This window comes from Miscanthus floridulus, chromosome 4, assembly GCF_019320115.1.
Source record: "Miscanthus floridulus cultivar M001 chromosome 4, ASM1932011v1, whole genome shotgun sequence".
NCBI lineage: Eukaryota > Viridiplantae > Streptophyta > Magnoliopsida > Poales > Poaceae > Miscanthus > Miscanthus floridulus.
In genome coordinates, this window is record NC_089583.1 from 89,310,234 (window position 1) to 89,382,322 (window position 72,089).

General features: G+C 42.8%; 1 protein-coding gene and 3 pseudogenes across 1 annotated transcript; 1 reads left to right on the forward strand and 3 right to left on the reverse strand.

Moving 5' to 3' along the window:
* The first annotated feature begins 23,322 nt into the window (after window positions 1–23,322).
* On the forward strand, window positions 23,323–27,472 carry LOC136548780 (cinnamoyl-CoA reductase 1-like; annotated as a pseudogene).
* Window positions 27,473–29,411: 1,939 nt separating this feature from the next.
* LOC136552032 (cinnamoyl-CoA reductase 1-like) lies at window positions 29,412–31,291 on the reverse strand. The gene is made up of 6 exons (XM_066543580.1): window positions 31,103–31,291; window positions 30,857–31,026; window positions 30,549–30,737; window positions 30,274–30,436; window positions 29,962–30,151; window positions 29,412–29,869 (listed from the first exon to the last, which is right to left on the reverse strand). Exons 1-6 carry the CDS (start codon window positions 31,218–31,220, stop codon window positions 29,680–29,682), a joined length of 1,020 nt encoding a protein of 339 aa, XP_066399677.1. The 5' UTR covers window positions 31,221–31,291; the 3' UTR covers window positions 29,412–29,679.
* Window positions 31,292–41,289: 9,998 nt separating this feature from the next.
* LOC136548781 (protein PIN-LIKES 1-like) lies at window positions 41,290–44,575 on the reverse strand (annotated as a pseudogene).
* Window positions 44,576–44,737: 162 nt separating this feature from the next.
* Window positions 44,738–50,095, reverse strand: LOC136552033 (protein PIN-LIKES 3-like; annotated as a pseudogene).
* Between the last annotated feature and the right edge of the window lie 21,994 nt (window positions 50,096–72,089).

The following is a 72,089-nucleotide window of genomic DNA, read 5'->3' on the forward strand; positions in this document are numbered from 1 at the left end:
CTGTTCTTTGTCTCCTTTCTTTGTTTCGTGTTGTAAGACCCTATGTACTCTTTGGCTTTAATAAATTCTAGTAGAGGATAACCCCAAGGAAAAAATAAATTATGTAAATTTACACGAATAGGAACATCTTGCATTTAATTTGGTATACACAAACAATACCAGTAATAGACACCGGATCTTTATGTTTTCTAAAAAGTACCAAGCTCTGCTATATGAAAAATGCACATAGTAACTCACTACATTTGCATCTAAATACCCACTTCTATCATTATGGAAGATATTTTAAAATAAACCCTAAATTTGTATCTAAGTATACACCTATGCCACTATAAGATAAAGTAAAGTAAGCCCTAATTCTTTCTTTTGAATTACATACAATAACCCTTTAATTTTATCTAACTTGCCAACCCTCTGTCATTATAAAAAAAAAAGATATCCTACAACTCTATGTCTAAATACCAATATAAGTTATGACAAAAAATAACTCAATAACCACCAAGTACGCTATATATGTTTCTAAATGATGCACTTGTACCACCGTTAAATTAAACATAAACATAAATGCTATGTGCCACCACGAAGACTAAGTAACACATGCATATTACATACCTCAAAATGATGTCATAGAAAAGATGCAAGAAGATCCACATAGGTACAATACAAAGTATGACAATACACTCTTAGTATTACTAATTGGATGTTGTCAATGTAGCCTCCACACTGATCTTCACAGGACAAGTTACAAAAAAAAGAAATTCTAGAAATTATCTTAATAATTAGAAACATCTAGCCATTATTTCGATCAACTCTAATCATCATCACCAATAATAGACATTGGATCCATTTTTTTATAAACAAATACTTTACCACTACGAAAAACATAACTAACCCCCTAAATTTGCATCTAAACTACCAACCATTACCACCATTAAAGATAATTTAAAGTAATACCTAAATTTGCATTTTAAAGTACCCATCTATGTGGTTACGAAAGATAATATAAAGTTACCCCTCTAATTAGCATTTGAATTACTCACGTATTCCATTATATAATGTAAAATAAAATACTCCTTAAATCTACATCTAAATTACCAATATCTAATATGAAAGATTTAAATAACCGTAAGTAGTTTCTAAATTACCTAGTTCTACCATCATTAAATTCAAAGTAAGCATAAATGCTATGTCTTACTATGTATATCAAGTATACTTCCATTTATTTCCAATAAATATACATTTTATAGTTTATTGACCGCAAGAAAGAATATTCCCTTCACAACCATATTACCAATGACAGTGACAATCCATTTTAAATTATATTAAGATTCTATGACAATATTTTTTAAGTTGTTACTTGAGATAAATTATGATATATCAATGTTAGTAGTTTAATTTAAACACTCTATTTTTGTATAAAACTATGCTACTAGAGTAATTCAACATCTTATCGAGGGTTGCGGTGTAGGATGAAAGGATTTTTTTGTGCCATGCAATAATTATGAGTGCATTAATCTTGGACTTAGAATCCAACTTTTACTAAAACATAAAAGAAATTTTTGAATAAAAAATATATAATAAGTACTAGGATAGGTAAAAAAATTGGAACAACTAGTAAGATCATAAGTTGAAGCCAAAATATAGATTCATGATGTCAAAAAAAGGATTGCAATAAGAGCTAATACAACTTAAGCTAAGATATCAACTAAATACATATTAAAAACTCACATAGAAGCAATGCAAGAATACAAACACACACAAAATAAATTGGTAATTTTATCACAAACAAACATAGATTAAAGTGTACTCCCTCCATACTAAAAAATGAAGTCGTTTTGGACAGCGACACGGTCTCCAAAGCATAACTTTGACTACTTATTTTTATAAAGATATTTATCAAAAAGTGATATATGTAAATTTCTGTGAAAATATTTTTCAAGACAAATCTATACATATGGTTTCCATATTTCCAAACTCAACAACTTAAAAGTTATTCATGATTTATATTCCCAATGTTTGACCTAAGCCTTGTCCAAAACGACTTCATTTTTTAGTATTGAGGGAGTATCTAAATGGGTATTGTGTTAGAAAATGAATAAAGAGGCAATAAAGATAACCAACCTTGATTAATTATTATCCATACGAAATTTATCCACGAAACCCTTAATATTTATGTGACCTAAAATTTTAGGCTATACTAATATACCGTGGCATGATTGTCTAGCTAAAGCCAGATTGGATTAGCGTTCTTGTATGTGACAGAAATGGAGTGTGGCCCTACCGTGACTTGTTTAGTTCCTGGATAAGTGGAAAGAATTGAGAAATTTGCTATAATGGGACTTCAAAGAAGTCGTTTCGCTAAAATAGGAATCCTAACGTTTGCTTCTTTAAAATGGGACTTCAAACATTTGTTTCTTGTTTTTCATGACATTTGATCATTTTAATCTCTTTTCTTATCTAAATACATGTATTTGTTCCCTAAAATGACTATTTTACCCTTGAGTCATTAAACACCGTGCGTGGCTTTGGTAGCTGCCGCTACTTGGCTGGCCTGGGCTAGCTGCCTTGTTGTCGTGCTGGCTGGCCCGTGCTGGCTGGCTTGCTGGCTGCCGTGCTGGCTGGCTTGCTGGTTGCCGTGGTGGCTGTCTGGCCGGCCGTGCTGGCCTAGGTCGCTGGCCGTGATCATGGCTGGCCGTGACCATGGCTGGTTTGCCGCCATGTACAGTTATATAACAGCATGAATTAACAAAGTGATTCATACACAATTACAAGCAATATATAATAACAAGAATTTAGTACAAACAAGTTCATCTCGTAAAACCATGTTTGTAGCATAAACAACATAAACATGTTCATCTCAGAAGACAATAATGTAGTTTCAAACGAGATCAAAGTCATATGAAATAAATCTTGAGTTTACATCTCATCACAACTAAATTAACTTATCATCCAATGTGTAGCTTTCTCTTTGGAGTCATCTTTTTTGGCGGCACCACGGTAGGCATCCTCACGGGGCTAGTGATGTTGTCAGTTTGTGAAGATGTGCCCTCTCCAATTAACATCGCAAGCTAATTGCTGCACAAAAATAAGATCAACAATTAGATGTATGGAAAAATAACTGTACAGTAAATGTGTTAATATTCCTTACCTTCTAGTGACCCTTCTTGGACTATCCCGTAGGATTTCTTCCCTAGTCGGCCTTCGTGGGGTGCTAGGTTTTGCGGGCCTTTCTTTTGTCACATTCTTCCTAGGTTGCCTACGCTTGCTACAAGTAATGAATTAAATTAGTATAGGCATGTTCATTTTTGTTTTTTGATAAAGAAAAAAACTTATTACCTCTTTTTTGCAGTCCCATTGTAAGGGCACTTGGCACTAGCTTGCCTGTGACCTTTTTCTCCGCATCTTTTGCAAGTCATAGGTCATCTGATCTACTTCTGTCCCTTTGCATTTGTTGGAACAGTATCGTTGTCACATCCCTTCTCACCTTCACCCTCATTGGTATATTTACCTTTCTTCCTGTGTCCACCTTCCTCCCATCCCTTAATTCTTAGTTTCCTCTGTCTTGCAACAGGTAATTTAGCCAGAGGTGCATCAACTAAGAATGGTAGGTCGACTTGTGGCCATTGTGTTTTATCTGTCATTGGCTCAATTTCTCTACCATAAGCAGCCCTGAATCTATTCACAGAGTAGTAGTCATGCACGAACTGTTCTATATTCACTCCCCTTTCGCGGGTTACATAGGCCAATACATGTTGACATGGCTTACCAGTGTGCTGCCATTCAAGACAAGTACATGTCCTCTGGCGTAACTTGACAATATGCCTCATAGAAACGGCGCCGCTATGGTCCCACACCTCTGCACTCTAGTTAGAACATGCCACAATTTTCAAGTGTCCCAAACCTCTAGTGTTTGCTCTTAGCTGAACCATAATAGCTGGGAGTATCATGCCTTCAGGTAGCCTGTATGCAATAATTCTTCTCTTGTTCCACAGTACCATGATCATTTCTCTGATCTTATCAGCAAGGTCAGCAATCGGTAAGTCCTTATGGTCTCTAATCCAGTTATTAAATGACTCATCTTTATCAACATCTTCCCCACGGTCATTATCATTGCCTTGTTCATCCATTCGACGATCAAATCCCTGTATAGGTATATTTGGTGTGCCCTCATCTGTCAAGCCTAAAATCTCACACATCTGACTCTCACTCATAAGTTGAATTCGACCTTCATCATCATGAGTCTCAACTATTTGTATGGTAGCCCAATCAACTCTTTCCATATTTTCCACATTATTTATTTGGGAACCGCATAATAGGGACATATTAGTGTAATAAAACAAGCACTAATTATATATTTAATATAAATGATGTGCACTAATTATTTATTTGGGAACTGCATAATAGCGACATAAAGTAGATAGGAAGAAGATAACTATAAATACTTCAGATCCAACAACAACTTTGATTTTACTTAATATAAATGACAAGCAAACATATTACAAGTACAAGTTACTTTTATGAGCTGTGCACCAACAAGCTCAAGCTAGCAGCTCTCAAGAAAAATTATGTATACACTACACTACGCTTGCATACACGACACCCTTCACACTATAGCCCTAAAATTGTGGCAAATTGATACCTAATGTCATATAAAAAAGTGATGGGTGAGTACTGTGGTTAACGCCCTAATAAATTCTCATGTATCCCAAATAAATAAGTTATCACTACCTTTCCACTTGAAGAACAGGAAGGTTGTACTCTATTGCCGGAAGAGGAGCAGCAGGCAGCAGTGCTCTTGCTAGGGCTACAGCATTGTTGGTGTTCTCCATGGCAAGCTGTGGAAGGCCATCAGCTGCTCCGGCCTGGGCAGCCAGGCCACCAGGAGCCGCGGCCAGGGCACCAGTAGCCGTGGCCAGACCACCATCAGCCGCGGCCAGGCCTCCAGCACCAACCTCGACGGGATGGCCTTCAGGCGCCGCGGCCAGCTCTCCTAGCGCCGCGAGATGGCCACCAGGAGCGGCGGCGAGGCCTCCGAGCGCCGCGGGATGGCAACCAGGAGCGACGTCGAGCCCTCCACGCGCCGCCGTGACCAGGGCACTAGGCGCAGCCTCGTCTAGGGCACCAGGCGTAGCTTCGTTGTCCATGGCCGACGGCCCTCCACGGACTCCGTCGGGCGGAGGCTCTCCATCCATGGAGAGGAGAAGGCGGCGTGGGGAGGGAAGGAGGGGCGGCGGCCGGCAGTTGTCTTTACCTATCTGCTTGAAAGAATTGCGATAAACGCTCAGATCAGATGAGCTCCACTACCTGCGTGGAAAGTACCCCGCTGATCTGGCTCGCCACGCCCTGCACGCCGCGCCAGAGCGAGTAGTTCAGGTAGTCGCTGCTGACGCTATGAGGGTATCCGTCGGGGAGCAGCAGCTGTATAGCAACATCGGTGCACCGCCGCCTCGTCCTCCAGCTTCGATCCGTCGTCCCCAGCGATGAGATAGGAGGTCCAGGCTGGGTCCGGCACGAGGCGAGTGCGCGTGCCGCCCCTCACCTCCCACACGCCCCCCGCGTCATCTCCGGAGTTGCCGAGGGCCTCAGCGGCGTCGGACTGGAGGAGCAGGAACAGGAGGAGGAACTCCGGGTGGAGGGCGAGCAGCGGGCGGCGGCGCGTCTCGTACGTGACGGAGAGGAAGACGTCGGTCTCGTTTGTTTCCGTACAGGTAGATGAATCGATAGATGAGATTAGACAAAAGGGTAATACGGTCATTAAAGAAAAATACACGTATTTAAGAACCCAAATATGATTAAAAGTATCAAAATGTCATGGACAACAAATTGTTAATGTTTGGAGTCCCATTTTAGAGAAGCAAATGTTAGGATTCCTATTTTAGCGAAGCCAGTTCTTTGGAGTCCCGTTATAGCAATTTTCTCGAAAGAATTGGGAAGAAAGGATTTTACTAAATTATTTCGTTGAATTTGTGGAGGTCGTCAGTTATGACAGCCTGAACCTGGACAGTGAGAAGCAGCTACTTCAGCTGAGCTCACAGCTCGGTCGCAAGTATTAATTGCACCAAGCCAAAAAGGAGAAAATTGATTGATACACGGCTTCGTTTAGTTCCTCCTGAAAGTTTACTTCTCGTGCCATCGAATATTTTGATACACGCATTGAGTATTAAATATAGATTAAAAAATAACTAATTATACAGTTTGCGACTAATTTGCGAGACGGATCTTTTAAGCCTAATTAGTCCATGATTTGACAATGTGATGCTACAGCAACACATGTGTTAATGACGAATTAATTAGGCTCAATAAATTCGTCTCTCGGACTATTGATAAATTCTGTAATTTATTTTTTTATTAATATCCGAACACTTTATGCGACACCCTACGGGACATCAGATATATTCCAAAACTTTGCGTCATGAATTTAAAGGCGAGAAAAGGGGTGAGAGAAAAGATAGAAATTATTGGCTGCATCTGTACGCTGTACTATACGTGTGACATCCGTCTCTGGAACCAGCAGGAATATATTGACCAGCTTTCTGGTGAAGTGAAAGGAGAATATACGCAACAGTTACTTACCTGTATCGCTGGCTGCTACGAGGTTTGGTTTCCCTCGTCCCTCGCACATAGCAAGATACTACTTGCCGCGTGTTTAGTTCCACCCTAAAATTTCAAAAAGTGCTACAGTATTCATCACATTGAACCTTACGATATGTGCATGGAGCATTAAATGTAGACGAAAAAAAATTAATTGCACAGTTTGGTTAGAAATTGTGAGACGAACGTTTTGAGCCTAATTAGTCCATAATTGAACACTATTTATCAAATAAAAACGAAAGTGCTACAGTCGCCTAAATTCCAACTTTGGGCCAACTAAATACGCACTTGATTTTTTTGACAAAATCTGATTCAACTTCTAATAAATTTAAAATACTTTAGTTTAAAAACATAAAATACAGGTAAGTATTTGTCTTTAAAATATTTTTCACAATTTATTAGGCTTTACAAATACATATTCTGATACATGTATTGGGACCATGCTCTGTCTAAAGCATCAAGTATCTTTGACAAAAATGAGCATCACCAATTTTATTATTTATATTTGGCATAAATCTTTTAGTACATGTGCAAAAATATCGGTTTGGTTTATAAAAAGCTTGCAACAATTGCATACTGTGATGATGTTTCAGTACACCTATATACTAGGGCAACGTATCAGGTGTAAATCAACCAACCTGTGTAAACTTAAAAACTACCAATTAGTACCACTAGATGCTGATCCAATGAATGATATTAGAGGTGGGATTTTTTTGCGCTTAAGCCCCCCACCCGCCGGCCTTTTTTTACGCTTAAGCCCTCTCACCCTATCCATTGGATCAACATCTAGTGGTCCTGATTGATAGTTTCCAAGTTTGCACAAATTGGTTGATTTGCACCTAATACGTTGCCATATACTAGTGCTTTCTTTGTGCTATATACAATAGCTGAATAATGACATAAGTGCACTGTTGCCGGCTTCCAATTTCCAGATGGCACGCCATCTTTCTTCCTCCTTTTCTATACTAGATAGCGTGCCCGTGCGTTACTACGGGACAACTAAATCTTTTGTACTAAAAACACACGGGTCGCACGATAAGATAATAATACTGTTAAATTAAATACCGATGTCAAAGTGACATTTAATTCAAAAAGCAAAGTTCATGAAATTAACACAGTCACGGAGAGCGCGACGTCGCAAGCTCACAAACTCTACTGTATAGACTTTTTCGTGATACGACTAAGATAATATTTTATATCGGCAAAAAGAATTCTATGATATCCATTTCTTTCATGCGCCAATAAATCCATGAATAAGTTTTGTTGCATCTCTATATAATCATGTACACACATGTTCGAGTATATATGCAAATGGGTTCGTGTCCGTGCGTTGCTACGGGACAACTAAACTTTTATACTAAAAATACACGGATCGCACGATAAGATAACAATACTATAAAAGTATATGACTGACGTTAAAGTGATATTTAATCCAAAAAACTAAGTTCGTGAAATTTACACAGTCACAGAGAGCGTGGCGTCGCAGGCTCACAAACTCTACTATGTAGATCTTTCCGTGATGCGGCTAAGATCATTTTTATACCGACAGAAAGAGATTTTCGATATCTATTTCTTTCGTGCGCAAACAAATCCACGAATAAGTTCCACCACATCTTCATATCATCCTGTACACGGCTCTGGCAAGTGAATTAGCCACAACTTATGTAATTAGTTTTATAATTAGCTCATGTTTAGTCCTCCTAATTGATATCTAAAAATTTAATGTGAGAGGGACTAAAGTTTAGTCCTGGGATCCAAACACCCCTGACTCTTGACTCCTACTGGCTGCTCACTTATACCACCATGCCTATGTGTTTGCACGTATATACTCTAATGCCATAACATCTAAGATGGTCTTTATTGTCCACCCTTTGAAAATATCATAACTTTAAGGTTGCCATTTGTGTATGCTGTAGGATTGGGATGCTTTGCACTGATCCATGAGGGTGTCCATGAGAGTCAAAATATTTTATGCCATTATGATGTCTAAGCTTACCAATCAGACAGAGACAAACTTGATTGTTAAAATATTTTCAACACTGCTTTCATATACTCCCTCTGTCCCCAAAATAGAATTTATTCTCGCTTTTCGAGAAGTTAACTTCTTTTTTAACTTCGACCAATTATATATAAAAGAACATTAATATTTATAATACATAATTAGTATCATTACATAGAACATTGAATATATTTTCATAATAAACTTATTTGAAGATATAAATGTTGCACGTATTTTTTACAAACCTAGTCAAAGTTAAGAAAGTTTGACCTGCACGTATCCCATAACGACTTATATTTTGAGGTAGAGGAAGTATATGCTAATGGGAGTAGTCAACTGGAAGTCATGATGAACACAACAATACTTTCATATTATATGCTAATGGGAGCACGAAGAAACGCAGGGGAATGGACCTATATACTAATGGTGGGAATATTCATTTAGAAAATTGCAGAAGACTCACCAGTCTCACCATGTATAACCTACACATCTTTTATTTGGCACCACTGATGTTCTCAAGGAGCAGCCACTTTTTAATTTCAGGTCTGCATGCTGGAAACACTAAAATTAAGGGCCAACCTCATTGAGTCGTCTTGCTTGATCTTTGCCATTTGTCTTGCTTGAGCTTTGTGAACAAATTATACCATTGGCAAAGACTAACACATAAAGAGGTAGAAGTTGCAAGAATAAAGCTAGGTGGCCTACTATGCACCCAGCCTCAATTTAATACCCTCCAAATTATGGACAATACCATATGAATTGTTGTAACCGACATGTTAACTCCATCATTTAGTACACCTAAGTATTGAACATGCACATGAATAGTTTTTTTTTATCATAGAATATATTTTTGTCCTATGAGACAACATAATTTTTTTTTCTAAGTGACAGCAGAGAGCCCCAAAATATTAGACATAAACTCTCATTTTACTATCTCTGCATCTGCTAAAAATTTAACTAAAGTTTAGTTAATCCATGGAATAATTTGGATTGTGCCTTTTGTACTGTCCCAACAATTCTTTTACCAAGCATATACAAAATCTAGTTAACAATATCTGATCCACAATCAAAATTCATTACCTTGGTATCCGAGGATCATAATACAGAAGGTTTGCCGAGTGCCTGAGATCTGACACTCGACAAACGCGCCGTGACCATTTCCACTCTATCACGTTACTTTTTCGCCGAGTGTCGGTTTCATCTCTCGGCAAAGTCTTTGCCGAGTGCCCGATAGAAAACACTCGGCAAAGAGCCATTTACCGGCACTGTAGATGTCGTGTGCTGTTTGTCGAGTGTTACACTCAACAAATCCTTTGCCGAGTGTTTTTTGGGCTTTGCCGAGTGCCCGTGGCACACGACAAAGCGACTGTTTCCGGTAGTGGTAGTGACCTGTAGAACAACTGGTAGCGTGGCACGTCGACGATAATTGTGCAGGAAAAGTAAATTTGGCATTCTACATGCTATTGAGACATATCTTTGGCTTAACTACAGTTGCTTCAACTTTCTCCCACACAAATTCTTCAACAAGTTAAGGTGCACCAGAAGCCACTGCATCATAATCTGAAAGGAGCTGCAACATTTACACACACAAAAAAACAATTATCCTATTGAAACTAATAAATTGCAAAATCTTGTGTTGAATTCTGTTGAATTACTCCATAAAAATCTCACACTGTGCTCTTGGATTGGTGCATATCAATAAAGATCTCTTCCCATGTTGCTTGGAAAGACAATCTACAGACTACACCAACAGACAAAAAATCCACAACTTAGAGATTCAGTTTTTTTTCTCAAACAAGCATATTTAGTCCAATCATCTATGGCTATTAGGACATGTGATGTTCCAAACTTTTCAACTACCACTACTGTTCCAGCTCCAGCCCTGCTTATTAGTTGTGAAAAGTTCTGAAGGTCTACCCTTTAGATAACTGCAAATATAATAGAAAATGCAGATTGCAACTGATATCTAGATGTGTCCACTCTTAGTGCCACAAATGTTGCTTAAGTTTCATCAACATGCTCTAATTTTCTTGTGTGAAGCTGACGATTCAGTTTTGCTATACTTCACTTTGCATAGCACTATGTTCCCTCCCTCCCTCTCTCTCTCGTGTTAGAAACTTAAATTGCAGTATGTGTAACTAAAGGTTTAGGTGCCTCTGCTGGATCAATTATTGTTGGTTGAAAGACTTTCATTGATGAGGCCTGATCAATTGTGTCTCAAGTATAAAGTTCAATGATTTCTTTTCTAAGAGGAAAAAGGATTGCACAGATCAAGTAGCAAAGGAAATCTGAATAATATATACCTCCAGGCAAGGAAAGGAATGTATAAGATGTAAGATTCTTTGAAGAACAATAGTATTTTAAAAATTCATATCGTGTTTTGAACATTTCTATCAGGCCAACAATCTCATCCTCGGATGAGTTTTCTTCGATGCAAATAAAAGACATGAATTAAAGTCTCTGATATAGCTTGGAAATAACTGTTGAATGTTTCCTGTACAGCTCTCTACCCTGCAAATAAAAGACAATATGCTTAAGCTAGCAGTCAGTAGATCTCAAGGGGGCACACTGGCTAAAGGATGCAGCTTTACGGCCATTACCTAGCCATGTACTTGTTGGTGAGAATTTATATAAATATAAAGAATGAAAAAGACGACAAGAAAGATTGGCATTAGGCCAACTCCTTTTGATTCTTTACAAACATATCTGAAAGTTAACATGTGGGCTGTGGGCATCAAATCAAAACAACAAAAAGAACATAGATTTGACCATAAGTAGTATTTGCCCTCCTTTTTTTAAAAAAAGAAAGGTACTGCAGAGTTACCGGATTGTCAATCTTATCAACACCATCATTTTTTGGCAATTGTAGAACTCAACCAAGACACCCATTGAAGTGCTACATCCCTAGCTCGCAACCCAATTAAGAGTAAGTTCTCGTAAGCCTAGCTCCCCAGCCATTATTAAACTGCATGAAGGGCTCCAAAATAAAGACCACTATTTGAAAAAAGAGTAAATGATAATCCCAATCAATTAATTGTCTTAACTTCATTTTCTTGGCAAAAAAAAGTTTATGTAATTCAATAATAGTAAAAAATAGTTGGCTGCCGGAGACCCTGCGCATGGACATCTTGACATACAGATTCTCTAGCCCATCCAGCTCACCCTAGCATCCGCGGGGAGCACCTGAGCTAGTGCCACCACTTATTCTGCAACCACCACCAGCTGTGGAGTCCTTGATTGACGAGTATCAATGCTGAACGAAAATGTATTGCACACTGTTTTAAGTATACAGACTCCTAATACTATTTATATTTAGATTCGAATTATGAATATATGATGACTGATGATAGTGAAAAACTAAATTTATTGCACAACTAAACTGAATTTGCTGAACTCTAACAAACAACCATTCGTTTGAGAATTCAAACAAAAGGGCAATGGCGGCTACACTTACGTCAAGCAAGTCGGCGTCGATCCTAAACTTCCACGATGATAGACCAATTCTGTCACCTGAGTTGTTGCCACTCAGGCCTTCTTGTCCAGCAGGATCGAACAAGAATACACCAGGAGCCATCTGCAGCAACGCACGGCTTAGTACAGTCCCTCGTAGCAGTGTATCGAGAAATAAATCAAATAATACACCAGAACCAGGATGCTTGCTGATGGATCTCGCTACCACGTGACTCACTCAACCTTGTTGCCACTGGATCCTATGGACCTCGCCCTGGTGGAGAGGGCATCACAGAGGAGGACGCACCGGAGGAGATCTTAATAGCAACAGTGAGGATAGGGAGAGGTAGGATGCAGTCATATGAGCAGGTTCCAATAGCACCTCGTTCACATAGGAACATGATTAAATAAGATTTGCATAATCTCAAATATGCAGCGATCATTTTATAGTAGTGTTTCTCATGGTTATCATGAAATCATTGGCTGAGTAAGGAAATTGAAGGAAAAAAGTTATTATCCAGAATAAGATGAAATCATAAACCGCACCTGATAAAGCAGTTGTAGTCGCCTTCTGTTAGCGCGGCATCGTCAAGGGCCTCTTCGTAGTCATTCGACGATGGTCGGCGTCGACGGCATGGCTGTTGGATGAGGATGGGGCGTTTCGGCGGCGTCTGAGGGCCGGATTGGCGTCATGGCATCCAGTCGACGAGTGCCTGGCGTGCGGCGGCGGTGGGGCGTTGTGGTGTCCAGCGTCTTCTGTGGGGTGGTGTGGATTCGTGAGAGCGCACCATGGGAAGGACAGGAGGGGCGCGTCGATGTTGGCCTAGCATTGATCGACGATCCGGTTTACGTGGAGATGAAAGATATCTGACCGAGCGAGAGAGGGGCACCGCATGATTGTTTCCTTCCATGCATGTGGCCTCAGGTGATTGATTTGTTTTCTTTAAAGCAGGTGAGGATCGTAGGGATGGCAGTTTCTTTTTCTATCGTGCGGGGTATCGCACGGCCGGAAGGGAGGAGCGACCCCAAAAAAAAGTTGCACCAAAAAATTGTCTTACTTTTATTATTTTTAGTTGTAGGAGATTCAAACCAAACAAACCGTCTATTTTCGTTTACCTTCATGTTCAGACTATCTACCTATTTGTACTAGTAGCTAGTGGGTACAATCTTATCCTTTAGGGAGAGAGAGAGAGAGAGAGAGAGAGAGAAAATCTTTGTCAAAAGTGAACCCTCGCAATTTCCATACCTCGAGCGGCGCATGCTTGTGACTAACACAGAGAGAGGCCTATTCGCTTGAATTTATCAGCCGGCTTATCAGCCAGAATCTATAGTATTTTTCTCTCATAATAAAATAGCTTTAGTCGGGTTATCAGCCGGCTTTAATACCAGCAGGGCCGTGCCTATGGGCCGCTGTGGGGGGTATGACCCCGGATACCCACGGCAGACCACATGGGCTACGCCCTTAGGGGCAGCCCAGCCCACAAGACGAAGCCTTGCGGGGCATGACTCTGCTCGGTGCCTCCCGCAAGACATCTAGAAGATATCCTGAAGATACTACAAGATCTGTTAGGATATGTATGATCCCAAGATTCTTGTAATTAGTTATTACTTTTCGGTTATCTCTCAGATCTAACCAACTTGTAACCCTGCTCCTCGGACTATATAAGGTAGGCAGGGACCCCCTCCAAACTCACGCAATATCATACGATAGCTAATACAAACCAACATACCACATTAGTAGGGTATTATGTCATACTGATGGCCTGAACCTGTCTAACTCGTGTGTCTCTGTTGCCTTCTTGTTCTTGATCTCATGCTCCCCTACCGATTAATCTACCTTCGTGGGATACCCCTCGGAAGACTGTCGACGATATTCTATCGACAGTTGGCGCGCCAGGTAGGGGGCTACGTGTTGTTTCCTTATCGAACAAGATGGCTTTTTTCGTAGGCTCTTCGTTCCTCCCGTAGCCCGGCCAGATCTTCACGGTTAGATCGATCTCGTGGATCGTCAACGCTGAGAGTTGGAAAGCTCCTCGAGCCAGTGCAGATCGATTCTACACCGATCACCCTCGCACCTGCTACTATAGATCCGATCTCAGAACCACCTCTGAGGTCACCTTCATCAACAACTCGCCGCCCGCTTCCTCGCTACTAGAGGAGGCAGATCAACAACGACGATATGATCGCATCAATCGATTAGGTTGGTCAGAAGCTCGCCGATTGTCTCTCCATCGCTGAATCAGCTCTAGACACTCTGGTCTAGCACTGACCATCCTCCGATATAGATCTACTGGAGGCTGCTCGGAAAACTCAAGGAGTTACGGCTCTGCCCTTCGGGCTTGCCAACGTCGCCGCCACCTTCCAAGATGCCCTAAGGGGCAAATTCATCAACCAGATTGGAGACGTCCATCCTCTCACCGACCAGATAATGCCATACACCGCCGACCAGACATTCTGTCTAAAGCTAAGTCACGCTTTAATAATCGCCATCATGTTTCTCCGACCTATTTTCTCCATGTTTGCTCTCCAAACAATTTTCCGAACCCCCGAACAGTCTTGTTGATGCTCGGACACCTCTAGAGATGGCCCTGTCTTTGGCTCCTCCCTACACGTGCATGGGCGTCTGCCCTCTATGTTATGGGTAGTCGGCAGTGGCTCCTTAGCGATGCTTATTCCTCCTACACGTGCACGGGCTCTGCGCTCCGTGTTATGGTTAACAGGCTAGCTAAGGCTAGAGACTCAGCTACACACTAACTGTTCGGACGATTTATATTAAATACATCTTCACACTAACTGATCGCTGAGCTACTTACGCTATTTCATCGCCATTGCTGATTTTTCTCTGGAGTTCATATATTTTTACATCATGTACTACCCGATCTACATATTTGTATTGCAGGATCATCGTCTAGGTGATCGGACCACCTGGTGCTCAGACTTCACCACTGATCAACTGGTCAGACCGCTTGGTTCATGGACTCCATCGTCGACCAGTTGATTGGACTATTCGTCGGTCACTTCTACTCAATGCTCACTTCGCCGTCGACTAGTTGACCAGACTGTTCGTCGCTCATGCTTCATCGCCAGCTACGCCGGTTACTCCTCGGTGCTTGGATTCTTCGTGCTCAAGGACTAAGTGGGCACACTTTACCACACGGATGTCACCAGCTACATCGGTGCTTGGACCTCACCAGCTTCATCGGGGACTTCTCGATGCTCGGACGCCACTAGTGGCGCCAGGGACTCCTTGGTGCTCGGACGTCACTAGCTGCGCCGAGGACTCCTTGGTGCTCAAACATCGCCGCCTATGCCGAAGACTCCTCGGTGCTCAGACATCGCCGCCTATGCTGAGGACTCCTCGATGCTCAAACATCGCCAGCTACGTCGGAGACTCCTCAGTGCTCGGACATCGCTAGCTACATCGGGGACTCCTCGGTGCTCGAACATCGCCAGCTGCGCCGATGACTCCTCGGTGCTCGGACATCGCTAGCTATGCTGGGGACTCCTCGGTGCTCGGACATCGCTAGCTATGCTGGGATCTCCTCGGTGCTCGGACATCGCCAGCTACGCCAGGGACTCCTCGGTGCTCGAACGTCGCCAGCTATGTTGGGGACTCCTCGGCGCTCAGACGTCGCTAGCTACGCCGAGGACTCCTCGGTGCTCGAACATCGCCAACTACGCTAGAGACTCCTCGGTGCTCGGATGTCGCCAGCTACGCCTAGGACTCCTTGGTGCTCGGACATCGCCAGCTACATCAGGGACTCCCTTAGTGGTCGGATCTTGCTATGTCTCATCGGTGTGCTATCAAGCTGCTCCATGCTGTTTGGATCAGGGTGCTGATCTTGGGCAACACGTCTAGGTCTTGATATGCGCATGTCAGACAACGTTAGTAAGCTTTCAGACTTCTTTTTCTTTGACCCTGCTACAAGATTCATTATTCATCTTCCAGCAGCCTTGGGGACTAAGTGGGCACACTTCACCTTGCGGTGAATGTGCGTTTTTCTCATCTCAAGGCTGGCTACCTGCTCGACTGGTCTTCTACTTTCTGACCCTAGCACCACGTGACTATGTCACCTACTGTCAAGCTCAGGGACTAGCTATGGGGCTATGGCCTCCGATATCCACAAGACAAGACATGGGCCACGCCATCCGAGGTGGCCCAGCCCAAAAGATCAAGGCGTGCACGGCGCTGCTCGACGTGCACCGCAAGATATTGTATAGTACCAAATATGATACTTTCCTTATAACCCTACCCCTCCAGACTATATAAGGAGATGTAGGGGTCCCCTAGCGGACAAGATACATACATCTGCAGTCACGCAATATCATACGATAGCTAATACAAACCAACAGACTACAGGAGTAGGGTATTACGTCATACTGACGGCCTAAACCTGTCTAACTCGTGTGTCTCTGTTGCCTTCTTGTTCTTGATCTCACGCTCCCCTGCCGATTAATCTATCTTCGTGGGATACACCTCGGAGGACTGCCGACGATATTCTATCGATAACCGCGTTGGGCCGAAATGAGTTTATCTTTTTTGTGGAGAATAGAAATAGCTTTTCAATTGTATTTTTGAGCTGATCTTTGGTAAATCATATTAAATCATATAGGTATCCAAAAATTATGAAACCAATTTTGTTAAGTTCCTAAAATTGTGCTCTATCTGTTGGTGTATTTAGTTCATATATATATATATATATTGATACCAGGAACTATTAAATTATTTGAGAGTGCTTAATATTATTAGGTTAAATATTGTAGGAATTTTTGTGGCAAAATGGTGATAGCTTTAGCTTTGAAAATTTTACAGTAGCTTCATGGCATTATTATGTGCTCAATGTAATTTTTGTAGCTTTAGAATAGACTTAACATAAGGGTGGTTCAATGCTCTTTGTTTTAAATATACATTAAATCATTAGTAGAAATAAAGATGTATCCTTCATTTGTAAAGCTAGGTGTTTGTTAGTGGAACCCAACACTTTACTTGATAAAGATGATAGTTAGCTTAGTATCTTAGTCATTAGAGCTAGCTTAGTAGTTTACCATGTGTATTCTTAATTTAGGAGCTGTTGTTGCTAAAATACTAAGTGTTGCATCATCATCGCATGCATGTAGAGAATGAGTTGGCAGAGATCATGACCATCGGAGACCACGAGTTCGAGGAGGTGATCGAGGAGTACGAGGAGGAGATCCTCATGTAGGAGGAGGTCCCGGAGCCGCCACTGACTGACTGTGCTGACACCGCGCCTGCCCAAAACAAGTCCCGGTGCATAACCCTTATTTTGAATGATCACTAGATATATATATATATATATATGTGATGTGTATTTACGTTATAGGATTTATATTGAAACTACATGCATAGATATACCTACCTAGGAGTCCTACTAGCATAGGTTGAGTAGCTGCTACGCTTAGACTATCGGTAGCGTGAGTAACCTGCTGTTTCTCACAATAGGTGATTATTATTATCACTCTCATAATAAAATGGTGAAAGGAAATGAAGACCAGGCAGGGATATGGTATGAGTATTGGTGGGTGTCAGAGGTTGTGTCCCGCGGACAATGGGGCATAGCTTGGTTATACTGTTTCCCTATCCGTGTCGGTTAAGGACCGGCCATTGCATTGGATTCTAGTCAGGTCACAGACTTATTATCCTGAGCACATACTTGTTTATGGAAGCAGGGAAGGCTCGTTGCTCTCTTGTCGTGGGTTCTGGCTCTTTCTGGACCGACTGATTGGAGGCAGGGATGGTGGAGGTCTAAGCACCACACTAAGTCCGGAACTTAGGAGTGGGGGCTTGGAGTCCAAGTTTGGACGGGGACCTGGGCCCCTTGACAGGAGAGTGGTGGGTTGGTCCTGCTTGTGCTTGGGGTACAAGCGGAGCATGTGTTTCGGGGTACCCAGCTGGGCTACATTGATTAGCGAATCGCCATGTAATACGGTATGACTTATCTACGATCTAGCACCGTAGTAAGAACTGGAAGATAAAAGCTGGTGAAATGGATCTGATTGCTCAACTCTTGCTTGAAAGTAGAACAAGTGCTTACATAGAATGGTTAGCTAATGATCTAATCATGACTGCTAATAAAACACATACATAAGGATTCACTACTAGTAATGCTTTTTCGCAAAAAGGAAACTCAGCAAACCATAAAGCCTATCATATCCTTTGGAGTCGGGAAATTATTCCAACTAGTCGGATAAGTCTTGCGAGTACATTGTGTACTCAGGGTTTATTTACCCCTGTTGTAGGTGTAGCTTGAGGAGTAGCTGTTGTGTGGAGGATTCTTCTGGTGGGCACAGACGGATCCTTGTATCTTATCGTTAGATGTTTATTGTAATTTCGCTGTTTAAATTCCACACTCTGAACTTGGTATTGTAATAATGTATTTCTAAGAACTCTTATTGTATAAAATGGACTAAGAATTATAAACTCGTTCTCATTATTGGATCCTAGAGAAAAAACATGGATTGTTCATGTTCTCCCTTAGGGTGTGCTCGACGGAACCGTCCGATATAGCTTGCTTTCGGGGTGCTTAGTGTCTGGTGGAAGACGAGCGCCTCCAAAGGTGTGTTATTTCAGACAGTTCTGCCATAGTTAGCCAAGCAAGTCTAGAGACTACTAGCTGATCCAGACTCTCTATGTGCTAGGATTCTATGAGCAAAGTATTATCCGGATGGTAACTTGTTAAAGGCTAAACCGAAGAGAGGAAGCTCATACACTTAGCAAAGTATTTTGGTGGGTTTGGAGTGTTTTAAAGGAGGGTACATTTGGAGAGTTGGAGATGGTTCCCAAATTAAAATCTGGGAAGATTGTTGGATCCCATCCCGTCCCAACCCGAAAATTTTGACCCCTAGAGGAAATAATCTGTAACTAATGCGGAGGAATTGATAAACCCTATCGACGGGAATTGGGCTGAACAAATGATCAGAGACTTGTTCTAGTCTGCATATCATCAACAATGAATGTACAAGTTTAGAGGAAACCTGATTCAGGAACAAGCCAGTGGAATAGGCGATGAGAAAGTATGGGAAAAACTATGGCAATTGCAAATCCCAAGCAAGATCAAAATTTTTGGCCGGAGAGTGTTGCATGGTGACTTACCGTGCAAGGGGATTCTTGCAAATAGACATATTGAAAACTCCAGTAGCTGTCCTGCATGCTGTAACACCCTCGGCGTTACATTGTACAGTTTTTGCTAAAACCATGTCATGAGCATCATGTTTATGTATTATTGCATGTGGTAAAATGAGAAATTAAATTTTATTGCACTAATTCTCAATTTGAGCTCTAATTTAGTCCTTGTCCAAATACTCTCCAGCACAGCTCACCTCACTATTATCATCCTGATCCAACTCCATCTCTCGCTATTTCATCTCCTTCTTGATCCTCGGAGCACGCCCTCAGCACACTCATAGAGCAAGCCCGCGTAGCACGCTTGCAATACCCTTCACTGGCAAGTTTCGCCATAGTGTCATTACTTCGCAGTGTCATGAATGGCGAGTTAGGCAGCAGCCTCTAGCGTATTGCACACGCTCTTCAGCAAACGAAGATGACCGACCGCAGCAGCTCATAGAAACTCATGTGTCATCCATTATTTCTTGACCCACACTAATGTACCCAAATAACATTCACTAGGATCCACCCGGTCATCACGTCCAACAAGCGTCGTGAAGTCCAAGTTGCCCTTCCAGCACGTCATCTCTCTCCACGTGAGAGCTCCATAGCCACAAAGTCAAATGACAAATTATTGTCATTCACTAATTATTAGCATACCACTTGGCAAGATTTATATCTCCATCAATCTCGCGACGCGCCACTATCCTCTCTCGTTGTTCTAATCACCCCTGCCCTTACTTCGCTTGCTAATCGCCTTGCAAAATTATCAGTGCACGTCGTGTTGCCGCTGCCATAGTGTGTCGCACACGCTACGCATTAATCTCAATCACAAGCTCTGCCCACTGCGCACGCCGCTTGCTCTTCTGGTTTGCCTTGTGTGATATGCACTACTCTACTACCCATAGTGCCAACTGGGATGCTAGTCAAAAAGTGCTTCCATTCAGTACCACTGACTTCACCATCTATCACGAGCAAGTACTTCTTGTTTTTCAATTTATTTTTGCAGCATCTCCTGCGCCATTTCTTTAGGGCAATTTTTGTCGTCTTATGTCAGTTGCTGAGTAATTTGTTGAAGGATGTTGGGAGCAGCGATCTACTGTAGCACGAAGTCAACACTGTCCACTCCGTCTTACACGGCTGCACTGTTCACCGCGGAAACTATTCACCATGGGGAAATACTGTTCATCGTGGGAAAATGTTCACCGTAGAAAACACTGTTCATCAGAGCAGCACATCGTGCACAAGCAGCACTTTGTTACCTTTAAGCAAGCTAATTAGCCACTAACCTTACGACGCGTCGCTGTCGCGCCTTCGCGTCTCCTGCCTTTAAAAGGATACACTGAGCCGCCGAGCCATTTTGCTCCGCTGCTCACTTGCTTCTCTCAAATCAAGTTTCTCTGTTCTTGCCCGTGAAAGCTGCATCTATCGATTTCTCCTGAGCTGCAATAATCGGCTGAGGTAGCTAGTCTGCAATTGATCTTCTCATTCTCTAATATTTCCTTGACCTGTGGTCTCCTCCCCCATATTTCCTTGACCTGCATGAATGAACCAGCACCCCACTGCCAAGCACGTTTAGCCCAAAGCACACTCCAGTCCTGATATGCTCGTTAAGTCCAAAGACCACTCAAAGTCCATCATTTGAATTAATTCACTCATGATCAAAGACCCACTCCAAGTCCATCATGTGAAATCCAATTCACGTGACCAGCTAGCCAAATGCCACTAATCATTTTCCTTAATCACCCTTTATGGGATTAATTAGTGGCCACCTGGCAAAATCAATATCTCTTTTATCCAAGCTCCGATTCCATTATTTCTTCTTCCTAAATTCATTTAAAGCAAGACCTATCCATCCTTATCATCTTCTTCTTTCCTAGAGCTCATTTGAATTTATTTATTTATTGTGAAATAAATTTTGTTAGATTCCTAAATTCCTGATCTATCTGTTGGTATATTTTTTCGTATGGTTCTGCGATGTTTTAGGGTTACTTATTAATTCTAGGTTGCTTATTATTATTATGGTTATTAAGAGAATGAATTTTTGTGATGCATTGGTAGAAGTGCTAGCCCTATAATTCTTTTACAATAGGTTCATTGTATTATCATGTGCTCACTGTAATTTTTGTGGCCTTAGAATAGGTTGATAAATATGGTAGCTAGTGCACCTTGTTTTATCATATATATAGTAAATTGATATTAACAATAATGATGCCTTTAGTTGCTAAGATAATACATGAAATGTTTCATACCTATTTAATGGGAATAATAGGTAACTTTGCGTATTAGTCATTAGAGTTAGCTTAGTAGCTTGGTAGATGTATTCTTATTTTAAGAGTTGTTGTTGCCGTATTACTAAGCGTTGCATCATCATTTCATGCATGTAGATAACGAGTTGGTAGAGTTTGTGACTACGGGCGAGCAGGAGTACGACGAAGTCGTCGAAGAGTACGAGGAGGAAATCCTCGTGTAGGAGGACGTCCCAGAGCCATCAGTTGCTGACTTTGCTGACACCACGCCTGCCCAAGGCAAACCCCGGTGCATAACCTTTACTTTGAATAATAACGGGATATATATCTATGATGTGCATTTATGTTACAGGCATTTTATGAAAACTACATGCATAAATATATCTACCCATGAGTCCAACTAGTATAGGTCGAGTAGCTACTATGCTCAGGATGTCGGTAGCGTGGGTAACCTGTCGTTACTCACAAATAGGTGATAATTATGATCACTCATGACAAAATGGTGGAAAGGAAAATGGTGACCGGGCAGGGATATGGTTGGGTTTTGGTGGGTGTAAAGGGTTGTGTCCTGCGGCCAATAGGGCATAGCTCGGCTACACTTTTTCCCTGTCTGTGTCGATTAAGGACCGGTCGTTGCATATGGCTCGAGGCAAGTCACAGATCTATTATCCTGATCACATACTTAGGTATGGGCGCAGAGAATGCTTGTTGCTCTCTTGTCGTGGATCTGGCTCTTTCTGGACCGACTGATTGGAGGCGGAGATGGTGGAGGTCATTGCACCGCACTGAGTCCAGGACTCAGGAGTGGGGGCTTGAAGTCCAAGTTTGGACGGGGACCTAGACACCTAGGACATGAGAGTGATGGGTTGGTCCTGCTTGTGCCTAGGGTATAAGCAGGACGCGTGTCTTCGGGGCACCCAGCTGGGCACATTGATTCGCGAATCGTCGGGAAATCGGTTTAGCACCGTAGTAAGAACTGAAAGTTAAAAGGAGAAGAAATGGAACTGATTGCTCAACCCTTGCTTGAAAGTAGAACATGTGCTTATATAGACTGGCTAGATGATAACTTAATTCGGCTGATAATAATAACATAAATAAGGACTCACTATTAGTATTGCTTTCTACTAAAATAAACCAGCAAACCATAAAGTTTCTCATATTCCTTGGAGTTGAGAAATTATTCCCACTAGTCGGATAAGTCTTGCGAGTATATTGTGTACTCAGGGTTTATTTACCCCAGTTGCAGTTGATGCATGAGAAGTACCTTTGTGTGGAGGATTCTTCTGGTGGGCTCAGACGGATCCTCGTTCTTATCGCTAGATGTTTATTTTAAATTTCGCTGTTTATCATTCCGCACTCTGATATTTGGTATTGTAATAATGTACTTTTAAAAAACTCTGATGTATGAAATGGACAAGTATTGTAACTCGTTCTTATTATTGGATCATTGAGAAAAATGTGGATCTTTCGGGTTCTCCCTTGGGGTGTGCCCGACGGATACCACCCGCTGTAGCTTGCTTTCGGAGTGCTTAGTGTCTGGTGGAAGACGAGCACCTCCGTAAGTGTGTTATTTCGGACGGTTCTGCAACACATGCCATGATGACTGTGAGGATATAAAACATCTCCTTTTTACTTGCTCCCATGCAAAGGAGATATGGCAGAGTCTTGGAGTATGGAGGAAATTAGAAAGAGTTCTAGAATCAGATAGATCGGGTTCAGTGCTTGTTGCTGATTTGATCAAGATTTCTTGGTCGCTTGAGAAGCTGAACTCTGTTGGTTTGGCAGAACTAATCCTAACGGGTGGCTATTACATTTGGTGGGAACGTCAAAAATTTGTTCACGGCGAACCGATCCAACGCCCGGTGCGATCAGCCCTCTCTATAGCTACTCTTGCCACTAATTATCAAAGAGCGATGAGAAAAACTATCAGGCAAAGAGAGGGATGGAAAAAACCTCCAACAGGGAAGTTATTAATAAATGTTGATGGTAGTTTCAGAGAACAATATGGGGATGGAGGAACAGGCGTCGTCATAAGGGATTGGGATGGCTCCTTCATTGCAGGCTCTTACACTTACAGGGAGCATGTGGTTGATGCCCCAATGGCGGAAGCAATGGCACTGAAAGAAGGACTGCTACTTGCTCAACACATCGGATGCAGCGGCTTCATCATTCATTCAGACGGCACGGAGGTTATGGACACTATGAAAAGTGGCATCTCATCTACACTGGGGGCGCCAATCTTTGATGAATGTTTCCAGCTATGGCAGAACTTTGAAGCAATATCTCTTGAGAAGTATGATCGAGAAGCAAATAAGGTGCCGCACGAGTTAGCGAAAGTAGCTTTATCAGCAAAAGAAATTTGTATTTGGGTCGATGAACCCCCTGATTTTATTTTTGAGAGTCTTGTAAACGATGTAATCCTATTTGACAATCAATAAAGTGCGCCATATGGCTTCTAAAAAATTGTTATGTGACGATTGGGTAGATCCATTCCTATTGATCTATTTTGGACTTTGAAACCAGTCCCTATGTCTCGTTGACCTTATTTTTATGGATCGAGTCAACTATCTGATGGGTTGACTCGACTTGTATTTGGCTTGAAAGTCAACATGCTCATGGATTCATTTATATGCATGTATAAGGTCTGCAAGTGACACATACTACACATGCATACCTTGGACTAGTTGTTTCTATATTAAGAATGATAGAAGTAAGTAACTTAGAAGCATTATATATCTTATAAGTATTTTGAATTTTGTTTATAATTACGTGTAGGTAATTCAGATTCAAGGTTACTTTAAGTTAATTATAATAAAAACGTATGTGGATGATTTAGATAAAAAAGGGGATTGCTTTATATTGTTCTTATAACTATAATGACATACATAGGCAATTTAGATAGGATTAGAGAGGTTACTTTAGATTATTTTACATAATGATGGCGGTTGGTAATTTGGTTGAAGGTTAGGGGTATTTTAAACTATATGTAATAATGGTATATATGGGTAAGTTTTTTAAAACACATACCTAGTGTGGCTATTATTGTCATCGATCGATGATTGGAATTTTGCCCATGAAACGGCTAAATATTTCTAATTTTTGTTGAGAATTTTCAAGATTTCTCTTGTTTTCCTATCACGTGTTGTAAGATTAACGTGTAGGCTTTTTTCGGGGCTGCAATTAGCAATAGTAAGAGTGTAAGACTGAGAGTAGTGTACAATCCAGATTTTATGTTTTCTCACAGCCATAGTTTCACTGACTTATTGATACCAAGATGCAATTTTTTATTTGAATTTTGTGTCGTTCTGAGCTGTTTATACATAGTAGATTTCTTATATATTTTTTTACCATAAACCATGCAGTCAGAAGTACTGGCTCCTGCTGTGAAGGTACCTTAAACATTCTTCAGGCTTGCTCGGCTAATAATGTTCAGAAGGTTATTGTGGTTTCGTCCACCGCCGCTGTTCATTTCAACCCAAATTGGCCTCAAGATAGACCCAAAGACGAGGAGTGCTGGTCGGACATAAACTTCTGCAAAAAGAATGAGGTTGGTGCTAGTGCCAGATGCAAGGAGGGGTTCATCTCCTTCCTCTGTCCTCCTCTCTTCTACTACTAATAATTAATTAATCTCTCTCTCTCCCCTGTCCTTCCTCTCCATTGTGTTCTAGAGTGTAGAGGGTGGGCTGGGCTTAGGTGGTGGGTTGGGAAGCTTGAGCCCATAATAATAATATAATCCCTCTGCTTTGTTCCAGCCCTATATAGAACTGCACGATTAGGAAGCTACTCAGGTAGAATGATGAATAAGCACAAACTATAATAGCTCCACCTCCACACGACTCACATAATGGGCAAAGTCAGGTATACTAGGTTTAGACGTTTATCCCTTTGGTACTCCCGTTTTGACCACAACTTGGGTCTTGAATAAGACGCACTGATATCTCTGTTGGATCGAGTCAAAGTTCTATGTTCTTCACGGTTACACTAAAGAAATTGTCCATCCACAGAGTGCATGTTGGCACAAGAATAACAAATTTATGTTTATCATTACATATTCTTATTGTTAATTATTGTTGCATAGGGTGGTTTTACTTAGGACTAACCTGGTTTTGCTGGCAAGACTGGTATATGGTTGCCAAGGTTATTGCTGAAAAGACAGCCCTGGAATATGCAGAGAAAAATGGACTAAATGTCGTTACAGTTTGCCCTACTATGGCTTTAGGACCGCTCCTACGGCCTATGGTCAATGTTAGCCATGAATTCCTCCTATACAATATTAAAGGTTGCATCATATTTGTTGTTATTTTCTGCTATTTCTTGTTGGTTATTAGGATTATCACATATATTAAATTTTCTTGTTATTTATTAGAAAAATTAGTTGCATTCAGCAACAACCAACTTTATTTGGCTGGAGTTTTTTTAGCTAGAATTACTGTATACTAGTTTAATAGACTGATGATAGTGTTAGTTTACTCACCTAAACTATCATTAAATGGAATACCGCATTACTAATCATTTTAGGTTATGGACCGAGTAGAGCCCTAGACACATCAATATTCTAGGGCAAAATATTTTATGCAAACCACCCCTTCGGTGCAATCGTGAAAGCCCCTTAAAGCATGCATGTACTTAGAAGTTTCCGATTTTTTTTTGAAATGTTGTACATCCATTGTGCATCTATAGATGTAAATTGTAGCAAAAGTACGTAAAGGTGCAAATTAAACTCAATCTACAAAAAAAAAATCATGCATACACAGTTGAAGAAGAAATTCCTGTGATTAGCCGGATAAAGAGTAAGAGTCCATACCCAACTAAGGCAGCGCAAGGTGGTTCATTGCGTCCTATTAAATGTAACACGTGATTCCTCTTGGGAAATAGAAGCTCTTAGGGTTTAGTTCTAGATGCATTGCTCTCACAATTGTAATAGAGTGGACCACAATACAAGCCATCATCCCTAGGCAGGCCCAAACTATATAAAAAATCATTGCATGCTCATCTGTCCTTTCGTATACAATAGTTCATAGTGAGATATTAAAATTTTCATAAAGTATTCATACTTAAACAATGAAAGGCTTATATTAATTTTATAGCTATCGATGTAACTTCTTATCTTAATTTTAAGTCATTGAGATGATAAAATAATCATCCTAAATTTTAGCCAGCAAGGGTCCAAAGGAAAAAAAAAAACTCCTATTTTAATCAATAATAAAGTATACGTGGATGGATTAACCAAATAAGGGAAAGATAGTGGGTTCGGATCTAAAAAATGTATACACATATATTTCACGTGGATAATGTGTGATTGGTAACTTGCTACGTGCAAAAAATTGGGGGTTGGCATCCGGATTTCATCTCTCATGGTTCCAGCTTTGAATCATGGCATAGCTAACTTTTTTTATGAGCGGAACATAGATAAAAAATCTGAAGCAGAAAAATAATAATTATCCCTATGTAGTAGCGTAATAACCCTAATGCTACTCAGATTCTGTTTTTTAATTGCTCTATGCACTGAGCTGCACTAGACTATATGCTTCATGCTCTTAAAAGTATGGAAAAAGTACAACACACCGAAATTTCATTAGCTTGGTTAAACGAGGTCCTACTGTGATGAAGAACATTCCCTGGCACATAGTTGATGTCCGTGATGTGGTTGATGCTTTGCTTCTGGTATACGAGAAAGAAAAATCAGCCAGGAGATACATCTGCGCGCCAAATTGCATCGGTGCAATAGATCTGGTGAACATGCTGAAAAAGGCTCATCCTAATTACAATTATGTAAACCGGTGAATCTCTTACCACACATCTATGGGTAGAATTTTAATGGATAGCTGTTATTTTACATGGTTTATATCTCTTTGCTGCAGCGGCAATGATTTGGTTCCTAACTCTATAGTTACGCCACTTATGTCGGTGAAACTGAAGAATTTGGGCTGGAAACCAAGCAAGACACTAGAGGAAACATTACTGGATAGTGTTGAAAGTTATGAGAAGATGGCGCTTCTACAAGATGTTGAGGGATGCCCTTGCCGTCTTCCTCACCTTTTTCATATGGCTATAGAAAAATGAAGGAAACTCTCCATTGCTTCTAGTGTTACCTAATTACACTTAGAACATTGTTGGATACGTGTTCTAATCACACACCAATAATGTTGGTGTTCAATGGAGAGTGGTTGATTTCAAATAAATGTGTGGTTTATGATGTACTCTATATGGAATAAAGTGCACCTTTCACTCAGTTTCGTATGGAAGTTCTCTTCCATCTTTTTCCTCAAAAGAGATGGCAGAAACATCACTCAGTTTATAATAGAATTAGCCTAGTCTTAAGGAAAAAATGAGCCAAAAAACTGAACATGTACATAATTTATCGGTGGGCCCAGGGACGAAGCCAAAAAAAAAGGAGGGGCTGAACAAAATAATAGAGACTTTTTTATCTTCTCTTAACCTTAGCCCCTCCTACCAAATACATATATGCATAGAATTTCAAGGGAGGGCTTATGGGGGCTCCACGTGCCCAGGATCGGGGGGGGGGGGGGGGGGGGGGGGGGGGGGCTAGAGCCCCCCCAGCCCCACCGCTGCCTCCGTCGCTGGGTGGGCCACCGAGAAACCTGCAATTAGAGGAGAACCACAACAAGTACGGTTCATTTGAAAGAAACTGTGACATCCTGACCAAATTTGAATTAGGCAACACATTGAAAGCCCTAGTTTGGTTTTGGTAATAGGGTGACAATTAGTGGACTAATGCTTTCAATAGAGATGATTGATCTAGGTCCACATGAAGGAGTTGAGCAAGGCTAGGAGATGGTGGAGATGATGATCATGACATGAAGCAAGTGCTCAACATTGGAAAAGAAGTGAAAATTGAGATGGAAACAAGCCTGAAGACAAATATATACGCAATAGGGGTTTTGTTTCGCCAGCCAAGGTGCACGGTCGAATTTAGGATAGATAGTCACACTATTAAGAGGAGATCTCTAAAGCAATTACGGTTATCTAGTGTCACTAGATTGAACTAACTTTGCATATGTATTAGACCTAGTGACGTGCTAAGGAAGCAAGTGAAAAGCTTTGGAAAACGTTTTTGAAGATGCTACTAACTCAAGTGCTAAATGTGTTGTAGTCCCTTGGGACTCAATTGGAGTCACTGCATTTGAAATTATGTTTGAGAGAGTGGTTGCTCTGGAGGGTTTTGAAGGCCACTGGATTTATCTAGTGCCAGTCCCTTGGGGGAACCGAAGCTTAGGCTCAGCACCCCAGCTCCCTAACTAATTGGCTTTGTTTACTGATTGGTGGGTCACTGAGTGTGTTGTGTAACATGTCTGTTAGCTTGTGAATGTGTAGGTGTTGGATGCACGTTGGTGGTTGACAAACAATGAAGAAGATCAAGAGAGTAGTTCATGTGTAATTGATTAAGAAGCGGTGAAGGACGGACGGGAAGGCTTGTACCAAATGACCAAAAGGCCGAGGAGGGACCATGGGCGGCTCACATTGGACACATAGAAGAGTAAGAGTACATGAGTGATGAAGACAATGTTGACCAGAGTCAAGATCAGGGATAGACCAAGTCAAGAGATGAGGTGTCGTGGGCACTTATTGAACCACTAGCCAAGCTCATGAAGGTTGGACACGCGTTGACATTGGTGAGTGACACCTAATGATGCGCCCTACCACAGACGTCTCTTGTAGCGTCGCCATGGCTGAATGCTACCTCCCCATGGATCTGAGTGCGCTCCTCCTGACATAGGGAGACAGAGAGGGAGAGCGAAGAGGTGACGACTGCTAGGGTTTTGGGCACCGCCACCAAAGCCACCTTGCGGTGGTGTGGGGTGGGGGCGAGGCTGTTGGAGCAGCTTAGGACCACATAACTTAATTCATACAGCCAATCCAACCAATGCAATCAGAGACACACAATAGCATCACCAAATTACGACGACAGAGTTAAAACCTAAGCTGGTACATGACTACAAGAGAAACAAAAACTTACAAAGAAATAGTTGTCCCAAGATCCAAAAGGTTTCCATGCTTTTCATAAGAAATAAGAAACAAAATTGGGACAAGAATCGGAACAACCTCATACATACTAAGGGTGTTTCATGCATTTTATGTGGAAATTGAACACGTATAAAGTCTGACAAGTTCGAATGAACTTCAATACACACATAGCAGCACCACCGAATACAACAGCATGCAATGAAGTTTATTTAAAAGCTGATGCTTGTCCACAATAAGATAAGCAAAAGCATAGGCAATAATCACAATCCATACTTTTGCCGAGGCTAAATTTTGTTGAAAATAGGAGGGAAACGACAGGGAGTCTCCCCAGCCACATCGTCAAGAAACCCAGCCCGCTGGCAGCACTCGACTGTGTCCAGGATCGTCTCCTCCAGCGGCAGGCAGCTCCACCCGATCTTCTTTAGCTTGTCAGAAGTCATCGGTGCTGGGTGATCTCTATCACATATGCCCTCCCTGCCAACCAATTGGACACCAGATTCAATGTTTAACAAAATGGAAGAGTAGCATTTTTTTCGTATTTTTTTAATAATAAGCGAGACTTTTACTTGGTAATGAAAGGGTACTCAGGGTACATGCTCTTCAGCAAGTCCAGCAGGTCGCGAGCACTGATAACATGAGGCGCGCAGATGTGCCTGCCGGCTGCTTCAGGCACCTCGTAGAGCAGCAGCAGCGCGTCGGCGAGGTCACGGACATCGACGATGTGCCAGAGCTTGTTCCTCACCAGGTCGGTTCCTCCTGCACCGCCGCTCAAAAGATTTATAATAAGGTGGTGCTCGTGTCAAATTCAAATCGACTGTGAGCTCTGAATGGATCTGGAGACAAATAGAAAGCGACGCCCTGGTGAGTGTCGTGTCAACCTTTGAGGAAGTAGATGAGGAACTGGATGCTTGAGTTAACCGTCGGCTGCAGCAGGGGGCCGAACACCAACCCTGGATTGATAGTCACCACGTCGAGCCCAGTTTGCCGCCCGTATGCGAGCGCCGCCTCTTCTGAGATGATCTTGGCGACCGGGTACCAGCTCTGGAGTACACATGGCAGAAAATCGACTAAGCAGATCTTGCAATTTGTCCAAATAAAAAAAACAGATCTTGGCTGTGCGTACTCTAATGCAGAAGTTAGCAGTACAGGTTACCTCAATGCTCCTGCAGAATTCTTTGTCTGACCAGCAGCTCTCATCTCGGATCTTACCTTCAGGCCAATCTTTCGGGCTGATCTCAACGGCAACTATGGATGACACAACCACCACTCGCCGGACATTCGCGGCAGAGGCAGCCTTGAGTACATTTGTTGTGCCAGTGACAGCAGGACCCAACATTTGTAGCTGCACGTTGTTTATGCACAGAATTTGTGAAGCCATTTTTTTAATCAGAAACGGTTAGATGCCTGTTTCTGAATTAAAAAAGGACATCTGATTTGAGGACAGTGGAAAACAGGACTTGCCTCTGGGTCAGTCAGGTTCTCTGTAGGCACTGGAGTGGCGACATGGAAAACTCCCTGGCACCCGACGACCGCAACTGCCATCGCGTCGTAGTCCAACAGATCAGCCTTGAAAATCCTGAGGTTTCCGGCAGCATTCTCGAGGCGCTTCAGATGGCTTGTCTTCTCGTCACCTGAAATGCTAGTCCTGAATGCAAGCGAAGGAAACCAATCCAACAGAAAGGAAGGGTATAACGCCAGATTGCGCACTGAGGTCGCGGACGGTGCCGTGCACGGTGTAGCCGCGGGAGAGCAGGAGCTTCACAAGCCACGAGGCGATGAACCCGCCGGCTCCGGTCACGCACACCGTTGCACCTCCTCCGGCCATGGCGTTGACGCCTCCTCCGAGTCACCGCCACTGCTAAGCTGCTCGTCGTATATCGATAGTAGTCAGTAGACGATAGCTAGCGCCAGAACCGAGTTCTGAGCAGATTCGTCCGGTTAGCTTGGTTTTTAAATCGTATTTTTTTATCACAACAAATTAACCAACAGTACTTTTAGTCATTGCTTATCAGCCAAACAAACAGGATAAATAGCTGAATAATGATATAAGTGCACTGTTGCTGGCTTCCAATTTCCTGATGGCACGCCATCTTTTTTCCTCCTTTTCTATATTCAAACCAAACAAACCGTCTATTTTCGTGTACCTTGACGTTCAGACTCTCTACCTATTTGTACTAGTAGCTAGTGGGTGCAAGCTTATCCTTTAGGGAGAGAGAGAGAAAGAAAGAAAGAAAGAAAGAAACGCCTTGTTTAGATCATCTTCAAATTTCAAGTTTTTTCATTTTCTCTTCATCACATCAATTTTTAGCCACTTGCATGGAGCATTAAATGTAGGTAAAAAAAATAACTAATTGCACAGTTTAGTTAGAAATCACGAGATGAATCTTTTGAGCTTAGTTGGTCCACGATTCGACAATATTTACTAAATAAGACGAAAGTGCTACTATTCATTGGATTGAAATTTTTTACAATCTAAACATGGCCAAAGTCTTTGTCAAAAGTGAACCCTCGCAATTTCCATACCTCGAGCGGCGCACGTGTGTGACTGACACAGAGAGAGGGGGAAATAAGAACGAAATGTAGCCACAATTTCCCAACGAAATATCTGCTCTAGATGATGATGGAATCTTTTGTGTTATTTTATTTTGACAGCCTATTTGAGACACGACAGTGTGAACTGATAATCAGCCTATTTGTTTGGATGTGGCTTGTCGTAAATGATAGTAAATTTTTAGCCGGAATAGTATTTTTCTCTCACACAAACTAGCCAGCAGTATTTCTTCACGAACCAGCAAAGATACGAACCAGTCAACTAAACGGCCTGAATGGCTGTGTGGCCTCTGTGACTCCCAACCCTCCACTGCGCAGAGCTGCTGCTGCTGCTGTTGCCTTGTGAGCCAATTATTGGTTGGAGAGATGGGAAAAGTACAAGCCCAAACGAACGGTTCTCATGTTTTTTAGCTGTTTTTTTTTGGTTCCCTCAGCGAGAGAAAACCGGAGTGTCTAGGGGGCATGCACATGAGAAATTAGGTACTGCAGCATTTCCTACAGTTAGGCAGAGGTCTTTGTTTGTTGGGAACTTATGCTTACTGAAATTGACAAAAACCAGTGCGCGCTTGGAAAGATATTGGCCCAGATAGGTTTGGAAACTGTGTTGAATTAAAGAACTGGCGCAGAATTTCTCTTTGTATTTAGCAGAATATTGGTGTAGTCTGTAGATGGAGCCAAGTGACTTGTCAATTTCAGAGAAATAAAAAAAATAAGGTACACGGAAATGTTTCCCTCGATCGATGTATATATAATAGTTGTATATAGAGAAAAAAAAATCCAACTTCCAACACATCACTCTTTAAGTAGTATATAGGGCTATGTGTGCCAAGTCAAAAGGGGGGAAAACGAGCGCATGATAACTGACTGAAAAAGAAAAGGGTAAGGCAGTGGAGGCAGCAGGGCTGGCCATGTGACCTCCTCTCCGCCTAAACAACGAAATTGCATTCTTCTCTCAGAATAGTTGGCTATGGTGGCTTTTGGGGCCTTGTATCTCAGCAGCCTATTCCCGCATAGTATAGCCATCAACTCCCTACAATTTGCATTCTTTTCTTTGAACACGCAAAAGCTCTACGCGCCTTTGTTTGCTTGCCTGCGGAGTATTTACCGTTCCCACTGCTCTGTAATTGCCGCGTTTTGTGCTTGTTGTAGTTTCCTTTTGGCAATAACAAACCTGAAGATCCAAGGCGGAGACGACGATGAATGCGGTGAAAGTGGTGGGGGCAGCCCGTGTGTGTTGCTCTTGTCCTCCCTCGGTCATGCTCATGCGCCACTCTTTGATTGCTTGCTCGCTTGTTGGTGTCGGAGGTTTGCAGCATGTTTGATTCGCCGGTTCATATCGTTGCTGGTTCACGAAGAAGTACTGCTGGCTGGTTTATGTGAGAGAAAAATACTATTTCAATTGAAAATTTACGATCGTTTACGACAAGCCACAGCCAAATGAACAGGCTGTTGGTTTGGAGAAAATAAAGATGGGTCCAGGGTCCGTCCGTTGTGCAGTCGCCAGCCAGGAGCCGCACGTTGATCTTTCCGTTCGCTTGATCGTAGCAGCCATGCTTATTAGTTATGATACAGTCTCTCACAATAAAACAGCATCAGCCGACTTATAAGCCACATAAATCATCAAGCGAACAGGTGTTCGTGATCGTGATCTGTGTTGCATCCGAGAAAAGTACAGGCCGGGGCATCGTTTGGCTGTTCAGCTGTGAGAAAAAAAAAAGGGGGTCGGGCGAGAGCTGAGCGGGCATACGGTTCCGTCGCCTGCAGAGTGCAGAGGGCACGACGTCCTGGCCGGCAGTATGCGCGGCCAGTGTCCGAGTCCGACTCGGGCCGGCTGTTTCTGTCCGTCCGGCCGTCCCGTACTCCCATGCAGGGGAAAGAGGAGGGTATTGGGCTGGGCCGCCATTCTCACGTAGAGGCAAACGCGAGGCACGGGCACAGAGCTCGACAGGCCCACAGGAACGCACGCATACTCCAGCGCTGTGCCCGAAGATGATGATTGCGGTGGGCAAATTTGGTTCGGCAAACAAGAAGCTAGCTGTTTGTTTTTCACCCACCAACCGGTACGAGACAGCGCAAGGATACGCTTTGGCGCCGGTTTTTTTTTTTCTGAGCTCACGGCGACGGCGTCCACAGGAAGGCGCGCGGCGGACCAGGGTCACGGCGACGGTCACGAGTGTACCTGTGTACGCCCAGACGAAGATCACAGAGCGTGTGCCTCGCCTCATCACCAATGTCAATGGCAGGCTGGACAGCGTACTGCAGTAGCAGGGTGAACTGGTACAGCCGTACAAGGATCAGGCTGTCCGAGGACCAAGGTGGGCTGCGCCCTTGACGAGCCCTAGGCAGCAGTATGTATCTGACGACAATGACGCCTGCGTATGTATCTGACGACAATGACGCCTGCTATATGTGTGCGCGCGCGCGCGCGCGTATGTGTGTGTGTCTATATATATATATATATATATATATATATATATATATATATATATATATATATATATATATATATATATATATATATATATATATATATAGGGAGAGGCTATTCAGCAGCCGGCTACAAAATAAGTTATTCTGTAGCCACCTCTATTTACCATAATTTTATATACTAATTTACCATAATGTCAATACATATTTACAATAGTTGGGTTACTATAACACATGGAAATATTTACCATAACGTTATAGTAAACCACTTAGTAAGGAGTTACTGTAAATCTCGTAAATTAACATAGTAATTATCGTAACTCAAAGTGGCTACAGAATAAGTTATTCTGCAGCCAGCTATAGGATAGTAGTTCTATATATATATATATATATATATATATATATATATATATATATATATATATATATATATATATATATATATATATATACACACACCTGAACACTTGTTCTTCTCCGGACTCCTAGGAAGAGCACGTTCGTTAGCGGTACTTTTAATTGAACGGACAATATTTTTTTCTCGTACCAACAAATTTCAGCGAAGCGAACACGGCCGTAGGCTGCAGTCGTCTCGTTCCATCTTTCATCTTGCAGGTCCCGTTCCATGATGGCCGGCTGCAGTCATCACTGTCACTTTCTGTGGGGGTATCGACAATACAACACTGCGCCTTGCACGTGGCTAGACTATTCAAAATTCCAACATCAATGTCACTTTCTGCGGAGGCATGACCCTCGGGATCCACAAGATAAGACATGGACCATACCATCAGAGGTGACTCAGCCCACAAGATCAAGGTGTGCACGGCGCTGTTCGACGTGCACCGCAAGATATTATATAGTACCAAGTATGATACTTTCCTTGTAACCATGTCCCTCCAGAGTATATAAAGAGAGGCAGGGGTCTCCTAGTGGACAGATCGATACATCTCAATGCAATACATTAGAACACAGGATGTAGGTATTACGTCATACCGACGGCCGAACTTGTCTAAATCTTGTGTTTTGGTGCTTGTATTACCATTTCGCTCCTGATATCACTCACCTCTACGACAAATCTACCATCGTGGGATACCACTCGGTGGACTGCCGAGTATCTTTTGTCGATAGTTGACGCGCTAGGTAGGGGTGTGCGCTTGATCCATGGCAAGCCAGATGGACCTCAAATCAACAGCGCGATCTCGTCATCAATCTCGTGGAGATCTATATCGGTCCACGACGACGATTCATCGCTGGCTACACCAGCCCCGCGACAGCAGATCCGATCTCGGAACCACCTCCGAGGTCGTCTTCACCAACAACTCATCGCCCGCTAGGTGCTCGCCGTCAACGCCGACCAGATAACGCCATACGCCGCCGACCAGACTTTCTGTCTAAAGCTAAGTCACGTTTTAATATTCTCCTAAATATTCTTCAATCTCCGTATATCGCTGTAATGTTTCTCTGAGCTGTTTTCTTCATATTTACTCTCCAAACGATTTTTCGAACCCCTGAACAATCATGTTGATGCTCGAACGCCTCCAGAGACGGCCCTGTCTCCGGCTCCTCCCTACACATGCACGAGCGTCTGCCCTCTGCGTTATGGGTGGTCGGCAGCGGCTCCTTAGCGACGCCTGTGCCTCCTACACGTGCACGGGATCCGCGCTCGACGTTATGGACTATGGGCTAACTAGAGCTGGAGACTCAGCTATACACTAACTGGCCGGACGGTTTATATTAAATATAAATACATCTTCGCTTCAACTAATCGCTGAGCTACATACACTGTTTTTTTCTCCAGAGTTCATATATTTTTACAGCATGTACTACCCGTTCTACATATTTGTATTGTAGAATCATCGTCCAGGTGATCGGACCACCTGGTGCTCGGACTTCTCCACCGATCAACTAGTAGGATCGCTTGGTTCATGGACTCCGTCGCCGACCAGTTGATCAGACTGTTCGCCGGTTGCTTCTACTCAATGCTCACTTCATCGCCGACTAGTTGACCAGACTGTTCGTCGCTCGTGCTTCATCGCCAGCTACGTCGGTTACTCCTCGGCACTCGAATTCTTCGTGCTCGAGGACTAAGTGGGCACACTTCACCGCACGGACGTCGCCAGCTACCCCGGGGACTCCTCGGTGCTCAGACATCGCCAGCGACGCCGAGGACTCTTCACACTTCGGTGCTCGGACATCGCCAGCGACGCCGGGGACTCTTCACACTTTAGTGCTCGGACATCGCCAGCGACGCCGGGGACTCCTCACACCTCGGTGCTCGGACATCGCCAGCGACGCCGGAGACTCCTCGCTCCTCGGTGCTCGGACATCGCCAGCGACGCTGGGGACTCCTTGCTCCTCGGTACTCGGACATCGCCAACAACGCCCGGGACTCCTCGCTCCTCGGTGCTCGGACACCGCCAGCGACGTCGAGGACTCCTCGCTCCACGGTGCTCGGACATCGCCAGCGACGCCGGGGACTCCTCGCTCTTCGGTGCTTGGACATCGCCAGCGATGCCGGGGACTTCCTCGCTCTTCGGTGCTTGGACATCGCCAGCGACGCCGGGGACTCCTCGCTCTTTTGTGCTTGGACATCGCCATCGACGCTGGGGACTCCTCGCTCTTCGGTGCTCGGACATCGCTAGCGACACCGGGGACTCCTCGGTGCTCCCTTGGTGGTCGGATCTTGCTACGTCTCATCGGTGTACTATTATTCTATCAAGATGCTCCATGTTGTTCGGATCAGGGTGCTGATCTTGGACAACATGTCTGGGGTCTTAATATGCGCATGTCGGATGACGTCGGCAAAGCTTTCAGATTTTTTTCTTTGACACTGCTACAAGATTCATTCTTCATCTTCCAGCAGGGTCGGGGACTAAGTGGGCACACTTCACCTTATGGTGAATATGCGCTTTTCTCATCTCGAGGCTATGCCCGGGGACTGACTGCCTGCTCGGCTGGTTTTCTACTTTCTGACTCTGGCACCACGTGACTACGTCACCTACTGTCAGGCTCAGGGACTAGCTGTGGGGATATGGCCTCTGGTATCCACAAGACAAGACATGGGCCGCACCATCAGAGGTGGCCCAACCCATGAGATCGAGGCGTGCACGACGTTGCTTGGCGTGCACCGCAAGATATTGTATAGTACCAAATATGATACTTTCCTTGTAACCCTGTCCCTCCAGAGTATATAAGGAGAGGCAGGGGTCCCCTAGTGGACAGATCGATACATCTTAATGCAATACATCAGAACACAGGATATAGGTATTACGTCATACTGACGGCCGAACCTGTCTAAATCTTGTGTCTTGGTGCTTGTATTACCATCTCGCTCCTGATCTCGCTCACCTCTACGACAAATCTATCATCGTGGGATACCTCTCGATGGACTGCCGAGCCTCTTTTGTCAACACTTTCTATTTTAGGAAAAAAGATAATTCCCGCTTTCTTTCATGGTGGCCTGGTGCTTCACCATGTAGTCCTCCGCTCCTTTTTTTACTGTGATGTCAGCATAATGCAAGGTAGAAAAAAGCAAAATATTTATTTTGAAATGCTATAACTTCTAAATGGTGTATCTATTTTTAATTTCATCTGCACCGTGTGTTCTACGCAACGAGATGAATAAAACTAGACCCCACTTATTTGTGTTTTGATTTTTTTTCCTAGTAGCAGTTTATGTGTATTAACTTACAACATATAGCTTACATGCCAAAATTTATGTACAAAAGTTATTAAACACAAATGAACGAATTAACTTATAACTTATGGCAGAACTGGGAAACACAAAAGTTATTAAAAGCAAATGAACGAATTAACTTATAACTTATACCAAAACTTAAAAACATAAAAGTTATAAAATACAACTTGTGTACATAAGTTATTTTATATAACTTATGTACATAAGTTATTCTATACAACTTGCCAACGCTGTAAAAAAGATATTAGAAAGAAAAAATATATAAAAGAAGGATAAAAAAATACAAACATGAAAACAATACTAAAAACACATAAAACAAAACACAAAAGAACGGATTAACTTATAACTTATATTAAAACTTGGAAACACAAAAGTTATGAAATACAACTTATGTATAAAAGTTATCAAACATAACTTGTGTACTTATGTTATTTTATACAACTTGTATACATAAATTATTTATAAAATTTGCCAACGCTGCTAAAAAATAAAATAAATAAATAAAATACTTGGGTTACAAGAAAAAAGGAAAAAAAAAAGAAACATCCGGCCGGTGTCTGCATGCCGTGGAACAAACCAGGGCCGCAGGCACGGAATGGCTCAACTCAAGTGGTAGAAGAAAAAAAGGAAGGGAAAATTAGTTTCATAGCATCGAAGGATCACGACATCTGAAAAATACCATCGAAAGACATCCGTCACGTAAAATACCACTAAAAGAGTAGACTGCCTACAAACAGCATTCTGTCACGGTTGCTGCTATCGCCGTGAATTCCCCCGTCACGCACCTTTCTTCCCCAATCCAGCGGTTCCTCCATCGTCCGTATGAGTTCTCCATCTAGCAGCTCCTCGCCTCCTCTGTCCCCGCGAGGCAACACCGCCGAGATGAAGGACCTCACGTATAAGCGAACAACCCCCGCACGCAAAGCCTTGCTGAACGTGCGCACCACCGGCTCCAAAGCTCCCGGTGAACCTCCTGGGAGATCACAGCACGCACCGATGCCGCAAGCCCGCAACCATCTTGAATCGAACCTTCCTCCCCTCCTCGCCACGCCGGACATCGGGCGGGACCCTACCACGGGCTACTCGGCGGCGTCGTGATTGACACTGCGTCCTGCTTACCGCCGCCGGCATCAGCTGTTCCTTTATGCTGCTTGCCGTGGACATGGCAAGGAACCTGGACTACGTCACCGCGGAACCTAGGAACGCTTCATCACCGCGAAGACCCCAGCCAGGCGATTTTCACTATTTTTCCATCCCGTACGAACACAGCTAAATAATCAACATGCAAGCGGCGGTGCTAGTGATGGTGGCTGCACTGGCATCCGTGATTTTCACTACCTTTTTTACTACTCTTCTGCAAGGATGTGTTTGCAGACCATGAGCGACCAATCGTTCAAGGTGCTTGTGTTCATGTCGGCATTTATCACTATACGCGGTTACTGACTACTATGGCACAGATGCTGCCATGCTAGTACGCGTACGGCGGCGGTGGAGGCGCATTCTACGGGCACGGTGGCAGTACTCCCTCTGATGCCTGGCACAGACATTGTTAGATACTCCTATGTGCTATATTTAGTCATCATGTCTTCTTTTGTGCATGCGCGCAGACACCTGCCTGTGGTGATCGCGCACAAGTAGGAAGTAGTGGTAGTTAGCTTCGCCATGAACCAAGATATGCTGACATGGCCGGGCGACGTCGTGCGTTCACGTCGTGCGCGCCATGAGCGGCATGATCCCTCTGTATTTCAATAAATAGACAATACATGCATCAGAAAACGCTGCGCCATTTTGTAGCACCACTCTTGCGTCCAAGTGTTCGCGTTGAGTTGTAGTTTCCACTCGCTCTCGTGCTCAAGCCCGCCGCCGGCGTTCTGCTAAGTTCGCCGCCGGCGCTTGCCATCTGCCACGGCTGACAAGTGGCATCAGAGCTAGGTGCGAGGAATCCCGACGTCGCCATGGTGTCTCCGACGAGACCTCGTGGCCGTTCACTGGCCGGCAAGAAAGATGACTCCAAGAAGACGGTCTGCCACGGCGGACGACGTGCAAATACTTGGCCACCACTTTCTCATTGGGCTCCGGGTCGCTGGAACCGTGGACCGTCTTCTTGGAGTCATCCTTCTTGCCGGCCAGTGAACGGCCACGAGGTCTCGTCGGAGACACCATGGCGACGGCGGGATTCCTCGCACCTAGCTCTGATGCCACTTGTCAGCCGTGGCAGACGGCAAGCGCCGACAGCGAACTTAGCAGAACGCCGGCGGCGGGCTTGAGCACGAGAGCGAGCGGAAATTGCAACTCAACGCGAACACTTGGACGCAAGAGTGGTGCTGCAAAACGGCGCAGCGTTTTCTAATGCATGTATTGTCTATTTATTGAAATACAGAGGGATCATGTCGCTCATGGCGCGCACGACGCGAACGCACGACGTCGCCCGGCCATGTTGGCATGTCTTGGTTCATGGCGAAGCTAACTACCACTACTTCCTACTCGTGCGCGATCACCACAGGCAGGTGTCTGCGCGCATGCACAAAAGAAGACATGCTGACTAAATATAGCACATATAACAATTCTCCTCCTACTCCTAGTGTGCCCGCTGTACATGATGAACACCAAGTTTGGAGCGCAGCTCACAGAATCGTTCGTCAGACATGTCCATATTCATGGTAGGCATCGCTGCAGCGGTTCATGGAAAATCCCAATGGCCGAGTGGCTGCGCGCTCCTAGCTAGGCGATGAGCTCCTAGGTCGTCTTCGTCCTCCTTGCCATCGTTGTGCCCGCTGCTGTCGTCTGCCTCTTCCCCGTTGACCTGGCACTGTTTCGCCGTGGCACTTCGATGGGCAGGTCCTAGGCCTCGATCACCCTGGTCGCGTCGGCGACGGAGCGCTCTCACGCGGCGTTGGGTATAGGCACGGCGCTCACCCTGTTGCCAGACCAAGGGGCACGGAGCTGCTATACCTCCTGCATGCGAACGGAGAAGCTGCTAGACTGAGAAAGAAGAGGGCTTGGATGGAGGGATTCTCGTCATTGGTGTCTACCGTGACGGAATGCTATTTAACGGTAACATTCCACTCTTTTAGTGGTATTTTACGTGACGGTCGTCTTTTTATGGTATTTTATGAATGCATTGATTTTTTAATGCTACGAAACCAATTATCCCAAAAAGGAAATAAAGAAGCGCACGCTGCTAAGTCCGGCCGATATGCACGCACGGTGTTGGCTCGTTTGTTCGCTGAGCAAGAAAGCGGCGAACGATGGTGATATTGTAATTGGGCCTTGCGCGTCCTGAGTCCTGACGCGAGCTCACGACAGGGTCCACATGAAGAAGGCGGACCAGATGGTGACGGCGACGGAGGCGAGCGCGTACACCCACACGAAGATCACCGAGCACTAGCTCTCCCCGACGCCAAACAGCTGCATTATAGTCCCTGGAAAAAATGCAGCACCCACTTCACTTGCTGCGACGACCTTTTTTCTCATCTCCAACACTCACAATAACTTCAAAAATAAACGTATTACCGATGTTCATTGCGGGTGGCACGGCGTACTGCAGATGGAGGATGAACTGGTACAAGGGGGGCTGGAAGAGGCCCAGCTGGACTGCTCCCTTCACCAGCGCCGTGCCGAGCAGCGGGAGCATAACGTATCTGACAGCTATGACACCGGCTATCACCGACGGTGGAACACTTGCACCACCTCGTAGTCCTGGTAAGAGTTTCACACATCATGCTTGTACTCATCAGATGATTTTTGTGTTTTTCTTCTTTGTCATAATATGACAGTTAAAGTCTTAATGATGACACAACATTATATGCATGCATGATACTGTTGTTTGTGATCAGAGCAAAGCAAAGTTACCATTCAGAAGGTTTGCTCCCATTATCAATGTGTTGGATGGAATTGCTCCTCCACTGTACAGGGCACAATCCATGAAAATGATTAGATATGCAGATTAACTAGAGGTAATTAAGGGGTAAGGCAACATCAAATGAACACAATGGGATTGACAAAAATGGATAGCAAATTAACTAATCAAGAGAACCGAGTATGTTCACAAAGTTCTATGAACACAACTGGATCGACAAAAAAGGACAACAAAATTAACTGATCAAGAGGACCAGGTATATTGACAAAGTTAGAAAGTGTAGAAACTATACCCTATCAATTCAGACGATTCCTGCAGGACACGAAGTGGAGCGCTATCGCCAATTATAGCATTTCTAATCAGAGGTGTTCCTCCAATTATGAAACCGACAATCTACAAAAGATCCATACATTGTATCATTATGTTCAAATCAGTAGAGACAAGCGATCAAACAAAATGGCCTTCTTTTGCGATTTTAAGGTTGCAGAGATATCTTGGGAATATAGTTGTGAATTTGTGATCGCAGCAATTACCATCGAGTTTCAGTTGAAAAATAAACATGATACTAAAATAGATTTAATAGCTCATCAAACCAGTGTACCACTGCAATGGTTGAAGGAGCAAAGAGCTTCTTCAAGTCAACTGCTTCAGAAATTGATGACAAAACCTTCCGTGCTCTCTCCAACACTGAATCCTACACAATTTTAAATCTTATATAGTACCGCAAGCAATCAAGCAAAAACTGTAGAACATATAGAGAAGCGCAACTTGTGGAAGAAAGATCTTTCAGCATTGACAAACCTTATTTTTAGCTGCACGTATGCTCGTCGATATCAAAGGGAGTGTACATTCATCGGTGCAGTCATTTGAGGTGGAGCAGTTCTCTCCTGCAATAGTTCCTGACACTTCCGTTTCATTTGTTTGAGCACTGTCATCTCCTTCCGTCATGTTTGATGTGACACGAACAATGTTATACACAATCGACCACAGGAAAACAGCACCGATCTGCAGCAAGCCACTCACATTATCGTTAGTGACCGAGTCTTGCAACTGATTACAAGCATAAGCAGGCTTACAAGAACTGGAAATTATGCTAAATACTCATGCAGCAATTGACTTACAGCCATTGAGAGTGAAGAATATGCCTAGTCCAATATCCTGACAAACATCAGGTGCTCCAAACAGGCTTGCTTTCTCTTTGCAAAGACCTGGAATGACTGATGAGAAAAATATTGCCCAAATTGCCTGCATTCGACCGGCAAGTTGACAGCATTTTTTGAAAAGATAAGAAAATGACAAAATATGAGTTGTACTAAATCCGACCTATTTCAGTGTTAATGACCAGTTGATTACTGTGTCTAATGACGAGGATTAAATATATTAATAACTCCATAACATTACATAGATAAGAGCATACAACATATTCAGAGGGAGAGCCTTAGAATTGCTGATCCGGTAATAAAATAGCTCGTTTTGGCTTCTAGATTCAAGTAACGAAGTTGGTCTTGACATGTACAAGATACTACTAATTGTCAAACTAAACTTGCATTAGCTTTGGCTATCAGGGTTTCCAGTAGTGGCTGGTCCCTACCGCACTGTATAAACTATAAAAATGGTGACTTTTGTAAGATAAAAAAAATATATTTTGTAAAACTAAACTTGCATCAGCTTTGGTTATCAGGATTTCCAGTAGTGGCTGGTCCCTGCCGCACTAAACTATAAAGGAGGTGACTTTTGTAAGATAACAAAAAATATTTTGGTTGCTGTTGCTTTTTATTTGGTTCTACTCCCTCCATCCGAAATTGTAAGATATTTTGACTTTTCTAAATACATTGTTAGACATAGTTTATATCTAAGTGTATAACAAAATCTATATATCTAGAAAAGCCAAAACGTCTTAAAAATTGGAATGAGTAGCTAGTGTTCAGAAGCTTGTATCTAACAGCAAAACATAAGTTTTTTGACAACGAAACCTGATTCTTCAGTTGTCCCTCTTCACTTGTATCTTGCTTCCTTGCTGGACTATTTACTAGTATCACTCTGACTATCTTCAAGCTGAATGCCTAAGTTTTTCAAAGATTGGGTAAATAAAGAATGTATATTTCCGAAGTAAGTTCTGCTCTGCATAGCCTATCTGAACTAGAGCCATTCCTTTCAATATGAACCAGAGCCATGGGAATAATTGCTCCTTCACAAAACACCAAAATCTAGAGCAAATAGACATGCATCTAGCCTATCTGAGATAGCAATAATAAGCATTTGAAGGTTCTGCGCTATGCTTATCTAAAAACTGAAGTTTAATCATTATTTACTGATAATTGCAAAAAAGGTGTATAAGTACACTTAGTTACCAGCAGAACAACAGCCCAAAATGAGGCCTCTTAGCTTCGCAGGTGCTCTTGTAACTTTTACCACAATCCATCCAAAGAATAAACCAAAGGTAAAAGCAAGAAGAATATTTACTGGCATAAACCACCTGAATATTTACTGGCATAGTTTGTGTGTTCTAACAACCCTAGTTTAATTTTTCCTCACCATCTCCGCCAGCAATACAAGCACGCCTGCCTCACGAGCGTTCGTGCCCCTTGCTTCCTCAGTTCGGTCTCTCTGCTATCTTTGTTTGTCCTCCTCGCAACCTCGCTCCCATCTCCGAGACTCCGACACTTATACCCGGGTGAAGAAGAAACGTCTCCGATTGCAAAGCTGCGACCCCAAGTGTCCTTGTTTATCGGGTATGCAGTACCCGTCGGGTATCTGTTACCCGACCGATGCCCGACGGGTACGGGGATAGGCAAGAATCTATACCCGAGACAGTTAACGGGGACAGAGACGAGATGAATTCTCCGTAGCGAGGAAGAGAATGTTCCGACGATACCCGACGGGTACATCCGGTTGCCATCCCATAATCACCGAGCACTCGCTCTCCCCGACGGCAAACAGCTGCATTATAGTCCCTGGAAAAAAGATACAGCACCCACTTCACTTGCTACGACCTTTTTTTTTTTTGCCCCATCTCGAGCAGACGAGCAGCGGGTGCATTATTATATTACCGATGTTCAATGCGGGTGGCACGGCGTACTGCAGATGGAGGATGAACTGGTACAGGGGGTCTGGCTGGATGAGGCCCAGCCGGACTGCTCCCTTCACCAGCGCCGTGCCGAGCAGCGGGAGCAGAATGTATCTGACAACTATGACACGTGCTCATCAGATTTGATATTATATTCTTCGATATATGTGTTTTGCTTTGTCGTAATACGACAGTTAAAGATAACACAACGTTATATGCATGATAATGTTGTTTGCGATGAGAGCATAATTACCGTTCAATAGGTTTGCTCCCATTATCAATGTAATGGATGGAATCGCTCCTCCACTGTACAGGGCATAACCCATGAAACTGATTAGATATGCAGACTAGGAACTACCTAGAGGTAAGGGGTAAGGCAACATCAAATGAACACAACAGGATTAAAAAAAAAGATGACAAAATTTAACTAATCAAGAGGACCAAGTATGTTCACAAAGTTAAGAAGTGTAGAACTATATATACCCTATCAGTTCAGACGATTCCTGCAGGACACGAAGTGGAGCGTTGTCGCCAATTATAGCATTTCTGATCAGAGGTGTTCCTCCAATTATGAAGCCAACAATCTACAAAAGGTCCATAGGGATTGCCTCATTATGTTGAAAGCGGGTAGAGACAAGCGATCAAACAAAGTGGCCTTCTTTTGCGATTTTAAGGTTGCAGAGATATCTTGCGGATATAGTGATCGCAGCAATTACCATTGGGTTTCAGTTAAAAAATAAACATGATATGATAATAAAATAGAGTTAATAGCTCATCAAACCAGTGTACCACTGCAATGGTTGAAGGAGCAAAGAGTTTCTTCAAGTCAATTGCTTCAGAAATTGATGATAAGAACTTTCGTGCTCTCTCCAACATTGGTTCCTACACGACTTTAAATCTTATAGTGCCCCAAGCAAGCAAAACTGTAGAACATATAGAGCAGTGTGACTAGTGGAAGAAAAATCTTTCAGCCTTGACAAACCTTATTTTTAGCTTGAACTATTCTCCTCGATAACAGAGGGAGTGTACATTCATTGGTGCAATCATTTGAGGTGGAGCAGTTCTCTTCTGCAATAGTTCCTGTAGCATTTCCTGAATTTAACACTTTCGTTTCATTTGTTTGAGCATTGTCATCTCCTTGCGTCACGTTTGATGTGACACGAACAATATTATACACAATAGACCATAGGAAAATAGCACCGATCTGTAGCAAGCCATTCACATGAGTGGCTGAGTCTTGCAACTGATTACAAGCATAAGCAGGCTTACAAAAATTGGAAATATTACTAAATACTCAAGCAACAATTGACTTACAGCCATTGAGAGTGAAGAATATGCTAGTCCAATATTCTGAAAAAAAACATCAGGTGCTCCAAATGGGCTTCCTTTCTCTTTGCAAAGAGCTGGAATGATAATGAGAAAAATATTGCCCAAATTGCCTGCATTCGACCAGCAAGTTGACAACAGTTTTTGAAAAGATAAGAAAGGGCAAAATATGGGCTGTAGACTAAGTTCATTTCTATGTCTAATCAGGGTCAATATTCAGAGAAAGAGCCTCAGAATTGCTGATCCGGAAATAAACTAGCTAGTTTTGGCTTCTAGATTCAAGTAACGAAGGTTATCTTGACATGTACAAGGTACTACTAATTGTGAAACTTGCTTGCATCAGCTTTGGCTATCAGGCTTTCCAGTAGTGGCTGGCCCCTGCCGCACTGTATAAAGTTTAAAGATGGTGACTTTTGTAAAATAACAATAAATATTTTGGTGATTGTTGCTTTTAATTTGGTTTTACTCCGTCCGTTCCAAATTGTAAGACATTTTGGCTTTCTAGCTGCGTTATTAGACAAAGTATATATCAAAGTGTATGTAGCAAAGTGTATGCATCTAGAAAAGCCAAAATATCCTACTGTTTACATCAAAATTTGGGAAGAAGAACGCGGGAACTCGAAGCTTCCAGGATTATGTCATCAAGGAATCGATTAGATGTGAATCGGTATCAGCTGATTTAGATGCGATGTCAGAATCGGCTATTTTATAGATGACGTCAGCAGACGGCGTCAATGGGCTATACTGAATGGCGCCAGGAAGATGTGTCGGACTCTATAAATAAGAAAAATTAGGATCAAATTATTATTAAGTTAGGAAGTTTTCTCTTATTCCAAGAATTGTAATAAGTCGTATTTGAGTTGCATTCATATTTAGGTTCCGGGTATAAATATTAGACCCTGGTTATTGTACAAGGGGACGAACACTCAATCAATACAATCTTTTAGTTTTTGCCATCGCATTAGGAGTAGGAGTACTATAGATCTCGGCGAGTTCTTCAGCAAACAGGGCTACATCGACTGATCGACCTCCAGCTTGCTTGTGAGTACCGTCACGACTTGTATTGTGCTTGTAAAGCTGTATCGGCTGATTGATCTTTTATGAACCATAATATAAGTTAGTTATCGATCTGTATCGTAGTTGGTAAGGCTACATCAGCTGATTGATCTCTTATGAATCATAATATAGATCAAAATTATCGATCTTATGTTAAATGACTTGTTGTTTAATACAGTATCACCGGTTATCGAATCTGCTAAGATTAGTAAGATTTTCCTCGTTGTTTTTGGTTGATTCACCGGTTATCGATCTTGTTATAATTAATATTTTATTAATTATAACAAATCACCTGATTGAGATATAGATAAATCGGCATCATATCATCTTAATTGGTCATCCTTTGATCTAGTCACGCTTTAAATCTTATAATTTATGGCTTAATTCCGCTAGATCGGCTGTTTTATCTCTATTCCAATCAAATATAGTATACATCCAAAGAAATGTTTCAATCTTGAATAAAGTCACTAGTTAATGAGATCTAATCTAATGACACTACCATAGCTGCATCGATCTGGTCGAACCTCACTGGTAAGACTTTAGATTAGAAATTATCGATTAGTGGTCTTGTTCATGATCAAGATATGTGCTCTGTTTATTTGCTATGACTGTATCGGCTATTTTAGCCGATTTGCCTATACTCTCACGCATATATCATGCTTTTATGAATCTATCAATATATAGATGGTTTTATAAATTCTTTGGCTTTAGTTTGTTATCATTATCATAGCTGCATCGATCCGATTGAACATCACTGTTGATGATAATAGATTAGATTCAAACTGTTTGTAGATTCATTTATATTAGACAGTCGATTTGTTCGTATGTTATACTCTTTTCATCAAACATATCGGCTCGACGCTTTATAACGATCATGTTCCATTTAGCTGATGATGCTTTCTTATATATCTTCTTTGCTGATTATCAATTCTCTAATTGATCAATGACATCAATCAACCATTTGGTCTTATATATTAAAATTTTAAAGAAAGATCTTCTGATTTTGTATTTTGGTGTATTGTACTTGTTTTTGTCTAGATTAATCAGTCATCATAAATCTACTATGATCCATGAGCAACGGTTATTTTGATTCATATCATTATCATTTAATATTAGCCGATAATCCTTAATTTAAAGATCTTTATTTCATGGATACGCCGGATATCGACTATTTAGTCGATAGCCTTATTGAATCGGCTATCTAGATGTACATTTGGAACCGTCTGGTGCAGTACCGACATGTTCCAACTTTAATTACTGATAAGATTTTTTTCTCCTTGTCAATTGCAGGTCAAATTGACTGGCACGTCGTTGGATTTTCAGAATCAGCTGGTTCTGTATTGAAACCAAGTAGATCTCTGGTCTCGTTCCACTCAGATCCTCTGGTTTACTGTGTATTGATCATATCCCACATTTTTATGTCAACACCTACTGTTTGGAATGGAGGGAGTACTTGCTGGTGTTCGGAAGCTTGTATCTACCAGCAAAACATAAGCTTTTTACAACGAAACTTGATTCTTCAGTTGTCCTTTTCACTCGTATCTTGATTCCTTACATGACTATTTACTAGGATCGTTCTAACTAGCTTTAAGTCGAATGTCTGTAAGATTTTCAAAGGAATAAAGTGGGTAAATAAAGAATGTATATTTACGAAGTTAAGTTCTACTCTGTACATCCAATTTGATCTAGAGCCATTCCCTTCAAATATGAACTAGAGCCATGGGAATAATTGCTCCTTCACAAAGCACCAAAATCTAGAGCAAATCGACACGCATATAGCCTACCTGAGATAGCAATAAGCATTTGAAGGTTCTGCACTATGTTTATCTAAAAATTGAAGTTTAATCATTAATTACTAATAATTGCAAAAAGGTGTATAAGTACACTTAGTTACCAGCAGAACAACAACCCAAAATGAGGCCTCTTAGCTTGGCAGGTGCTCTTGTAACTCTTACCACAATCCATCTAAAGAATAAACCAAAGGTAAAACCAAGAAGAACATTTACCGGCAAAAACCACCTGAATTAGGGAAAATAAGTAATCCTCTTATTTATTTCTCATTAACCATTATAATAATACACTAAAAGTATTTGGATGCGCTAGATAGTTAGGTTAGCATTTAGCGACTTAATTAATTGCCATCGTTGAATACTCACAGTTTAGCCAAGCTTTCCATGGTGATTGTTTTTGCCAAATAGATTGCAACAAGGGAGAGACTGAATACATAAAATACTATCTAAGGGCCTCTTTGGCACGGCTTATGTCGGCTTCGGCTTCATCTATTTTGCGTAAATCGAGGCACTGTAGCGTGAAGCCGTTTTGTAAGCCGGGGTTAAAATGAACTAGAAGTCGGAAAAAGCCAGTTTTTCTGGCTTCACCGGCTTTGGCTTCACCGGTGAAGCCGTTTTGGATGAGCCGTGCCAAAGAGGCCCTAAAGAGAAAAAAAGATATAGAAACTTTAGAAAAAAGCATGTTGTGGCCCGTGGCCAGTATTAATAAGATAAAATCATGACACAATATGTTAAAACTCTTTGTTTATATTAATTACTAATATTATTACTACTTTCGTGCAGTCTTTTACATTATTTAAATGTTTTTTTTTGCTTCTTTGCTTAGTATGCCAGCAAAATCGGTTGCTAAAAACGACCCAACACCGGCTACCAGAAGCATGTTAAAGACCGGAACACATGCCGTGACGAAGAGTTCTACGAGATCCATATTCCACTTTGAGGATTCAAATTATGCAATGCTTCTTATCCTGAAATGAATCATAAAATTTGTGTGAAGTACTACTTGATACAAGATTATAATAGGCAAAAGTACTAACCAACATAATCTTTAAGTTTGATGTGAGTATTTGGTTTAATTTACAACATTTTGAGTTTTGACGAACTTTTAACCATAGAAAGCTAAGACGGTCTGAGAGATGGTGCATTATCAACAAACAGACCGTATAAAAAAACGAACAAAACAATAATCCTATGTGGAAAGTTGCAAAAGTTCTAATACAAAATACAATAGACCCAAAAGTTTCCTTTATCCAAAAAAAAAACTCTCTCCACTCCCCTAAGTCACAAAATTCAAACTATCAGCTCCCCCACAATCAAGAAAAGAAAGAACACCGTTCACCAAAAAAAAAACAGAAAAGAAAAGAAAGAACACCAAAGCCTTTTAAACGTTGGAGCCATATTATAAGGGCCTATTTGATCCCTACGAATAATAAGATGGTTCGTATTGGACATAGACGCATGAGCATGAATTGAAATTTGGTATCACCAGAAAGATGATGACTTTAGAGTCTTTTTAGGTGTAGTAGATATAAGATATAATCTCCTACAACTAAAAAGAAAGAAAGTAAGACCATCGTTTCGTGCGACAATTGTCGCTCCGTCGGTCCGTCCCTTCCCCTTGCGATACTGCATCCAATCACGCACCCGGCGTCGATCCCTCTCCCCCGCGCCTCGCTTGACGATCCCGCCTGGCCGCCCCGACCAGATCGCCCGCCCGCACCACAATCAGGCCCTGTCTCCACTGGATCCCCGCCGCAGGAGCCTCGGTCGGGCCCCGACATCCTAGCCCCACTCTGCAGGAGCCGTGGGGATCGAAGCAGGGTACGAGCCGGTGCGAAAGGCGGGGCCGGTGACCATGACCGGCATGCTGCTCGTGCTCCATGAGACGGAGGTCGAGCGGGAGGGTGCGGATTAGGCTGCTACAACCCCTACGCCGTGCCCTCCACCGCCGCCCCGCCACCGGCGCCATGAACAACGCGGCGGCCCCTTCCTTCCACCGCAAGATTCACCAGGGCTCTTGCCTCTCGGGAGCGATGGCGACGCAGGTGACGCCAGGTAGGCCGAGTTCGTGCACGCGCTCAAGGCCGGCGGCGGCGCATCCGAGGCCGACGTGGATGCCACGATCGAGGCGCTCAAGGTCGAGGCCGGCGCCACCGCGCGCTGGCTGCAACAGGTGCTCGAGGCGGCGGGTGTGAAAGGTCCTAATGGCTAGAGGGGGTGAATAGCCTAATAAAATTTCTACAACAACACTTAACAAAATGGTTAGACAATTAAGAGGCGAAGCGAGTGCTGTGCTAGCCTACTCAAAATGCAAGCCACCTACCACAATTCTAGTTTAGATAGTGTCTATCCACACAATAGCAAAGACACTACCCTATGTTAGTGTGCTCTCAAAGACTAACTAAAGAGCTACACCAACTAAGCAAACAAGCTCTCACAACTAGTTACACTAAAGAGCTTGACAACTAGTTTGCGGTAATGTAAGGAGAGTGATCAAGAAGGTTATACCGTCGTGTAGAGGAAGGAGCCAATCAATCACAAGATAGAATTACAATGGAGACCAATCACCTCGGAATCAAAGGATGAACACAATGATTTTTTACCGAGGTTCACTTGCTTGCCGGCAAGCTACTCCTCGTTGTGGCGATTCACTCACTTGGAGGTTCACGCGCTAATTGGCATCACACGCCAAACCCTCAATAGGGTGCCGCACAACCAACACAAGATGAGGATCACACAAGCCACGAGCAATCCACTAGAGTACCTTTTGGTGCTCCGCCGAGGAAAGGTCAAGAACCCCTCACAATCACCACGATCGGAGCCCAGCGAAACACGAACACCAAGTACCTCTAGATGCAATCACTCAAACAATGCACTTGGATCACTCCCAATCTCACTATGATGATAAATCAATGATGGAGATGAGTGGGAGGGCTTTGGCTAAGCTCACAAGGTTGCTATGTCAATGCAAATGGCCAAGAGAGTGAGCTTGAGCCGGCCATGGGGCTTAAATAGAAGCCCCCATGAAATAAAGCCGTTGTACCCCTTTACTGGGCAAAACTCGGGACGACCGGACACTCCGGTCTGATCGACCGGACGCTGGACCTCAGCGTCCGGTCACGCGATACTCGCCACGTGTCCCCTCCTTCAAATGTTGTTCATCAGATTTCAACGGTCGTCAATTGACCGGACGTGTCAGTTAGAAAGTGACCGGACGCTAGACCTTAGCGTCCGGTCGTTTCCAGTAAGGTTCCAAACATGATTTTCCCGACCGGACGCGTCCGGTCATGCTTGACCGGACACAGCCAGCGTTCGGTCACACAACGTCTCCTCTATACGCCCTACATCAGCGTACATCAGCACTGACCGGACGCACCCTACCAGCGTCCGGTCGCTGGGCGACCCAGCATCCGGTCATGAGACCGAAACACATGTCCTCTACTGCCACTGACCGGATGCTCTGGTCCAACCGAGTCCAACGTCCAGTCACTCACAGTGACCTCTGTCTTTTCTGTCTAGGGCACCGGTGGCACCGTCGGACTGTCTGCACTCTACGGGCGGACACTCCGCCGGTGGAGTTTCTTACCCTTGCACCCAAACTTCACCACCCTTGATCAAATGTGCCAACAACCAAGTGTATCACCTTGTGCACATGTGTTAGCGTATTTTCACAAACATTTTCAAGGGTGTTAGCACTCCACTAGATCCTAAATGCATATGCAATGAGTTAGAGCATCTAGTAGCACTTTGATAACCGCATTCCGATACGAGTTTCACCCCTCTTAATAGTATGACTATCAAACCTAAATGTGATCACACTCTCTAAGTGTCTTAATCACTAAAATAAAATGGCTCCTACAATTTATACCTTTGCCTTGAGCCTTTTGTTTTTCTCTTTCTTCTTTCCAAGTCCAAGCACTTGATCATCACCATGGCATCATTGTCATCATGTCATGATCTTCATTTGCTTCACCACTTGGAGTGTGCTACCTATCTCATGATCACTTGATAAACTAGGTTAGCACTTAGGGTTTCATCAATTCACCAAAACCAAACTAGAGCTTTATGGGTGGCACGGCGAGGGAGGACCTACAGCAGGCCTTCTTCTTTTTCGGCAGCGGCTCCATCCGGTGGCTGGTCTTACCGGCGGTGCGTTGCCTCCACGTGTAGGGTCGAGATGGCGACTAGAGGGGGTGAATAGTCATTACTAAAACTTAATCACGTCGGCTAACCAAAACAAGTACAGAATTAAAACTATCGGTCTAGCCAAGACTACACCCCTCTATCTATGTTCCCTAGCACCTTGCAAAGATCCTAATTAAGCAATAAAGGTGCCAGGCTAGCTAGAGCTCACCTAATCAATTCTCGAAGCAAGGTCACACAAACCTATGCCACTAGTACTTTAACCAATAGGGAGCTCCTACACATGCTAGTAAGCAAAAGCACAAAGCCAACTAATCTCACTAGCAATGCTCAATAACAAGGCAACCAATGTCAAATTAGAGAGCGCAAATACTTAGCTACACAAATTAAGCAAAGTGACTAACAAGGTTACACAAACCAAATTAGTCATGCAAGGGAGCTACTTCTATGCTACACAAGCAAGAAGGTAACTAGTGAGCTATACAAGCAAACTAATTACAAGAGCAACTACACAAGCATAATGTATATGAAAGTAATTACAAGCTTGTGTAATGAGGATGCAAACCAACGGGAAGAATAAAGTTGACACAGTGATTTTTCTCCCGACGTTCACGTGCTTGCCAACATGCTAATCTCCGTTGTGTCGATCGCTCACTTGGTGGTTCGGCGGCTAATTGGCATCACCCGCCAAGCCTGCACGTCGGGCACTGCAAGAACCTACCCCAAAAATGAGGGTGGCTCAATGACACGCTTTCTAGAGTTGCTCTTCGTGGCTCCTGCGGGATGAGCACAATGCCCCTCACAAAGCTCTTCTCTGGAGCACCGCACAAACTTCTTGCGGGCTTCAACGGAGACCACCACCAAGCCGTCTAGGAGGTGGCAACCTCTAAGAGTAACAAGCACCACCGGCTTGCAACTCGATCACCTAGTGCCACTCGATGCAACCTCATGATACAATCACACTAGAATCTCTCTCACACACAATCGGATGATCACTATCAAGCATATATGAGATGGAGGGCTTCAAAGCACTCTCAAGCATGTACACAAAGTCCCCCAAGGTGCTCAACACAAACCATGGCTGAGACCACCTTATATTTATGGCTCCATGGGCTAAACTAGCCGTTACCCCTTCACTGGGCAAATTTCAGGACAATCAGACGCTCCGATCAGATCGATCGGACGCACCCTGCTAGCGTCCGGTCGCTCTACGCCATCCATGTGTCACTCTACGTTTAACCAGAGCCGCTCGATCTCAACGGTTAAGTTGTGACCGGACGCTGCACAGTGAATGACCGGACGCTGCTGCGCCTGAGTCCAGTTGTTTCCAGAGAGCTCCTCAAGCCTCTGTTTTGTGACCGGACGCGTCTGGTCCACCATGACCTATAGATCAGCGTCTGACCAGTTTTGTGTCCACGCGCCTAACTCCAGCGCCACCTACGTCACCATACGTTAGCACTGACCGAACACAGACCTTGAGCGTCCGGTCATGAGACCAAGACCGCGTGCTCACTGCTGCCACTGATCGGACACGCCGGTCCTATGGAGGCTAGCGTCCGATCAGTTCTGTGAAACCCTATCTTTTCTGTATAGGGCGTCGGTGGAGTTTCGAACCTTTGTCGCCTCTGTTCCCTCGCCGAGTTGATCCACATCAACTCCAACTTTATCTCCTTTATAAATGTGCCAACACCACCAAGTGTACACCACCATGTGTATGTGTGTTAGCATTTTCACAATTATTTTTTAAGGATTAGCCACTCAACTTGCCACGCCACTCGATCCTAGCCATGATGCAAAGTTAGATCACTCAAGTGGCACTAGATGACCGATATGCAAATAAGTTTACCCCTCTTGATAGTACGGTCATCTATCCTAAACCTAGTCATAAACTTCTCTACACACCTATGACCAGTGAAATGAAATGCCCTAGGTTATACCTTTGCCTTCTGCATTCCATTCCATCTTCTCCAATGTCGGTGCAACACATGCACCAACATGATAAAAAATGATATGATCCACTTCATATCATCACGTGATCATATTGGTTCATCAATCTTGACTTCACTTGCTTTTCACCGTTGCCTTTGCCCATCGATGCCAAGTCTTGCTTAAGCTTCACCGCCACGTAGTCCATCACTCCAAAGCCTCCGACTTGCCCTTCACGCTTGCAACCGGTCCACCAAGCCAAGTCTTGTCTTGATCTTCTCCACCTTGATCACATGACTTAATGTCATGTCTCATGTGCAATGAGCTCCTTCATCATCACATGTGTGAGCTTTGCAACATCTCCGCGTCATTTTCACCTTCATGGCATATGTTGCTCACACACATGTACCTATGGACTAATCACCTGTGTATCTCACATAAACACAATTTGTCCACCTAGGTTGTCACTCAATTACCAAAACCACACGAGGACCTTTCACCGTGGTAGCCCTTCACGGCGCGCCATCGGCCTAGGTCAGCGTAGCTCCAGCCCGGGCGGCTCTCGGCGCGGGTGGCCCACCGAGCGACAACCCCAGGACAAGGGAGCCAAGGTCGTCGTCCTAGGGGAGCGGCCCTTGGCACGACGATGGCATCGACCTAGGGCAGGCTTCACCCCCTTCATTAAATCTCCTTGTTATCGCAGCTGTAGCGATCGCCGAGGCCTCCTACCGAAGGTGCCCCCCTCTCCTAGGGAACTCAAGAAGATTCGTCAGAGGTGTTTGTGATTCTGTGATCTGATACTTTACAATTTGCTCTGTGTATTTCAGATGATGTTATTGTTTGATCATTGTATGTTCTGTAATGCCTAAACTTTGTACCATGCAGTCTGCTATCAGTCCTGATGGAACGGCCGCAAGACGGCGGCCTCAGTGGAGATGGCGGCGATCTGCGTAGCATCACTAAGCGGGTTCGTGCCCTACGGCCAGCACCAGCTGCATTCCTAGCTGCTACTCTTAAATTCCTGTTTGGTTTCTTAGTCCAATCCAAAAAAAGAAAGAAAGGAAAAAACTTGAAACTGATTCATGTCGTTGTCGTTGTTAGGTGAGGAGGATGAAGATCAGCGAGTGGATATGGAAGCTGCAGGAGCTCATGCCCAATAGTGAAATGTCACAAGATTTTTTCCCTTTCCACCCCTGATTGAACAGAACAGTGCAAGGTAGACAAACTGACGATCGGTTTTATTGATGATTGTAGCAAACCAACACTGCCGACATGCTGGATCTGGCCTTAGACTACATCAAGGATGTTCGGAAGCAGGTCAAGGTATATGCCCACATCCAAAAACTATTCTTTTTTACAGAGTGATTTGGGTTATTTTTCTCCTTCCTGAAGGAACTATAATTGCACATACATGGCTTAATTTTATATTGTAGAAATTGCTCCTAATTGCTAATGATATTGCTGGTTATAACACTGGGAGGCTCATCATGTCTTCAAAAGTTTTTGAATTTATCTTTAAGCCAAAACCGATAGGTCAGATTCTAAAACTCTTTTCCTGCTACTGTTATTCATAGTAGTACCATAAATATTCTGTGATGTTGCCAGTGGATATAGCTATGTTCTCGAAACTGTTGTTTGTCCTTTATTATACTCTTAACTTTTGATTTCACTCACCCACTATGAGCTAGCAGCTAGGTATTGATCTAGGATCAACCAATAGCTGACATAAACCTGAAACATGGTAGATGTTGAAGTATAAGAGAGAATGCATATGAATCTTGGCTTCTAACTTTTTATTTAGTGTGTGGTACAATATTTTAGGTGGGAGATATACCTTAGTGATTAATCGAGTGTAGGTTATTCTTCTAAACATCGACATTAGTTAGTAGCGCACTTCGTAGTTACTAATAGTTTTATACTTCAGTAGCTAAGCAAGCAGGTCAAACTACACTTGCTACTCTTCGTGTGTCGTCAACAGCTTGTGGTCTCCTGTCTAGATATGCTAATAAACACATATATATTTTTTTGTTTGTTTGCTGAAAGTTGAAGATCCACTTCAAAAAGGCACTGACTTCTATAATTAATGTTCCATCCTGGAGGAGGATACATAGTACCAGCTTATCGTTGTTGTCCGGTGTGTCTTATACATGTGGTCCGATGTCATGGTTAAAATTGTGTTTTTTTGAAACTGTTAAAATTGTTGTTGTTGGTACATTAGGTTGCACATATTGATCTTTTGCTATCTTATTTTGCAATGTACATGGACATTGTCTTCTGTACAAGCGGGTGGTGAGGGAATATGTAGTGCAAGTCATGAGAACTCATAAAAAATTGTATTTTGATTGCACAAAAAATATGAGATGTATCCATATCCCATAAGTGTCTTTTGTTTCAATAGTTGGGATTCCCTCAATTTTTTTTCAAAAAGTATGAGAATAAATACATTCATATTTGTCATTTTATATGATTTTTTATAAAACAAGATTGAATTATAACTTTTGCGACAAAAGTACATCTATGATTTGTGAACGTGCATCGCTTCAATTTTTTGAGCTACAGAAATATGTTTCCGATTGAATTTTAATGAAGTACTTCAAATTTAATAGAATTAACTTTGAACTTCATGACCCCGTAGTGTTAGCATGGGCAAATATACTAGCAACATACGAACCCATCTAATTACCTCATGAAATTTCGTATTGCACCCTTTGCATCGCATGGGCACTGCAACTGTACATGGCATTTATATATCATAATATCACAAACTTATATGTAGTTCCGGATAGTAAACTTAGAATTTTGCAGGGAACCTGAATCAGCATAGTTGTAGAACACTATAGGTTGCTGTTATATGCTTTCTGACAACTATTAACTGACATCATCAAGTTGTTTCACTATAGGATTCTGACTTAAAAAATAATCTAGCTCTCAATCCATATATAGTGTCATTGTACAGTCCATTGATCTGCGTTTCTAATAGTGCTCGATTACATCTCCCATTTGATTGAATATTGCCTGTCATGTGATAGAGGAATCATGGTAAAATAGGAAGTAGAAAATTATTGTGCTATCCATATACACATTACATCTTTGCATGCACCGGCATACATGGCAACGAGCCTCTCTCGGCTCCTCTGTGCCTTGCTCTAAGGAAAGAGAATTAACATAGAAAGAAAGAGAATTAAGACAAAAGGAAAGAGAGAGACTGCTATCAATCCTCTGCTATCAAACAGGTACACCTCAACACATACAAACTCAAAATAAATCCCCACAAGTCCATGCCAACCAAGACCCTAATGAGTTTTGGGCATTTGAGGCCATTAAAGACATGCCAATGAACCAGGAAGAGATGACTGAGTTACTGTGTGACTACGTCATGGCAATTCAGGGTGAAGTGACGTTGAAGTAAGCTACATGCTTATTTTAATTACTTTATTTACTAATAATAGTGTGCTATCTTATATGACGAAAACCATCATCTGTGTCTAATGCTTTGCAGGAAGCCTTGGGTTAAAGGTTTTCATCCCTCTATGATTTCCCTAAGTGTCAAGGACCTACAAGAGTTGTTAATGAACAATCGAGACATCTCTGAGAACTGTTTCAACTTAGGTGTTCGTTTTCAAGCAGCTCGAGAGTACAATACAATGAAAAAAATACAATAGTATTACGAAGCATCACATGGACCTAAGATTCTATGTAAGCACATTTTTAAAATTCTTATCGTGCTATATTATATTGTCTTATTTATTGTTCTCCTAATTGTATAAAGTAGGCTAAGTTATACTAATCCTGACTCTTGATATCCTTCTCTTCCAGAAAATGTGTGCTTTAACAAAAATACCAAAATACCATAAAAAATACACTAAGAAAGAAATGACTGCGAGGATTGGTGTATGTGAGGATATGGAATACAGCTTAGCACAATACAGATATGTAAGTCGCTTGCTCCTTGAAAGGATCAAGATGCCCAAGAGGGGGGGGGTGAATTGGGCTAATTACAAATTTCTTTGCAATAATCAAAACCTATGGTTAGCCCAATTAACCCCTTATGCCTAGAAAGTGTTTCTATTGATCTAACGCACAAAAGTTTAGCACCCTAAGTTTCATTCCTACTCTAGCATGGCAATTCTAGGAATGTAAATGACAAGTAATGAATTGCTCAAAGTAAATGCTTAAAGTAAAGAGAGGAGAAGAAACACAGCAATATTTTGCCGAGGTATCAGAGAGTCGCCAGTCCCCACTAGTCCATGTTGGAGCACCTGCGCAAGGGTGTAGCTCTCCCTTGATCCGCGCAAGGATCAAGTGCTCTCTACGGGTTGATTCTTTGACAATCCGTCATGGTGAATCACCCACAACCGCTCACAACTTGAGTTGGGTCACCCACAAGCTCCGTCGGATGATCACCAAACTCCCAATCACCACCAAGCCATCTAGGTGATGGCGATCATCAAGAGTAACAAACATAAACTCTCACTTGACCACGACAAGCCTACTGAGAAGGATGGATGCACACTTTGCTACTCTTGCTTCACTAATGAGGGCTCTCTTTGGGATTCTCAAATCTCAATCACCTCACTAGGATCTTGCTCTTTCTAGCACTCTCTAAGGTGTTTCTCAGCTATTGGAATGAGCAAAAGTACCTCCACACACGAGTGGAGGTTGTATTTATAACATGGGCTAAAAAACGAACCGCTATGTGCCTCTATGGGGTGACCGGATGCTCCGGTCAGTACACCCCGAACTCCAGTGGTTAAGTGTTGACCGAACGCTGGCCAACGTCCGGTTAGCACTGACCGGACGTGTCCGGTCACGTTTTCCCCTCACTGGAACCTTACTGATGTCGACCGAACGCTGGACCCCCAGCGTCCGGTTACTTGCTGAGCAGCGTCCGGTCAGTAGCCAGAACCTGATCAGCATCCGGTCAGCATTGACTAGATGCGTCCGATCAGGATTCTCTCTCTGGGACCTTACTGGAGTTGACCGGACGCTGGCCCTCAGCGTCCGGTCACTTCCAGACGCTTTCACCTTGGTCAAATGAACTAACCGAACCCTGAGCTAGCGTCCGGTCACACCGGATTCAGCGTCCGGTCAGTATTTGACCCTCCATTCACTTCCAACTCTCGATCATATGTGAATGAAGTTTGCTCCATTAGATCAAAGGGCTGTTAAGGAGCTACCTAGTGCTAGATTTAGTAAGTGTGCACCACACCTAACTCACTAGACTCACCTAGGTTAAGCTACCCGTTCATACCCCCTTAATAGTACGGCTAAAGGAAAAACAAAGTCCTAAACTACTCTCAGTGTTTCTCTAACTCCAATCGACACTTAGAACTAGTCCATCGTTAACCTTGTCGTCCATTCTTTGAAAACCGAAATGATTTCCATCGTAGGGGCATGACAACCATAATTACCTAATCGATCTCCATTACTGTGACCTAACTTAATTGCCTCTACAAAACACATGTTAGTCATAGTAATCATGTATTGTCATTAATCACCAAAACCCAACTAGGGGCCTAGATGCTTTCAATCTCCCCCTTTTTGGTGATTGATGACAATACTACCTCGAGTATGTGAAAGAGATGAGTTTTTTAACATGCTTGGTTCATATAAGTTTTTGGCAATAAGAACAAAAGTGTTAGGCAATCTTATATGACCCAAGCCAACATGATGTACTCAAAAGATATGAAATAGGCATGAGTACAAGTAATGAAGCTCATTTGCATCAGAGTAAAATGTGGAAGCAAAAGCAAATGAGCATAGCACAAGTGATATGACATATAAATAATTCAAAGTAGAGAGCACACATGTCATATATCACGATCACGTAGATATCACTATCACAAAAATATAGTTTAATGCATAAATGTAAACACACGACGAATGCAAAATAGTGTATCACACATAAAAACTCCAAATGTAAAAAGATAAGCTAATATAAAAACTAAGCCGCCCCTATATATGTCACTCCCCCTAAGGCTAACATACTCGAACCCTCTCCCCCTTTGGCGTCAAACACCAAAACCTAAGGGGCGATCGACGGGACTGCAGCGGACGAGCCAAGCGCTGAGGTACGAGGAACTAGCTAGAACTGGGCACAATCATCATTGGACCCTGAGCTCTGAATAGTCTAACTCTCTATAGCTGGTAGAGAAGCTGAAGCAATCTGGGTCGGATCAAGGACTAGAGCTGCTGTAGACTCTACAGGGATAACTGTAGCATCTGGCTCTGATGATGCCACTAAGGAAGGGAGCATCTCTATAGTCACTGTGATAGGTGCAACTATAGAAGGACCTAGAACATGCAGGTATGGTGGAGTAGGCTACCCTGTCAACTCACTAAAGGAAGCACCAAGGCTCCTGGACACTGTAGTCTCTAGCACTAGCAGCGAGGGCATCTCAGCTAGTGTGAAGCCCGTCTAAAGAGGTGTGAACTATGGGGCTATCACTAGCGAAGCAAAATAGTAGGACACCTGCTCTGTAGGTGAAGCAAACTATGCTGGTGGCTGTCCCTGACTCTAAAGCCCACTAGGCTGTAACACTAGAGTCATCGAAGTGATGGTAGGCTGACCAATCTAAGGCGAAGGCTGTGGCGGTAGGGCCCCAATTGCTATCACTACATGCTACATAAATCTAAGAAGCTGCTGCTGCATGAGGATCTACTACTAATGCATGGCCTGCTGCTACTATAGAGCCTACGTCTATTGCTAAATAGCTAGCTGCTGTCTCTGAAACTTGTCCTACCGAGTCTGGAATTGTGCAAAAGTGGCAGCGGTCTCCTAAGCCTGGCGTGCCTGATCCTGCCTCATCTGCTCAAGTATAGAAAGGAGAGCGGGGTCTGTCTGCGGTGCAGGTGGAGCTAAACTGGAGCTGCCAGCCTCATGATCATGTTGACATACATGCATAGAGGAATGTCTCGGTAGTCCTCGTCTGAGCTGTCACTAGGGTTGCTCTTGACTATCCCCTCATACTAAGCAAGCTCCTCCTCCTCAATAGCTACAATACCCCTGATAATGGCATCCTACTGGACTACAATCTTAGGAACATCTGGACGACGATGTGGCTGACTAGATGCCTATGGTGTACTATGGTGGATCATCTAAGTTAGGTTATATGTAGGGAACTCTATAGTAGCACCACTGTACTCAGCTAACATCTCAGGCGACCTCACTGTAACTGCCCTATGAATAAGAAATGTGATCCAATGGGCATATGGCAACTGTCGATGACCTCTGACCCCCTCAGCAATAGTATCCTCCATCTCTGAAAGAAGGAGATCCCAAATGTCAAATATGGTCTGCTGCATCAAGGAGTTGAGAAGCCATAGCTACAAGTGAGTCAAGCCCTCACGATAACCCATCCTCAGAATCAAGGTCCTCCTCATAATGGCATCCAGCACTCTAGCTGTAGGAGTGAGATCACTAGGAGTCTTGCTCAACCCCTCGCCAGAAGGCTCCTTGAAGTAGTGGCAAACCAAATCTATGGGAGGCACCATACCACCATGAGGGCATCTGGGATGCACTGTCTGTCCATAGCAAACATCATGTAACCTAATAGACTGCTCCTAAAGCCTGAGTATCTCCCTAACTCTAGTGCTCATCAGCCGGTAATCTCTGCCTCTAAATACAAAGTGAATGTATCTGTGTTGCGGGTCAATCCATAGTGTAGCATAAAACTAATAGACCCAAGATGGAACATATAATCCTGTCTGTCCAATCAAATCTGTCAGCCCTGGTAGATATGTAAGGTAGGGGCATATGTGCTCTCCAACTGCTGCAACTACAGACTTAATGTGGCACACCCTCTGAGGTCTGAATATAGCTCCACTGTTAAGATATGCATTATAGAAATCCTCTTAGAGTGGTGTGTAGAAGTCCTCTGATGCTCTGTCATCCCTCCTCAGTGGGAACCACTACTCAAACTTTACAAACCTAAGCTGCTGCACCTACTTGGCCGTGGCAGCCCTCAAGTCCAAGTGTGTCACAGGAGGCGGACCCTGTGGTCTGGGTGGTGGACGAGAACCCCTCCGCTATGTATCCGCCCTCGGCGTGACAGGAGCATGGGTATGACCAGAGCGTCGAAGCTATGGCTGAGTGCCTGCTCTATCTCCTCGGCCTACTATCCCTCCTGAGTCTGCTCTACTGATGGTGCCTACTGCTATGACTCCCCCTAAGGTTGATCCTCATTAATGGCAATACGCCATCCTCCAATCATGAGAGTCCTAGGTGGACCACCATGAAGGCGCTCAACCCACTCAAGTGTAGCCCTTGCTTCTGGTGAAAGCTGATCTATAATCCGAACTCCACTGCGAGCACCTCCTCTCTTAGCACGCTCTACGGCCTCTGCAACTGTGGTGGCTCTCTAAAAGGTCCTTGTTTGGTTTTGGTAATTGAGTGACAACTTAGGTGGACTAATTGTATTTATGTGAGATACACAGGTGATTAGTCCACAGGTACATGTGTGTGAGCAACATATGCCATGAAGGTGAAAATGGCTTGGAGATGTTGCAAAGCGCACACATGTGATGATGAAGGAGCTTATTGAACATGAGACATGACATTGAGTCATGCGATCAAGGTGGAGAAGATCAAGACAAGACTTGGCTTGATGGATTGGTTGCAAGCGTGAAGGGCAAGTCAAAGGCTTTGGAGTGATGGACCCCGTGGCGGTGAAGCTTGAGCAAGACTTGGTGCCAATGGACGATGGCAACGGTGAAGAGCAAGTAAAGTCAAGATCGATGAACCAATATGATCACGTGATGATATGAAGTGGATCATATCATTGTTGATCGTGTTGGTGCATATGTTGCATCAACGTTGAAGGAGATGGAATGGAAATGCGCAAGGCAAAGGTATAACCTAGGGCATTTCATTTCACCGGTCATAGGTGTGTAGAGAAGTTTATGACTGGGTTTAGGATAGACGGCCATACTATCAAGAGGAGCAAACTTGTTTGCATATCGGTCATCTAAGTGCTACTTGAGTGATCAAACTTTGCATCATCGCTAGGATCGAGTGGCGTGGCAAGTTGAGTGGCTAACAACCTTTGGGAAATGATTATGAAAATGCTAACACACATACACATGGCGGTGTACACTTGGTGGTGTTGGCACATTTACAAAGGTGATGAAGTTGGAGTTGATGTGGATCAACTTGGTGAAGAAACTCCACCAGCGGAGTGTCCGCCCGTAGAGTGCGGGTAGTCCAACGGTGCCATTGGTGCCCTACACAGAAAAGACAGGGTCTCACAGAGTGCACCAGATGCTGGTCACGTGGTGACCGAACGCTGAGGTCCTACGTTCGGTCAGTGGTGGCCGAGAGCATGCAGCGTCAGTCTTCGACCAGACACTGGCACTAGAAGTGACCAGACACTGGTAGGGTGTGTCAGGTCAGGCTAACGTACGATGACATAGAAGCTAGAGAGTGACTAGACGCTGGGCTACGTCCGATCACGTGCGATCGGACACGTCCAGTCATGTCTGGTACCTTACTAGAAACGACCGGACGCTAGGGTTGCTGCGTCTGGTCAGTTGAAGCTACTACGTCCAGTTAGGTCAAGTGACCATTGGTATCGGAACATGTGGCCATCTACGGGTGACCGGACGCTGAGGTCCCGCATCCGGTCAACACGACCAGAGCGTCCGGTCAGCCCAACTTTTGGCCAGTGAAGGGGTAACGGCTAGTTTAGCCCTTGGGGCTATAAATAGAAGTGGCCCTCGGCCATGGCTGGGGTGGAGCACCTAAGGGGACTTAGTGCCCATGCTTGTGAGTGCTTAGGAGCCCTCCATCACACATATACTTGATAGTGATCATTCGATTATGTGAGTGAGCGATTCTAGTGTGATTGCATCGAGTGGCACTAGGTGATCGAGTTGCAAGCCGGTGGTGCTTGTTACTCTTGGAGGTTGCCACCTCCTAGATGGCTTAGTGGTGGTCTCCGTCGAAGCCCGCAAGAAGCTTGTGCGGTGCTTCGGAGAAGTGCTTGTGAGGGGCATTGTGCTCACCCCGCGGGAGCCGCGAAGAGCAACTCTAGTAAAGCATGTCATTGAGCTACCCTCACTCAAGGGGTAGGTTCTTGCGGTGCCCGACATGCGGGCTTAGCGGGTGATGCTAATTAGCCACCGAACCACCAAGTGAGCAGTCGACACAATGGGGACTAGCGTATTGGCAAACACGTGAACCTCTAGAGAAAAATCATCGTGTCAACCTTGTTCTTCCCTTTGGTCTACATCCCCATTACACAAGCTTGCAATTACTTTTATACATATTAAGCTTGTGTAGTTGCTCTTATAATTAGATAGCTTGTGTAGCTTGCTAATTATCTTCTCGCTTGTGTAGCATAGAAGTAGCTCCCTTGCGTGGCTAATTTGGTTTTAGTAACCTTGTTAGTCACATTGCTTAGTTTGTGTAGCTAAGTATTTGTGCTCTCTAATTAGGCATTGGTTGCCTTGTTATTGAGCATTGCTAGTGAGCTTAGTTAGCTTTGTGCTTTTGCTTACTAGCATGTGTAGGAGCTCTCTTATTGCTTAAAGTACTAGTGGCATAGGTTTGTGTAACCTTGCTCTTAGAATTGTTTAGGAGAGCTCTAGCTAGCCCAGCACTTTAGTTGCATAATTAATATCTTTGCAAGGTGCTAGTGAAAATATATAGAGGGGTGTAGTCTAGGCTAGACCGATTGTTTTAATTCCGCATTTATATCGGTTAGCCAACACGATTAAGTTTTAGAAAAGACTATTCACCCCCCTCTAGTCCACCATCTCGACCTCTGAAGTGGTATTAGAGCCTGGTCTCTCATTTGTGGTCTTCACCGACCCGAGAGGATGGCATCTAATGGGCTAGATGTTTGTGAGAATCACATTTTTTATGGCACTAACTTTGCACTTTGGAAAAATCATATGCTTGATAATTTTCGTGCAAAGGGACCTAAATTTTGGTGGGTTGTCACTAGTGGTCTCACCCATGTCTTGGATCATAGAACTCTCACCAAAGCTCAAAGAGTCCTATATGAATTTGATGCACATGCTTGTTGTTTTCTATTGGATGCTTTAAATTTTGATTTGATAAAGCAAGTAAACTACAAGGGGACCGCTCGTGAGATATGAGAGTCCATCAAGGAAACCTTCGGTGATTCCTCCACATGGGATGATGGCAAATTCAAGAAGGAGGATGAACCTAAGAAGGAGGTGCATGGGTGTGTCGAGCATGATCACAATTTGGTGATTATGAAAGATTGCTCCACCTAATGGTCAAGTGATGATGATGATCGATTAACTACAAGTTCACTTGACAAAGTTAATGATGATGCCACAAATGTTGCAAGTGATGATGCTACCACAAGCCCATCCACTACACCACATTGTCTCATGTCACAAGGTGACACCAAGGTATCAAATAGTAATGTGGTTGATCATGTTGATTCATATGATGAGCTTGTTAGTAGACTTGCTAGCATGACCATGTCTTTAGAAAATGAGAAAGCTAAAACATTGAAATTAGAAAATGAAAACTCATTTCTAAAGAACTCTTGTGAAGAACATAAGAACTTACTTAATGCTTATAAATCTTCACTTGATGAGCTAAATGTGAATCATGAGACACTACTTGCATCTCATGATGATTTATTAGAAAAGCATGCCTCTCTCATTAAAGTGTTTACAAAGAAACTTAAAAATAATGAGAGCTCATCACATGGGTCAAATGATAAATCACAAATTGTTGCTAACCCTTGTGATGTAGGCAAGAAGCATGTATCCACCTCTTGTGTTGATTTATTAGATATGCCATGCTCTTCACATATAGATGCTTGTTCTACTTCTATGTCTTGTGAGACTAACATTTTGAAGGAGAACAATGAGCTCAAAAATGAAGTAAAGAAATTGAGCAACAAGTTAGAGAGGTGCTACAACTCTCAAGTCACCTTTGAGCATATGTTGAAGACTCAAAGAAACTATGGTGACAAGTGTGGCCTTGGCTTCAAGAAGAAGATGACAAAGGGCGAAATGAAGAGAGAAAGAAAGATGAAGAAGCTACAACAAAGAAAGCTCTCTCATACCTTGTGCTTCCGGTGTCATGAAGCGGGACACTTCGCAAATGGTTGCCCTAGCATCGAGAAGCTCAAGAAGCTAAAAGAAGAAGAGAGGCTTAAGCATGTCAAGTGCTTTAAGTGCCGCACTTGGGGTCATCTTACCTCGATGTGCCCAACCAAGCAATTGGTGAAGCAACAAGTGGAGCCTTAACCAAAGCCACAAGTTGAGCAAGAGAAGACACCCCAAGAGCAAATCAAGATCAACCATGAAGGTGGTGACTTGATGAAGAAGTGGAAGAAAACAAGAAGGGGTGGAAAGGCAAGGCATCCAATGCAAACTAAAGATGCCAAGATGACGAGCAAGAATGACGATGAGAAGAAAGATCATGCTCACATCAAGTGCTTCAAGTGTGGAAGTGTGGGACGCTTTGCCTCTAAGTGTCCTACCAAGCTTGAGAAGAAGGCTCAAGTAATCCATGAGAGGCAAGGCAATGAGAAGCACCATATGAGTAAAGAAGAGAAGGCTCAATCAAAGAGAAAGTGCTACTCATGCTGGGAAAGGGGACACATGGCACATTCATGTCCCCTATGTAATACTTCTAAGCCTATTTCAATTGATAATCATGATATGTTTAGAAAGGATGGTGATGGTACCTCTATGATTGCTATTGCAAAACATCCCGCTACTCATACTAAGGCATCGCTAAGTATGTTGCTCCTAACTTGAGAGGACCCAAACTTGTTTGGGTACCATCACAAAGTGGATGAACATGTGTAGGTACCATGGCATTGGAGGCTTGATTTAATTGTTTTCATATTGATCATCATATGTTGAATCAAGATATGAAGCCTAGTGCACATCCTAACCCAATGCCATGATAGTTGAATGAAGTCCAAGTGCTACAACACACAAGTGTAAAATTCAAGTTGTGGTGATTTATTGAATTATTTGATGGCTTGCAAATAATTGAATTGAAGCTTGCTAGTTGGATTATCATGAGCTAACTAAGGTATATCTCTTGTTGATCATTTCATTTGGGTGCATATAAGTTGATTGAATTGGATAAATATGCAAAGTTGCTTGCTATAAGATGTTTGAATGGATAAATGATTAGTAATCAAGTTTGGATTGATTTGTGTTGGATAAATTCATGAGATAACTTTTAGTAAGTGGTTTGAATTGATATATGTCTTATGGAAGTATTCAAACAAGTTAGTTTCAAGTTTGATTCATATGTGAAGAAGTATAGCTCAAGTGTTGAAATATGTCCTAAATTGCAAAATCTGAGCTAGCTGTGATCATAGCCATGTTTGAGTGATCAAATATTATTGGATTGGCTTGAAAATTGGTATACATACTCTAGACTTATGGTTTGAGATGCTGTAGAAATCTCATGAAAATTGGATAAGAAATGCTTTTGTTTTGGAGTGGTTTTTCTCAGCTATAGTGCAGCAGTTTTCAGCATATAGCAGTGGTGGAAGAATTAAAATTTAGCAGCAATATAGAAGTCAAGTGAAGCTCAAATTTTTACATCTGCTAGATAACTTAGTGAAGCTCATCTCCACCAAATTTTGTGGTATTTGGATTTGTACTTTGAGAGATATGCTTATTTCTTTGAAGAGTACAGAATCTGTCAGAAAAATGATAAGTATTGGATTGATCTAGAGTCACTTTGATTGAAAGGTCCTCAAGTTGGAAACATGTTTACAAGTGATTGAGGTACCTAAGTTTGGTTTTGAAATGATCTAGAAGCATGATAAGAAAAGAGTACAAGGTCATTTGATTGAGGAGTGTACTTTGCACACTTTTGGTACTCAAGATCAAGATCAAGATCAAACTCAAGTTGAAATTGAAGTTTAAGTTCTAGATATGATTGGAAATCATTTGGTAGAAAGAAAAGGACTTAAAGAAGGAATCAAGGTTACTCATCAAGTTAAGTCCATCACTTGGATCAATCAATCATGTTATTTCAAGTAAGTATCAAGAATGGTTCTTGGAGAGAGGTCACTTCTCCCTAGTGTAGGGGCCTGCCGCCTATGAGTAGGTAAACCAAGTGTGGTACTTGGAAGGCTAACATGGAAGTGGTGATTCAAGGAACATTTGAGATGCTTAGTTGAAGCAAATCAAAAGGATTGATCAAGAAAAGCAAGCAACACCCAAAAGAGAGCTAGTCATGGCATTTCAAGTAGTATTCTCACATTGATGCTCTCATGCAAGCAAAGATCAAAAGATGAAGCAAGTCAACCACAACAAGAAAGTGCACTTGATCATAAGTGGTATTCATGTCATATTGGTGAAGAATGAAATTCAAATCGGTATCTATTGGTCTTCACCAAGCTTATAATTGGACTTTACATTGCTATTGGAGTAATGAATTGGAATATATGTGACTATCCTCTACTCCAACATAGCAAAGGTATCATTGTAATATGCATGATCATTTCATCCCTTACTAGTATGCGGTTAGTGCATATAGTACATGCTTCATAGGATCCTGCATAACAAATGAAATGTTTCAATTCATAGCCTACCACTATTGCTTGAATGATTAATTGATCTAGTGGTTAGTATATGAATTTGTTCATGAGCTAGTGAACCCAAGTACTTGATTTAAATTTGATTGCTAAACAAGTAACAAGTACAACATTGGCAAGATAACCCTTACAAGAGGTGTGAAGGAGCTTGTCATTGGTTCAAACCGGACTTGAAAGCTTAAGCAAATCAATTTAGTTCAAGTCACATAAAAGGCTCATGATAATAATAAGAGTACAAGCATAAGACAACAATGCAAATGGATATCTAATTTGTATGTTTCAAGTGGTATCTAGACTTAAGTGTTTCATCTAGAATTCATAAGTGATGTCTAGATTAACTCACAATTAATATCCTATAAGTGGTACTCATAAAGATAACAAATGTTCAAGAAATGGTTTTATGGAAAAATCCAACAAGTGGTTCCATACTAGAAAATTATTTCAAATGGTATCACATCTACATATAGTGTCAATTATACAAGTGATATCTATCATGCAAAAGATGGTTCCACAAGTGATCCTCAATTTTAAATGATCATAAAATAAAGAATGCATCCCTCACCTACAAGAGCTTAAGTGCAATAAAATGGATGACCCATACATAGAATGATAAGATACAAGTAGTACAAGTTACAAGTTGTAAATGGTATCTACAAGTAGTGTCATTCCAACAATCAAGTAATGTCCATAAAAAATGTAAAATTCTAGTCTCAACCATCTACCCCAAAGTGCATACCTTTGCATCAATAAGAAGCATACCTTTTATGGAAATTGATGACAAAGGGGGAGAAATTGTACAAAGATATGAATTAAAGATATAAAAGATATGGGGGAGAGATTGTACAAACATAAGTACAAAGGGAAGAGATAGGACATGGACATGGACAAAGAGGGAGCAACATTGGAGAAAAGAGATGGATCAAAATTCTTGGACAAGAGAAGCACACAAATAGGGGGAGCAAGCTCATGAACTTTGATTGATTGCATTTGATATGTGCATATTCATGTGCTTGCTTGCATTGCATAAGTTCTAAAATTCAATGTGCATGCTTATGTGGTGTATGCTAGTTATAGAACTTGAATGATGATTTGATAACTAGCATGCATAGGATGATAGCTAGACACTTGGTATGCTTTACAAGTAATGCTAGTACCTTGCTTCTATTGTTGATCTCACGAGGTATCTAGTGATTTTATTTCCAAGTGACATCTAGCTAACCATGGTGCTAAGGATGAACTTAAAGGTGCAACTACGATTGGTATCACATTTCAAAGGTTTATTCTATACACCTTAGCATCATTCGATAGTAATTACTCTCCCACAATTTCAATCTATGCATATGTGCAAGCTTAAAATCAAACACTCTAGCACATATGTAGGGGGAGCTAATACTACCATTTCGGGTTTGTGATACTTGTCCAAAATCATTTACACATGGTAAAATTACTTGGGCAAGCAACATAAATCCAAAAGAGCTTAATTTATATATCTTTGTAGAGTTGTCATCAATTACCAAAAAGGGAGAGATTGAAAGGTCCTTGTTTGGTTTTGGTAATTAAGTGACAACTTAGGTGGACTAATTGTGTTTATGTGAGATACACAGGTGATTAGTCCATAGGTACATGTGCGTGAGCAACATATGCCATGAAGGTGAAAATGGCTTGGAGATGTTGCAAAGCTCACACATGTGATGATGAAGGAGCTTATTGAACATGAGACATGACATTGAGTCATGTGATCAAGGTGGAGAAGAACAAGACAAGACTTGGCTTGATGGACCGGTTGTAAGCGTGAAGGGCAAGTCGAAGGCTTTAGAGTGATGGACCGCATGGCGGTGAAGCTTGAGCAAGACTTGGCGCCGATGGATGATGGCAACGGTGAAGAGCAAGTAAAGTCAAGATCGATGAACCAATATGATCACATGATGATATGAAGTGGATCATATCATTGTTGATCATGTTGGTGCATATGTTGCATTGACGTTGAAGGAGATGGAATGGAAATGCGCAAGGCAAAGGTATAACCTAGGACATTTCATTTCACCAGTCATAGGTGTGTAGAGAAGTTTATGACCGGGTTTAGGATAGATGGCCGTACTATAAAGAGGAGCAAACTTGTTTGCATATCGGTCATCTAAGTGCTACTCGAGTGATCAAACTTTACATCGTCACTAGGATCGAGTGGCGTGGCAAGTTGAGTGGCTAACATCCTTTGGGAAATGATTGTGAAAATGCTAACACACATACACATGGTGGTGTACACTTGGTGGTGTTGGCATATTTACAAAGGTGGTG

Coding starts and splice junctions, on each gene's coding strand:
- LOC136552032 (XM_066543580.1), bottom strand. CDS start 31,220: ATGGCCGGAGGAGGTGCAACGGTGTGCGTGACCGGAGCCGGCGGGTTC. Junction 31,027..31,102: donor CGGCACCGTCCGCGACCTCA/GTGCGCAATCTG, acceptor CTAGCATTTCAG/GTGACGAGAAGACAAGCCAT. Junction 30,738..30,856: donor AGAACCTGACTGACCCAGAG/GCAAGTCCTGTT, acceptor AACAACGTGCAG/CTACAAATGTTGGGTCCTGC.